General features: G+C 33.6%; 2 protein-coding genes and 1 long non-coding RNA gene across 3 annotated transcripts; 2 read left to right on the top strand and 1 right to left on the bottom strand.

The window, feature by feature from the left end:
• Window positions 1-18,499: 18,499 nt before the first annotated feature.
• Window positions 18,500-34,234, bottom strand: LOC145325869 (serine/threonine-protein kinase ULK3-like). The gene is made up of 16 exons (XM_080168840.1): window positions 34,106-34,234; window positions 33,552-33,601; window positions 32,960-33,061; window positions 32,533-32,603; window positions 31,561-31,644; window positions 31,262-31,362; window positions 30,764-30,846; window positions 29,855-29,953; window positions 28,245-28,352; window positions 27,661-27,726; window positions 26,738-26,854; window positions 25,699-25,848; window positions 25,125-25,202; window positions 24,842-24,912; window positions 19,659-19,752; window positions 18,500-19,271 (listed from the first exon to the last, which is right to left on the bottom strand). The coding sequence occupies exons 1-16, from the start codon at window positions 34,176-34,178 to the stop codon at window positions 19,218-19,220; spliced, it is 1,401 nt and encodes a 466-aa protein (XP_080024966.1). The 5' UTR covers window positions 34,179-34,234; the 3' UTR covers window positions 18,500-19,217.
• Window positions 34,235-36,060: 1,826 nt separating this feature from the next.
• Window positions 36,061-43,960, top strand: LOC145325868 (uncharacterized). The gene is made up of 6 exons (XM_080168839.1): window positions 36,061-36,418; window positions 38,254-38,454; window positions 38,859-39,806; window positions 40,304-40,966; window positions 41,807-42,001; window positions 43,249-43,960. Exons 1-6 carry the CDS (start codon window positions 36,196-36,198, stop codon window positions 43,929-43,931), a joined length of 2,913 nt encoding a protein of 970 aa, XP_080024965.1. The 5' UTR covers window positions 36,061-36,195; the 3' UTR covers window positions 43,932-43,960.
• An 11,802-nt stretch (window positions 43,961-55,762) lies between these two features.
• Window positions 55,763-60,176, top strand: LOC145325380 (uncharacterized). The gene is made up of 3 exons (XR_013881461.1): window positions 55,763-57,406; window positions 58,167-58,253; window positions 59,978-60,176. It is a non-coding gene; the product is annotated as an uncharacterized LOC145325380 (long non-coding RNA).
• Window positions 60,177-66,788: the final 6,612 nt, after the last annotated feature.

Below are 66,788 nucleotides of genomic sequence, written 5' to 3'. Positions count from 1 at the left end.
TATATACATCATCAACAATAACTCAAAGCATAGCTGTTATCGAAGCAATTTCACATATAAGGGGCTTAGTCTATGATTATTAGGCTAGGTATTAATGTTAGACCTTAGATTATTTAGGATAAAAGTTTACTTTTGGTTAGTATTTCACATATATTTAATCATTTTTTGGATAGGTCTCAGGTTCAGGTGCTGCAGGCTATCTGTAAGGTGGTTTCTGGACAGTAAAAAAATTAAAATTTCTATTTAACGAGTTAGAGATCAACTTATAAAACAAATTTTTTTGATGTTATTAACATAAATGAAGAAAACATTAAAATAGGCCTCCAAGTTCTGGTCTTGCAGGCCTCCAGGTCCACTCTGGACAGGTTATAGATATTTTTTTTATTTAAAGGGTTTGAGACCAACTAATAAAACAGAATATGCATCTTTTTGAATGCTATTAACATATCTGAAGAAAAAATTAAAATCTGCCTCCAAAATCTGGTCCTGTAGGCCTCCATTTCCACTCTGGACAGGTAAAAAATTCAAATTTCTTATTTGAAGAGTTAGAGGTCAACTTATAAAAAAGGATATGCATCTATTTGGATGTTATTAACATAACTGAAGAAAAAAATTTAATTCGACCTCTAAGTTCTGGTCCTGGGCAGATAAAAATCAAACTTCCATTAATTGAACAGTTAATGGTATATTTGTTAAACAAAATGAGCCTATATTAGGATGTTCTTTATATATTTGAAGGAAAAAAATGAAATTGGCTTTCAGGATTAGGTGCTGCAGGCCTCCAGATGGACTCTGGACACGAATAAAATAAAAATTTTAAAGAGGACTATCCATGAACATGAGCAAGTGATTATAAGCACCTTCCAACATTGATCCATAGTATTTTTAAAAGCGAAGCTTTTCTATAATTAGGGTCGGTCCGTCCGTACGTCCGTCCGTCCGTCCGTACGTCAGTCCGTACATCCGTCCGTCCGAGATAGTTAGCTTTTATTCGTTAATTTAAGCATGTTAGAATTGTCCTATCAATTTCAAACTTTGCATGGTGATTTCTGTAGTATTTAGGTACGATTTAGAAAGCGTAGCAACTCTATAATCATTACCAAAATGTCCGTACGCCCATTTTAAACATGTTGATTCTTCTACTTTTTTAACAACAAATTTTTATATGATCTAATTATCCGTTTGATCTGATATTTGGTATATTGATTCCTGGGACAACAAAGAACAATATTTTAAGCGAAGCAACTCTATAATCAAGCCCTAAAGATGTAAGTATGTCCATAAATATTATCCTGTATCAAGCAGTTTTTCAACGAATTTACTTACAATTTTGCTTTGAATCTTATACTTTTATATTATGATTATTCAGTTCAGACACTATACAAGTATTAATGTCCGTTTGTCCTACCGGTTCAGAGCTTCGCTTTTATGGATGTTGTCATCCTTGTTTTAGTGAATATACTAGGTTTATGTTAAATATTTTGTTTATCGACTAAAAAGTTAGGTATGCTTCACCATGGTTTTATATGAAAAAAAATTTAAAATGTAAAGCATTTTTAGATATAATATCATCAACTGCTTTGTTGAGTTCAAAAGACAAAATAAAATAAAAGCATCAAATGCTGTAAATTGCAAAAGTAAATTAATTAAACTATTTAAAATATTACAAGCTCCCAACCCTTTTCTAAACATACATCAAAATGATATATGTACTTTTGTGTCAAAGCTTTTAAACAACAGTTTGAACTCATCAAAACATTTGATGAATTTGCACCAAACTATGCTTAACATTTCAAAGTTTATTTCATATAAAACCATGGTGAAACCTAACTTTTTAGTCGATAAACTAAATAATAAACATGAACCTAGTATATTCACCACAACAATGCCAAGGATCAATGCTGGAAGGTGCCCAAAATCACTTGCTCTTCAAAAAAAAATTTGCATTTTTCACGTGACCAGAGTGGACTTGGTGGCCTGCAGGACCAGAACTTAAAGGTCAATTTAAATTTTTTTCTTCAGAAATGTTAATAACATCCTGAAAGATGCATATTTTGTTTAATAAGTTGAACTCTAAATTTTATATTTTTTTACCTGTCCAGAAACCACCTTTTAGCCTGCAGCACCTGAACCTGGAAACTTATCCAAAAAATTATTAAATATAAGTGAACTACTACCCACAAGTAAACTTTTTTCCCAAATAACCTTTAGTCTCACATTAAACCTAGCCTAATAATCAAGGAGTAAGCGAAAGTGGCAAAACTTCCCCCTCACCCTTAAGTTAATTCTATGAAAAATAACTAATATTTAAATCATAATCACAAACAAAAATACATTTTAGGATTTTCTTTGTCTCGTTCTTACTTTAGAGCTTTATGAATTTGTGTCGTATCACAGTATCTTTTAGCCCCCCGGAGGGGCTAGAAATAGGAAAAAACCTACTTTGAAAATAAGACAAAATGCTCCTTAAGAGGCATTGTCACAAAACTGACAATATTCGTTTTTTTTATATAAATGTAATATTATTTAGTATATATAGTAAATTTTGGTCAAGTAAAGGTAATAATATATAGTATATATAGTAAATTTTGGTCATATAGTATGATATAGTATCCAAAGTCATCCTATATAGTATAAATAGTATATATAGTATGCAGTGGTCGCCCTGAATTTCAGTTTTGTTAACATCGAGGGACTGAAGGCCCGGGCTTACGAAATACTTAGCATTAATATCATGAGTTATATTTATAATTCGTTTAAATACGATACTAAGCAAGATTTTTCAGTATGGCTGAGAACCAGTTGTAATCCAGAGAATATTAATCGGTTTCGAAGCCATACTGTGGCAGTAAAGATTTTTAAAACAAGGATAATTTGTACCCATAAACAGCGCAGTAGGAAGAGCCTGAATGTTTTGTAGAAAACAAAAATATTAACCGCAATGCAGAAAATCTAGAGACAAATAATGCTTAACAAGACTACTATCTAAGCAATTAAATGAATAATAAGTAAATAAAGCCATGATTTGATTTACAAATTCTCTGCCCCAAGTGAATTATATGTGTACTTTTTTACAATTGCAAGATAGAAAAAAGGACCAAAAATGAATTTATAGAATAAGCTTTAGGTACACCGTACAGTACATCTTATTTGCATTAAAAAAACTTACTTTTCATAATAAGAAAGTTCATTTAAATGATCAAAGCTTTAACATATCATATTAAGTAAAGTTTGTTTTCAAAGACTGTAATAAATCTGCAGTCAGTATTAAACTAAACTGTTTATAAAGCCGCCAGACATAAATAATAAAAATGTAAAATTTTGGTAAACATAAAATGAACAGTAAAACTTTCCCTGTAAATATTTGCCGGTCTATAAAAGTAAGACGTAAAAATTGTACATAAAAATACTTTGTTTTCATTCAAAACAATATAACAGCTGTTTTCATATGATTTAGATTTTTTAAATACAATATTTTCTGAGGCGAAGAAACTAAGATGTCCGTAAATCTATGACTAACTTGTATACACATTAACAAATTTTGGGTCACATCTCATGAAATATTCGAGATATCAATACAAAAATAAGTTTGTACATGATCGGTATTTTATGGACATAATTGCACTTGTTTTGTTAAGTATATATATTTAATATTAGAAAAAGATCAAAATTATGAAATATTATTGAAGAACAATAGGTATATTTTTATATGCTAAAACCAAAAGAAGATACATTAATTAAATACCTAATATCTACTTTAAATAATATCTTAAATTAAAAAAATGAGAAAATATCAAAATCTCAAATAAATACAGAAAATCACTAATTTTCCACAAATTCTAATTAAATCATTCTTGCATCATTTCACTGTAATTGTAATGTTTTTTTTTCAACATGCCTTTTTTCTAACATTTATGCGGGCCTTTTTTTCAACACAGCCTAGCCCCTTGTATTGTAATGATGTTGGCTGAGCACTAACTAATTTCTACACCAATACTCATATATAGAATCACACATACTATCTCTCCCTCTCTCTCTTTCTTTCTTTCTTTTCCCCATCTCTCTCTTAAACTCAGCTGTTTAGTGTTTTGATCTTAATGTAGTTCATACATTTGCGCCAAAAATATTGACATAACAAAATAATACAGGAAAAGCATGGAAAAAATAAACTCGTGAGTTTTTAGATTTTAAGAATGTTCCAGTTTTAGCAATATAAACTAGTCAAAGTACAAACTGATCTTTCATTTAAAAAAAAAAACATGAATTGTCAATTTGGGGGTGAGAGAGATGTATAAAACCCTAGACTAGCTTAGAACTGGCATGGGATATTTATAAAGCTCTTGTGATTATAAGTTTATATTCCTTTTTTTGAAAACTTAGTATAATATAATAATTGACTTAAAAAAACAAGTTTTGTAATTTATTGGAATTTTTTCACTGTTTCATTGAAACACCGAAAATCGGCCGACTGACTAAAAGTAGAAATAGCGCCTAGAGTCGCGAAAATCTAGAGATTCAACTTTCATTTTCCATCCCATCTTCCCTACATATAAAAATAAACAGTATGCAAACGATTAAGCTAATTAAATTATGTGCAAAAATGGCGGATTTTTGTATAATTTTGCTATCTATAATACAAAGTAGCATGATGTCTCTCCGTCCGTCCCTTAAGATCTCGGTAACCACTGAACCGATTGGATTCTCATCTTCAGGGAATACATCTACTGGTTCTGTGGTGTTTTTAAGCTATTTTCTTGGGAGGTGGGACACCGCCAACCCCCCACCCCCAAAACACCCTCCTTTTTTAAATTTTTTTTTTAGGAGTTTTTTAAATTATCAAAATTATGTAGCAATAAGATTTCAGAAGAAAGTAAACTGCTACTTACACAGTAAGAATACAATAATTTAATGAGTTTATAACTGCAATTGATTTTAGAGTACTTTTTAAACGAAAAAGCAAAAAAAATTTTGGGGGGAGGGGGGAGGTCACTATTTCTAGGGGTGATTTCTCTTGGTATGGTGGTGGAACCCTTCCCTGGCCAAAATAGTTATAAGTCTTTCAGGACCTATGAGAAGATACATTGTAAAGGAGAATCATATCGGTTCAGCGGTTAGAACCTTTGGTACACACCGAGAAACAGACACAGATCCTGTTACTTTTCTATGAGGATGAAAAAGTTGGCTCTTCTAAAAATAAAAATATTGCTGTATTGTGAAAAAAACCTATAGACATACATTCATAGAATGCAAGATGTAAAAAACAAGAATTTCATAATTTAAATTAGAGTGTAAATTTTTCTACTTTAAAACAAGATATATTTTAAACATTTAAATTTTGTCTCAATAATGATTAATATCAAGAGACAGAAAAGATAAAATGTGCGTTTTTCATACTCTTATCTATTTTTTATACATAAGGATTTTAGAACACTGTCCTCTAGCTTTCTAAAATATTGATATGAAATTTAATAGTTGCGGCACTCAGAAAAATCTAACTGTTATTAGGTAGTTTACCTTTCAAAACAGAAATGACTAATATACATAATAAGCGAAGCAAGTCTTACAAAAAGACATATTTCAAATATATAAAAGTACATATTATAATGCAATACTAAAGCTTTATTTTCTTTCCAATATCACATTAAACATACAAAATAGGTTAATTTAAAGGAAAAAGCATTCAACAACTAATTGTCGATTTTAAAATCATTACCTTAACTTTAAAAAGGCTTAGCAACAGTCAAAGAAAAATAACAAGGATGACAACATCCATAAAAGCGAAGCTCTGAAACGGTAGGACAAACGGACATTAACACTTGTATAGTGTCAAAACTGAAAATCAGAATATAAATAAATAAGCAAAATTGTGAGTAAATTTGTTGAAAAACTTCTTGATACAGGATAATGTTTATGGACATACTTACATTTTTAGTACTATATTATAGAGTTGCTTTGCTTATAATATTCTACTTTGTTTTCCTAGGAATCAGTATACCAATAATCAGAACAATCAAATAATTAGATCACATAAAACTAGTTGTTGAAAATGTAAAAAAATCAACATGTTTAAAATGGACCTACGGACATTCTGTTAATGATTATTGAGTTGCTACGTTTTCTAGATCGTACCTAACTACTATAGGAATCACCATGCAAAGTTTGAAATTGATAGGACAATTAAAAAATGCCTAAATTAATGAAAAAAGCTATCCATCTCAGACGTACCGACCCTAATTATTGAAAAGCTTCGCTTATAAAAATTGGATGCGTGATATTTTTGTTTCAAAGTTGATCATAAGATTTAATGTCAATAGTATTATCTTTAATATCTTTGTGTATACAGAACAAGTATAATCTAGTATAGAATAAGGGGGACGTAACTGAAGACTTTTTGATGCAGGGGGGGGGGGGGGTTTCTCCGGAACCACTTGATGAACCGTGCAGATTTTTTGGACTTAAGCTTTTATGGGTATGAACATCTTATGGTTTCAATATCAACCCCCTATTCCCACCCCCTAGCCCCCCGGGGCTCTAAACCCCCCTAAAAATGAACCTAACCTTAATTTTCTCAGAAACCATTTGACCAATAAAGATGATTTCTTATATTTAAGCTTTTATGCTTATAAACTAACATTTAGATTAGAAGTCACCTCCCTGCCAACAACCCCTAGCCCTCCGGGGCTCAAAAAAAAACCTAGAAATGAACCTAACCTTAAATATCTCTTAAATCATTTGATCAATAGAGATGATTCCTTGAACCTAAGTTTTTATGCTTATAAACTGACTTTTAGTTTAGAAGTTACACTCCTGCTGCCAACTCTTAGCCCTCCGGGGCTCAAATTAACCCCAAAAATGAACCTAACCTTAATTTTCTCAGAAACGATTTGACCAATAGAGATGATTTCTTAAACTTAAGCTTTTATACTTATAAACTAACATTTATTTTAGAAGTCACCCCCCTGCCGCCAACCCCTAGCCCTCCAGCGCTAAAAAAAACCCCTAAAAATGAACCTAACCTTAATTTTCTCAGAAACCATTTGATCAATAGAGATAATTTCTTAAACTTGGGCTTTGATGCTTATAAACTAACTTCTAGTTTAGAAGTCACCCCCCTATCACCAACCGCTAGCCCTCCAGGGCTTTAATCAACCCCAAAAATTAACTTAACCTTAATTTTCTCAGAAACCATTTGATCAATAGAGATGATTTCTTAAACTTGAGCTATCATGCTTATAAACTAATTTTTAGTTTAGAAGTCACCCCCCTGCCGCCAACCCCTAGCCCTCCGGGGCTAAAAAAACCCTAAAAATGAACCTAACCTTAATTTTCTCAGAAACCATTTGATCAATAGAGATGATTTCTTAAACTTGGGCTTTTATGCTTATAAACTAACTTCTAGTTTAAAAGTCACCCCCCCCCCCCCTATCACCAATTGCTAGCCCTCCGGAGCTCAAATCAACCCCAAAAATGAACCTAACCTTAATTTTCTCAGAAACCATTTGATCAATAGAGATGATTTCTTAAACTTAAGCTATCATGCTTAAAAACTAATTTTTAGTTTAGAAGTAACCCCCCTGCTGCTAACACCTAGCCCCCCGGGGCCCAAATTAACCCCAAAAATGAACCTAACCTTAATTTTCTCAGAAACGATTTGATCAATAGAGATGATTTCTTTAACTTATGGTTTTATGCTTATAAATAAATAAAAGTCACTCCCCTAACCCCAACCCAAAAATAAACTAAAAATGAACCTAACCTTAATTTTCTCAAACCATTTAATTAACAAAGATGATTTTTCAAACTTAAGCTTTTATGCTTATAAACTAACTTTTATATTTTAAGTTACCACATTATAAAAAGTTCAGATATTTTGGACTAAAGCTTTTATGTGTATAAACTATTTTTTTGTTTGGCAGATATATGGTTATAAACTAACTTTTAGTTCATAGGACGCCGACCCCAGAGCCCCCCTGGGCTCAAAACCCCCCTAAAAAATGTATCTACTTAAACTCAAATTTCTAGTAAATTTTTTAAAATATGCAGACATGGTCTGTGAGGGTTAGCCTTTTTTTCTTTAGTTTTGACATATTATAATTGTCCCATTGATTTTAAACTTTGCATGCTGATTTCTATAGCATTTAGGTACGATTTTCAAAGTGTAGCTACTTTATAATCATTAACAAAAAGTCCAAATGTCCATTTAAAATATGCTGACTTTTAACTTAATGTCATTTTTTGTTGATCCTTTCTTATCATTTAAAAGCTTCTCTGGACGTTGTCATCCGTTATTTAATATTTATTTTACAACAATAGAAGCTATAGTCAAATAAATCTGCACTATTGATCAAATTGTTTCTATGAAGGTTAGGCTATTTTTAGGGGGCTTTTGAGCCATGGGGAGCTAAGGGTTTGGGGCAGGGGGGTGACTCCTAAACCATTAAAGTCTAATTCCTAGAAATCATCTCTATTGATCAAGAAATGGTTTCTGAGAAAATTAAGGTTAGGTTCATTTTTAGGGTTTTTTGAGCCCCAGAGGGCTAGGGATTGGCGGCAAATGGGTGACTTCTAAACTAAAAAAAAGTTTACACGCATAATGGCTTAATTTTAAAAATCATCTCTATTGATCAAATGGTTTCTGAGATAATCAAGATTAGGTTCATTTCTAGTGTTTTTTTTCAGTCCCGGAGGGCTAGGGGTTGTTGACAGGGGGGTGACTTCTAAACTAAAAGTTAGTTTATAAGATTAAGCATAAAAGCTTAAGTTTAAGAAATCTCTATTGATGCAATGGTTTCTGAGAAAATTAAGGTTAGGTTCATTTTTGGGGTTAATTTGAGCCCCAGAGGGCTATGGGTTGGGGGCAAGGGGTAACTTCTAAACTAAAAGTCAGTTTATAAGCATTTAAACTTAAGTTTAAGAAATCATCTCTATTAATCAAATGGTTTATGAGATAATTAAAGTTAGGTTAATTTTCGGGGTTAATATGAGCTCCAGAGGGCTGTTAGGGCAAGGGGTAACTTCTGAACTAAAATTCATTATATAAACATATAAACTTAAGTTTAAGAAATCATCTCTATTGATCCAATGGTTTCTGAGAAAATTAAGGTTAGGTTCATTTTTGGGGTTAATTGAGCCCCAGAGGGCTAGGGGTTGGTGACAAGGAGGTAGCTTCTAAACTAAATGTCAGTTTATGTTATAAGCATATAAACTTAAGTTTAGGAAACCACCTCTATTGAATCAATGGTTTCTGAGATAATTAAGGTTAGGTTCATTTCTAGGGTTTTTGAGCCCCAGAGGACTAGGGGTTGGCAGCAGGGGGTGACTTCTAATCTAAAAGTTTGATAATAAGAATAAAAGCTTAAGTTTAAGAAATCATCTCTACCTATTGATCTAATGGTTTCTGAGAAAAGGGGGGGGTTTTTAATGCAACCATCTCGTAATCAGTGAGCAAATGGCACTTAGAATTCGAATTTCGAGCTGAAATTTTGCATGGGTAATCCTTGGTAGGTCTATTTTCCCTAAATCGAACAAAAAGTTGGAAAAGTAACGGCTGGCGGCTGCAGCTCAGCCGTTTAGCCGTTTTTGGCCTATTTTTAGGGCAAATTCATCATTATTTACGTAGGAATCAACTTTTTAAAACATAGTTTTGGTTTAATTCATATTAAATGATAGCAATAACCATTTTTTAAATTTCTAGTACCAGCTGCTAAACGGCTAGAACCGGCTGAAAACGGCTGGGAGCGGCCAAGAGTATAAAGAGTAGATAGGGCTTGTGACATGTCTAGGGGTAGGTTTTTATGGGTGCTGAGCTCAAAAATACTACTAAAAATAGTGACGGCCAATCCATATGGCAGCTGGGTAACAGCTGCAGCTCAGCTGCGAGCGGCCAAGAGTTGAATGAGTAGATAGGGCTTGTGACGTGTCTACGGGTAGGTTTTTATGGGTGCTGAGCTCAAAAATGCTACCAAAAATTGTGGCGGCCCATCCATGTGGCAGCTGGGTAACGGCGGCAGCTCAGCTGGGAGAGGCCAAGAGTAGAATGAGTACATAGGGCATGTGACATGTCCAGGGTTAGGTTTTTATGGGTGCTGAACTCAAAAATGCTTCTAAAAATAGTTTCGGCCAATCCCTATGGCAGTTAAGTAATAGCTGCTGCTCAGCTGCGAGCGGCTAAGAGTAGAATGATTAGATAGGGCTTGTGATGTGTCTAGAGGCAGGTTTTTATGGGTGCTGAGCTCAAAAATGGTACCAAAAATAGTGGCAGCCCATCCATATGGCAGCTGGGTAACGGCCGAAGCTCAGCTGTGAGAGGCCAAGAGTAGAATGAGTAGATAGGGCTTATGACACGTCACAAGCCCTATGTACTCATTCTACTTTCGGCCGCTCCCAGCTGAGCTGCCGCCGTTACCCAGCTGCCACATGGATGGGTCACCACTATTTTTGATAGCATTTTGAGCTCAGCACTCATAAAAACCTACCCTAAGACACATCACAAGCCCTATCTACTCATTCTACTCTTGGCCGCTCCTAGCTGAGCTGTAGCTGTTACTCAGCTGCCATATGTGGATTGGTCGCCACTATTTTTAGTAGCATATTTGAGCTCAACACCCATAAAAACCTACCCCGAGACACCTCACAAGCTCTATCTACTCATTATACTCTTGTTGGCGCGCAGCTGAGCTGCAGCTGTTACCCAGCTGCAATGTGGATGGGTCGCCACTATTTTTTATACCATTTTTGAGCTCAGCACCCATGAAAACCTACCCCTAGACACATCACAAGCCTTATCTACTCATTCTACTCTTGACCACTCGCAGCTGAGCTGCAGCTGTTACTCAGCTGCCATACGGATGGGTCGCCACTATTTTTTGTAGCATTTTTGAGCTCAGCACCCATGAAAACCTACCCCTAGACATGTCACATGCCCTATGTACTCATTCTACTCTTGGCCTCTACCAGCTGAGCTTCGGCCGTTACCCAGCTGCCATATGGATGGGCTGCCACTATTTTTGGTACCATTTTTGAGCTCAGCACCCTTAAAAACCTACCTCTAGACACATCACAAGCCCTATCTAATCATTCTACTCTTAGCCGCTCGCAGCTGAGCATTAGCTATTACTTAACTGCCATAGGGATCGGCCGAAACTATTTTTAGAAGCATTTTTGAGTTCAGCACCCATAAAAACCTAATCCTGGACACGTCACATGCCTCATGTACTCATTCTACTCTTGGCCTATCTCGTCTGAGCTGCGGCCGTTACCCAGCTGAGCTGCGTCCATTACCCAGCTGCCATGTGGATGGGCCTCCACTATTTTTGTTAGCATTTTTGAGCTCAGCACCTATAAAAACCTACCCCTAGACACGTCACAAGCCCTATCTACTCATTCTACTCTTGGCCGCTCGCAGCTCAGCTGCAGCTGTTACCCAGCTGCCATATGGATTGGCCGTCACTATTTTTAGTAGCATTTTTGAGCTCATCACCCATAGAAACCTACCCCTAGACATGTCACAAGCCCTATCTACCTATTATACTCTTGGCGGCTCCCAGCCGTTTTCAGCCGGTTCTAGCCGTTTAGCAGCTGGTACTAAAAATTTTAAAAAATGGTTATTGTTATCATTTAACATGAATTAAACCAGAAATATGTTTTAAAAAGTTGATTCCTGCGTAATTAATGATGAATTTGCCCTAAAAATAGGCAAATAAACGGCCAAACGGCTGAGCTGCCAGCCGCCAGCCGTTACTTTTCCAACTTTTTGTTCGATTTAGGGAAAATAGACCTATCAAGGATTACTCATGCAAAATTTCAGATCGAAATTCGAATTCTAAGTGCCATTTGCTCACTGATTACGAGATGGTTGCATTAAAAACCCCCCCCTTAAGGTTAGGTTCAATTTTAGGGTTAATTTGAGCCCCGGAGGGCTAGGGGTTGGCGGCTGGGGGGTGACTTCTAAATTAAAAGTCAGTTTATTAGCATAAAAGCTTAGGTTTAAGAAATCATCTCTAATGATCAAATGGTTTCTGACAAAATTAAGGTTAGGTTCATTTTTAGGGTTAATTTGAGCCCCGGAGGGCTAGGGGTTGGCGGCAGGAGGGTAACTTCTAAACTAAAAGTCAGTTAATAAGCATAAAAGCTTAAGTTTAAGAAATCATCATTATTGATCAAATGGTTTAAGAGAAACATGAACACTTGTAGATTGTCAGAACTAAATTAGCAGAATATTAATGCATCAGTAAATACAATATTGTTAGTAAATTTGTTGCAAAACTGCATAAATAGATGATACTGTTTAAGGACATACTTACATTTTTGGGACTTGTTTATAGAGATGCTTTGCTTATAACATTGTACCTTGTTGTAATAGGAATCAGTTTTCAAAAAATCAAAAGAATCGGATAATTTTAACATACAAAAATTTGTTGTCAAAAAAGTTTAAAATCGACATGTTTCAAATGGACGTACGGACATTCTGGTATTGATTATAGAGTTGCTACGCTTTTTAAATTGTACCTAACTAATACAGGAATCGTCATGCAAAGTTTGGAATCGATAGGACAATTCTAACCTGTTTAAATTAACGAAAAAAGCTAACTCTCTGTGACGGACGGACGGACGACCGACCATAATTATAGAAAAGCTTCGCTTTTAAAAATATGTTGATTTGAAATTCAACTCCCCCCTCCTCAAGTGCCCCTAGAAGCCGCAAGTGTATAAATATTTCAGTATGATCAAAATTTGGTGCACTGCACATTATTTTTAGTTACTTAGCAATCCAAATCCAGAATCCGCCAAATTTTTGGCCAATTTGGAATCCGGAATCCGTTTTTATAGCGGATTCGGATTCTTAATTGTTAGGCTAAAATTGGCGTCTTGAGTTTTTTCTTTCAACTCCCCCTCTTTGGAGGCAAAGATCACCACTCCCCCCCCCCCCCACCATCTCTCCCCATCTACAACACCAAGTGGAGAGATCAGAAAATATGAAAAACGCAGCTTTAGATCCTTCCAAGTACCTGGTGTAATTTTTTAGTCCCTTAATTTGTTTTTTTTAAAGCCTCTCTTAAAATATTGCTAGAATCCGGAATCCGCCAAAAAAATAAGAATCCGGAATCCGAGGAGAATCCGTTAAATTTTTTGACGGAATCCGAATCCAGTCCAAAAATTAGACGGATTGCCAACCCTAATATATATACATTGTTTAATCCCAATTTATTGAACCTATTCATAATTGCAAGGCAACACAATTTAAATCTTCAACGGTTCTTAGTGCATAACCAATTAAGTAGCAAAATTTAAAGGAGTTTGATATAAAGAACCTGTTTAAGAAAAAAGTAAATATAAGTATTAATACAATTTTCTATAATGATGAGAACTCGAATAATATCTTATTTTAGAAACGTTTCTACTTTTAAAAACACATTAAAAATCCTAAGATAATCTTACTTGTATTTAAATGAAGTATAAAAGATAAAAAAGAAAAGACACGTCTGATCGTTTTTTGACAATAAGTCAACAACAAGAGTCAAAACATTATTAGAGATCACAGCCATTAAAATATAAAAATATTCAAAGATTCCAGATATTAGAAGCACATTAAAGGGAGTGTGTAAATTAAAATTTCTCATCTCATTATCAAATCTTGCCATTTTCTAAACCAAAAACGTCAGAACAAAAAAAAACTCGTTTTGTCATATCTTTGAGATTATTTTAATTAGATGATATTAAGATTTGATAATCTAATGAGAATTTTTCGTGCACAAAAGGAACCAAAAGTTTAACAAAGAAGGCTTCAACTGTATTTTTCTTTATATAGGTGTATTAAGTTTAATTAAAGATATTCTATTATAACATCGTGCCTTATTGCAATAGGAATTGCCGAGTCGAAAATGAAAAAATGAAAGTAATACGTAGGTATAGTCTTTATGCTAATGCTTATGGAGTTGATACGCTTTCAAGAATATACTTTAATGATACAAATCTTCAAATATTGCTTTCATTAGATCAGAGATATACGTTATGGACATACAGACAAACCTAAAATATGTAAAAGCTTGGCCTATACATACATATACAAATGTTATTTGATCCAGGAAATGCAAAAGTGTTATGTAATCAATATGCTAACATTTGTCACTTTGTGTGTGGAAATAACTATAAGTTTTAATAGTAAGATTCATTTTTAGTTAAAATATTAGTTTTAGTTAAAATATAGCATTTAAATTAGAAGCAAACTTTTAAAAAAGGTGGTATTTTTTATGACAATAAGGTTAGGTTCAGCAAAGGTTAATACCCCCACAAAGACAGGACCCTGCAGGGATAAAGTCCGCCTACAAGTTTTAAGACTACACTTTTCAAAAATAAAAAGTAGGGATGAGGTTGTGTTGGGGTGTTAAAGGAAAGTGCAAAATATTAATAGTTTTGATGTATTTATAGATTTTGATTAATTTAAATATCAACTTACTGAAATATATCTGACAGTCAGATGTCAGCAAAGATTATATTTTGCTTTTCATGTATCCTTTCTATTGGTTTAAAATAATTTCAATTATTCTTTTGCATCTTTAAATACTAAAACTAATATATTAGCACAAAAGACGTGTTTTAAAACAAACATATAAACATTAATTGTTTGTTTTAACTTTCTTGTTTAGTCATGAAAGCATAGGTGTATATTTACAGACATAACACCTATGCTTTAAACAGACGATTATGGCCAAAAGTAAGCACTGTATTTACAACATATTTCTCACATAATATATAAGATAATTCGGGATAAAACTACTGCAAGTTAAAATCAGGCTTGACCAAGGGAGGGAAAGGACAATGAAAAGTATAATTACACGGGTACCCAAAGTTATATAACCACCTTGAATAAAAAAAAACTTTGGGTACTTTTTTGAAATTTCACTGGTTGGTTACAATTTATGTCAAAGTGTCTATACTTTTCAACTAGTAATTTTAATCTACAGAAGGGATACTTTTGTTTATCGTCATTGGATAATGATATTATAACAATTTGAGATAACAGAGTTCGACTTATTCAACTTCTCTTTGATAATAATGCATGTCAATGCTCAAGCTTAAGCAAATTTTTAATGTTCGTTTGCTGATTTTTAAGTGTAAGGGGGGGGGGGGGGGGGTTTAATGCAACCATCTCGTAATCAATGTATAAATGGCACTTAGAATTCGAATTTCGATCTAAAATTCTGCATGAGTAATCCTTGGTAGATCTATTTTCCCTAAATCGAACAAAAAAGTTAAAAAAAAAAGTAACGGCTAACGGCTCAGCCGTTTAGCCGTATTTTGGCTATTTTTAGGGCAAATCTGTCATAAATTACGTAGGAATCAACTTTTTGAAACATATTTTTGCTTTAAATCATGTGAAATGATACATAAACAACATTTTCAGATTTCTAGTACCAGCAACTACCGGCTAGAACCGTTTGAAAACTTTTTGGAGCAGAAAATAGTATTATGTGGAAATAGGTTTCGTGATGATTTGCATTGAAAATAGCCCAAAAAATGGCTAAACTGCTGAGCCGCTAGCTGTTAGCCGTTATTTTTCCAACTTTTTGTTCGATTTAGGGAAAATAGACCTACCAAGGATTACTTTTGCATAATTTCAGATCGAAATTTGAATTCTAAGTGCCATTTATACATTGATTACGAGATGGTTGCATTAAACCCCCCCCCCCCCTTATATTCAATTTAAATATGCAAACGTAGTTGCTTGCTACTAGTAAACTTAGGTGGTTTCTTCCACTCGAGATCTTGAAACTTTCAACCACCCCCTTTCCTCAGGAATCTAAAGGGATAACACAATGGCCAATAAATTGCTGTACATCCCTAATGATAACAAAATCACCCCTTCTGTAGATTACAATTAATGTTTGAAACGTTTGAACACTCAAATTAATAAACTAATCAAAATTTATGATAGTTGTTGAGCCATCGAATAAGAACATGCTATTATAAAACTTTGGGAACCAGTGTAATAGACAGCCCAAGGTCACATCTCTCCTTGCCCTTTCCTACTTTTACATTTTTAAAAGCGAAGCTTTTCTATAATTTTTAAAAGCAAAGCTTTTCTATAATTTTTAAAAGCAAAGCTTTTCTATAATTAGGTTCGGTCAATCCGTCCGTCCGTCCGAGATAGATGGCTTTTATTAGCATGTTATAGCATGTTAGAATTGTCCTATCGATTTAAAACTTTGCATGGTGATTCCTGTAGTAGTTAGGTACGATTTAGAAAGCGTAGCAACTCTATAACCATTACCAGAATGTCCGTACGTCCATTTTAAACATGTTGATTTTTCTACTTTTTTAAAAACAAATTTTTATGTAATCTAGTTATCTGTTTGATCTGATTTTTGGTATATTGATTCCTGGGACAACAAATAATATCATAAGCGAAGCAACTCTATAATAAAGTCCTAAAAATGTAAGTATGTCCATAAACATTATCCTGTATCAAGCAGTTTTTCAACAAATTTACTTACAATTTTGCTTTGACTCTTATACATTTATATTATGATTATTCAATTCTGACACTATACAAGTGTTAATGTTCGTTTGTCCTACCGTTTCAGTGCTTCGCTTTTATGGATGTTGTCATCCTTGTTAGTTAGATAAATATTTTTTTGGGATTCGGGTTCCTGTGGCTTTTTTTACCTTTAAAGTCCAACCTACACATATCAATTCCTAGCAAAATAGCCAAAAACCAATAATAAAAGCTAAGATTCTAGATTTTGGAAGTGTAAATGCTAAAATGTATAAAAAAAAGCTTCGCTTTTAAAAATGACGAATTTAAATATTCAAATGGGTCTATTTTCATAAACTGTAGAAAATACGCAAATATTGTAAAATTGCAAGGTTCAAATTTCATACAAAAACTACGTTTTTTATGAGTATGTCAATAAATATTGAAATACATGCTGATTACACCATATCAATGTTTACAGACAATATCATATGATACTACGTATTATAGCATGTATTAGTCATAATATTATTTAGATTGACATATTTGAAATTGGAAAAGGGACAATAAATTTCAAAAAGAGTATTAGTAGATATAAATCTTTAGCTTTAAAGAAAGAATCAAACGTAAACTATATAACTTTTACGAAATATCAGTACTGGGTAAGTCCATCTCCCTTTCTAAAACAACCAAAACCAGAAATAAATTTTAAAATCATCTTTAGTGTACCAAATGGCTAGAATTATACGACAAACAGATATATGCACTACTTACAAGAATTTTTATCCTTGTTTTTAAATCTATGTAAAAATATTACATCAAATTAGTTCTTACTAAAATCTTCGTAAAAAATTAAAATAATCAAAAAAAAAGTAAAAAGAACAAATTCACGTAGGAAGTTATTCCTACGCAAATGCATATTATCAACAAACATAAAACAAATATGTTCATATGCAGCGCAGCAATAAAATTCAAGTTACTTTCAAGAAAAGAACGATTACAAAATAGGAATAGAAAGACCAATAGATGTTGAATATACGGTGATATTATGACAGGGGAAAAATTGTCGTCAATTTAGCTTGCTAAAATTGGAACTTGTGAAATAATGGCCAGTTTGTCTAGTCGGGGGGAAGGGATGTGGTAATTGGGCTGGAAGGGGGATTTGTTATTTAGCCCGCTGCCTGTTTCCCTTTATAAGAGAACAAGAAAATCTGTTGAATGATCCAAGTTATAATATATGCACTAGGTACTCTATTTAATTCGGTTGAAAGTGCAGCAATTAAAAAAATATCTTTTCCGTATGGATGGACATAATCTTAAAATAGAACAACTACGCTAAATATTCAAATAGTAAAAGGGTTAAAATAGATTCAAGGGGTTTGGAAGTTGAAGGAAAACTGTTAGTGTTGAAGCAAAAAATATAATAACTAATTAAGCGACGTGAACAGAGGTGGATTCTTAAAAAAAAATTGCCCCACTAATCGCTTATAGGGGCAAATTTGTTTTCGTGAAAAATCTACCAAAACCACATTTAAAATCTACAAAAATTAAACAAAATCATAGAAGGGTTATGAACAATGAACATAAGATTTTATTTAATTTTTGTAGATTTTTTATGTGATTTTGGAGGATTTTTCACGAAAATAATTTTGCCCCACTAAGCGATTATAAAATTTTTTTTTTTAAGGATCCACCTCAGATATCCAAACCCCCTTCAAATGAAAAAAGGTCAAACAGAATTTTTTCACATCCCCCTTTTCTTAACATCTCGAGGGGGGGGGATACAGAAACTATTCAAGGCTGGTTGCTGGTTGTCACCAATAGGGGGGTTTTATCCATTCCCCATCTAATTCTTCATGCCTCTAAAGTAACATAAAATAATCATAAAAATTATATGAAATCCTTTCCTGTATAATGTGCGTTGGATTGCTTTTTTTTCTTTGTGTGATGATTCTTTTCTTAATTATGTTGATGTTATTTTTTTGTAATTTCATGTAATATCACTCATTTTGAGCATCTTTAATATCTGAAATTTAAATAATATTAAGTAGATGAATTTAAAGAAGACCATTTCAACTCTTTCACTAATGGAATATAGTTCTTTTAAATGTAAGGCAAATTTTGGATCATGGAAAGTAGAGGAATTTGTCGTATTTTCACAGTAGCTTTTGATATATTATTTAAGATTAGGTAAATGTTAATGATTGCCACGCAAGGGTTAGAGCTGCTCACATGGACTAGAAAAAAAGCTTATGTTGAAATAGGACGAAACCCGCTACTTCGTTTTCTTTTCATGATCCGATTTTTTTTATAAATAATTAGTTAACATTGAATAGCAGAAGAGAAAAGATGAAGAAATATTTTTAGAGGATTTTTACTGATTAGTTAGTTATATAACTAGAAAAGTAGACAAATATCACAGAATACGAATAAATACATAAAATCACTTATAACCAAAAAATTAAAGATTTTAATAAAATACTATTTCAATCTTACATTGATTTGGTATTTCATAGCATTGATAAAACTAAAATATGATCTTATTTTATTTATCTATAAAACTTTTATATTCATTTAAAATAAAATTTGTGTACATTCATAAGCTTCAGTTCCTATCACAGTTCATCGTGGATTTTATCTTTAAAATTTGCTCATTTTTCATTTTTAAAATTGTTGAATTTCACCTTACACAACTAAGCACCTTTTAAGGTAGGCAGGTATATAATCTTTTAATTTGTCATTTTCACTGGAGACTACAACTAGCTTTTTCCTTTTCCCCAGAGGAACCTGAACCACTCTGAAAACAAAGAGAGACAATTAAGATCAAGCAAAGAATTGAGCACTAGCCCCTGTGGGACACCTAAATAATTCTCATCTAACCTAACCTAAACTATAATATGGTCATCCTGTTCAAATATTTCGTGAACGAGCAATTGAATAAATCATTGTAGTAGCAAATCTGTTTTTAAATATTTCTGTTCCTATAAAACGTGTTATCGAAATAATAAATTTCTCAGTCTTTACTGAAGATAGTGCGATGAAATTTTTGTGAATAATACACTAACCATATTGCATTGAATCAATGCCTGTCAGTCTGTTTAAAATTTGCGTATATTGCTACTAATGGATGTAGTTGTCATCCTTGTTTAAAAATCTCCAAAATAGTAGCTAAGATTTTTTTTACCTTTTGCATTGTTTCTGATTCTGCTTCTATGCTATTCTTCAAAGTTTCAGCTTGGTCCAGGGCGGATGTTATCACTACATGCAACAACTCCCTCCTAAAATTAAATTATTAAAATGATTATAAAGATCAGACAAAGTGAATCAAAAGAATTGGTAGCGTGCTAACTTTTTTTCATGCTAAAAGGGAATATAGTACCCCTCGCAAAATTTCGTAAAGTTGTAAATTTCCCGTCCAATGCGCTTCTTAGGTCAAACTGGTTTTAAATATGCGTTAAATTATACTATGCGTTAGGTCAACATTAAGAACAGTTAGACTTAATAAGTTCATTTGACTGGAAGCTTGCTCACAATTTTACGCAATATTGCGTAAGCTATTTTTCTCCTTACATGAAATAACAAAACCTAGCATTTTTTTGTTAAATGCAGGGACAAGGGAATGATATTCTGACAAACAATTCTAAAGGAAACTTTCCCCACAAACCCCTTATTTTCCTCCCCTTCTTACCCACCCCTCTTCACTTGCAAAAGAAATCAAAATATACTTCAACATACTTTAAAAGGTTTCGTGATTTTTTTAATTGATTGTTACAATAGCTACCCCTGGTTAAATGTCAAAATCTCTGCTGATTGATAAGGACCAAGTTCCTTCCAGCAAGGAACAAAGCACCGAAATTTGTTTTTTAAAAAGGTACAAAAGTTGTTACCTAACCCTTATAATGGTTGCATCATTCAAAATCAAAGTGTAATTCGTGAAAATTCTTAAATGCACTAAGATTCAAATTGTATTGACCAGGGATAAGGGATGGGAAACGTAGGAAAATATTATTTCAGGCTTATTTCAAGCCTAGGCCTAATAAACCAGTTTTGGGATGACGCAGTGGTTCGTCCTAAACGCTAATGAAAAAGCTGTGTGTGTGTGTGTGTAGATAAAGTATAGAATCAAATTCAGGTAGCTAGTTTAAAGTAAAAAACATAACTTTTTATAAACCTATATATTAATGGCTTTTGTTAAAATGAAGTTTTTTCTCTCCCAAAATTTTTTATCTTTTACTTTGGTAATTTGAACTGTCAGAAAGCTATTGTTGGGTTTCCCTCAGACAGATTTTATTTTGTATTATTTGCATTTTTATTAATGAGTAAAAATTTTATTTGAAAATTTCATTGCTAATTAAAATTCAAAATAAATAAATAAATATGCACTTGGGTAACATTCTATCAAGTTCTTTGGATACTATAATGTAATGATATATCTGTACTGTGTTGTATTGTACAAAAAATAGGGTTAAGGTGTTGTATCAATTCCGTACTAAATTTTTAAAATTCAAAATACAACATCTAATTTATAAACTACCAAATGAAAATTCGTAGCTACCTCCTTTCCAGAAAAATAATCCCGTTATTTTTGTTTTTTCTATATGGCCCTTTTTTAATGTCTAACTCTAAGCAGATTTAATAATTAAACTAATGTGATCTAACACCATTTATATTTATTTTTTCGTAGCAGACGAAATAATTATTTTTTCTAGAATTGTCTGCTTTTAAAATTTCCGCCATCTGTGATTTGGGCTTGTTTTGTATCAACCAATCACCAATTGGTGCCGCCAATTGGTGATTGGTTGATACAAAACAAGCCCAAATCACAGAACACTATTGGTTTAGAGCGGTAGCCAATATGAGCCGTCCGCCAGTAAGGTCATTAAATTAGGCAAATGGTAAAAGTTGCATGATCCCTTTCAAAACCAGGCCGAGACCTAATTTATGGCCAGGTTTCCTATCCCTTATCCCCGGTATTGACATACTTGATTTCTGAGTTAACAAAATCTTTCTGACCTCATTGTTAGACAAAATGTCGCTATAGTAACTCAGGACGAGGATTTATCATTGAAAGAAAACTAATTTACCTTTACCACAAAAATAAATAGGTGAAGTTTCATAAAAACAGTAAGTAATAAGTATGTCAATTAAAATATTAGAGCTTAGAAAATAATTTGATTAAAGTTGAGGAATGGTTGAAATGGTAAAGCATACCTAGAGAGGCCATAATGTTTTTTTTAGATTTTGGTTTATTTTGTTTAAAGGAAACAAACTTATATTTCACTAGAAAAATATCATTCAAAACTTTAATTTTTATCTATGAAATCTGTTCAAATTCAAAATTATTTTACATTGTTGTATACCTAATTGTTTCAGGAATGTTTATCCTATATCCTTGAGTGACAATGACACAGAAACTATTTCTAGTGTATTCTTTTCTTAGTATAGTTACCTACATACACGGTGTTTAAAAAAAAACTGCGTTTTCCGGTTTTGGGAAACAACCAGAAGGAATATGAAAAAAATAATTATATGTCCATATTCTCTGTACAAATGTGCATTACATTTACTTAAGGTGTTTTTTGATATCTCTAAAAATGTGGCTGTACTGATAAGTACATGAAGGGTAAAAATGCCTCATGCTAAAACTGTGATAACTATTAGATTCAATTAACTTATTTATTTTGTAACATTTTGGTCCCCATTTGAGATTTTTTACATATTTTCTTTTTTTGGCCTCATGCAAAGAGTTTTTTAGATTATTCAGAATTTAGTTTCTTCTATTTCTCTATGGCAAAGTCATTTTTCATAAAAGATCTCCTTTAATATTGTGCGTATTAATAAATAAAACTAGTCACTTTTTATTTCATTTCAATATCTTAATAAATGAGCAAGTTATGTTGGTTTAAATTGTTGCTAAAAATGCGTTTTCTTAGATTAACTAAGTTTTATGAGTTAATCTGTTATGACCTGTCAATCAAAATTAAGAGATTATAGAGGGAGGGATGAGGTACGGACATGAACATTTTTAATACTAAGAATCAAAATTCAAGCAATAAGATAATTGATTTTTGTTTTCATAACATGTATTTTAAATGTATTTATTAGAATATTTTGTTGTGCATGATATTATGTTGTTTTCAAGTAAAGAGGAGATCTTAATTCAACTTTATACCATAAAATTCTACGCGAATACAGTAACACACACACTTTTTAAATTCTTTGGGCTCTAAAAAGTGGCATTGTTTTGAGAGATATTAAAAATCACCTTTTATACTACTTCTGGTAGTTTCCCAAAACCGGAAAACGCAGTTTTTTTTTAAACACCGTGTACATTCTTAGGTATTTGACAAGAATACAAATATCCATGAATTCTGATTATTACAGAATTAAAAACCAGGGAGGGAGGAGACATTGGATTGTTTATTACACTAGTTCACAAAGTTTTATGATAAAGTTTTCTTATTCATTGGCTTTCCAACTTTGGAGACTTTAATTGGTCGGTTCATTAACTTGATTGTCCAAACATTTCAACCACTAATTGTAATCTACAGAAGTGGTAATTTTGTATATATCACTTTTGGGGATGTATTATATTGTACATCAATTTATCGGATATTGTTCATCTCTTTAACAACCTGACATAGATAAATACCCAAAGGTCAAGGACGTCCAAGGGGAGGGGGGGGGGTAAAGTGGTGATTACCCCCCCATTTAAAATTTACCCCCCTTTAAAAAAATTTACCCCACCCCCCCAAAAAAAAAAGCTTGGACGCCCCTGCCATAGTTAACATTTTTTTTGTTAGATTTATTTTTCTTATTTTCTTAATATTAAGTAGGTAGGTACTTTTTTATGCAAATATTTTGCATTTATTATGGTCACGTAAGAAGTGCGTGACATAGGCCCTACAGACTGATACTCTAACTTGTAGATTTGTTTACCTAGCCATTTAAAACTCTTTCCTTTAAAATCTAACAAGTTACAAACTGATTAAAACGCTTTTAGATACAGTTAACATTCTGTAGACGAATTGCATTGACATCTAAAATATTTTACACACAATTCACCTTTGTCACGTGATAAAAAAATAGAGGACAGATTATTTTCCTTAAACAAAATAACAAGATGTCTCAATTTTAGAACTTTATAATTAAATGTTAGTGTGTTGCTTACTTAAAAATACTAAAGACTTTACCGTTTACACAAACAGTAGGAAAATATAAGAATCATAATTGTAAAAGCGAAGCTTTTCTATAATTAGGGTCGGTCCGTCCGTCCGTCCGTCCGTCACAAACGGATAGCTTTTTTACGTTAGTTTAGGCATGTTAGAATTTTCCTATCGATTTTAAACTTTGCATAGTGATTCCTATAGTAGTTAGGTACGATTTAGAAAGCGTAGCAACTCTATAGTCATTACAAGAATGTCCGTACGTCCATTTTAAACATGTTGATTTTTTTACTTTTTTCACAACAAGTTTTTATGTGATCTAATCATCCGATTGATCTGATTTTTGGTATGTTGATTCCTGGGACAACAAAGTATAATGTTATAAGCGAAGCAACTCTACAATCAAGTTCTAAAAATGTAAGTGAGTCCATATACATTATCTTGTATTAAGCAGTTTTTCAACAAATTTACTTACAATTTTGCTTCGACTCTTATACATTTATATTCTGATTATTCAGTTCTGACACTATGTAAGTGTTAATGTCCGTTTGTCCTACCGTTTCAGTGCTTCGCTTTTAAGGATGTTGTCATCCTTGTTAATTCTTGTTGATTGTTTGTTAATGCATATGTATTAAGGGTGAATTATTAGCAACAAAAAATATTATTTACTTTTGAAATAAATTTGAAGAATCATTCTTGAGATAAATTATCCCCTTCTAAGTATATATCTTTTATCTTAGCTGCACCCAAAATAAGGAATTGACAAATAAGCGTGTGTATCATATTTTGACATTTTTCAATAAATGTAAAAATGCATTTGACTCAACAAATGCAAAAAATAGATTTTTGTTTTGTTAAAATTTTAAAATTTTTAATCCAGGTGGTCTCTGTACAGGTAAAAATGTAAAAAAATTTCTTTTAAGAGTTAGAGGTCAACTTATAAAACAAAATATGCATCTTTTTGAATGTTATTCACATATTTGAAGAAAAAACATGCATATTTTGTTTCATAAGCTGGAGTCCTGGAGCTCCGGAACCTGGAGGCCTATTCAAAAAATCTTAAAACTTGGGAAAATTCACCATATAAGAATGATTTTATCCCTAATAACCTATCCTCTCACTCTAAAGATAAAGCCTATATACCAGGTTTACGCAAATGTGTCAAAACTCCCCCCCCCCCCCCCCTTCTTATTAAATTTACCTTCGTCCTTTAGGTTCATTCTGTAGTAAAGGCATAAGAACACTGATACCAGCGGTGTATTTATCCACAGCCTTTATAACAAATCGAAGTTTTATAAAAAATTAAACTTTAATATAAATCGTATTGTCTATTCAACGAGGTTTTTTTTGGCTTGGCTTAAATCATTTAGGAGACTAGACTCTGTTTTTTAACGAACTTTAAAGTTTTAACTAGGTAATTTTCTGTCAATAACTACCTAGGTACATAATTGACGCGCTTTATTTTATGTTTAAAACTTTGATGCCTGTTGAATATCGCCTTCCAGCAGATAATTTCTGGCTGTTGATAGAATTTCTAGGCCATCCGCTAAACCTGGAGTACCCTAAATGAAAATAACATATCATGATATTGCATTCATAAAAAAAGAATAATACCTATTACTTTTGAAGTGAAAAGAAACAAGGACGTATATATTCTTATACATGACAAGCTTTTTGAACATATAATAGACAGTGACTGCAATGTAAGCATCAAAATATAACTTAATCGGACCTGCTTCAGTCAACGGTAAATGTTGCTGGTTGTTTGGTCGATAGCAGGTTTTTAAGTTTAAACTTTTTGGAAAATAAATTAATTCCTGAAACATTTCACCATGAATGAACATATATCTGATTTTCTGCTAATTAGCTTGTGCAATTGACTAAACGGCGAATGAATTATAGTAGGTAAAGGGTAAAGCATGATTATCTTTCAATCAATAAACATTTAATATTTTCAAGGATGGAAGTTAAGGGCCAAGGACTAAACCTACATATCACAAACATCTTCCAAATCTACAGGCCTAGGCTAGTACATTCTATTCGGGTAATCTTACTTGCCTTGCTAAGTTGTCTAAGCTCTAAATATTGTTGTTGTGATGAATCTCCGAGCACCTTACTCGTCACACTGTTATATCGTTCTGTTTGCTCGTTCAACTTGTTTCTATATTTTACCAGGAAGCCTTTGTATTTTCTTCTTTCCTCGTCGTCCTATTGAAATAAAAACAGAATACTTAAAATGTCTTCATTTTATTCTCCAAGGTTTATTCTACAAAACAAAAAAACGGATCATAAAAGGAGACGAAGTAGCAGGTTTAGTCGTATTTTCACAGTAGCTTTTCTCCTATTTTTGCCCCTGCGTGGGGCTCTAAATCCTGCGGGGCCTATATATCCTAACCCTGCGGGACAATCATAAACATTTACCTAACCTAAAATAACCTATAATGATCTACTTAATACGACGAAACCCGCTACTTCGTTTTCTTTACATGATCCGGAAAAACTTTAGAAAGATAAGTTAAGGGGAAATGCCCATACAACAGTCGATAGGCACAGGAGAAAATTACTAATAAGATTATTTGTTTGTTCTATACTTTTTAGATTAGCTTTATTTTGGCCCTGAGCTGGAACCTGAAAATATATTTCCTATTCGAGCTTCCAATACCCTCAGCAGAAGCAAAAGTTAGATTGCTATGACAACTGTCCCATCTTGGCAATAACAATACCTGTCCATAATTGATTGATTGATTAGCCATAGTTTCTTTGGGTTTAGACCTAAGTAGTCATGGAGTAGGCTGAGACACTTTTGTATAGCCACTAGGGCTATCAAACTCCACGCTACTCATTACTACCTCACCCTCGCCGAGTATGGCAGGTGTCCCAAATTAAGTCACCGTAATGAATGACGCTCACCGCAGAGGAGCTTGGGATAAGGGTAGTACTGATATTATGTACGTGACTATTGAGTATCCAAACTTACTCAATAATCCCTTTTCTTACACAACCAGGGAAAGTTGCGTGAATGTATTCAACTGAGAAATTCGAGATGCCACATGGAGACTAGAACTCAAACTCTCACTGAGCTGCGACGCCCCTTTACCTGTCCATAATAGTATAGTGTGGTGGCAAGCTTCAAGGCGAGTTGGTTATTCTCTATCACAGCTTCTTTATTTCCAGATTTCTCGCACAATTCTCCCATTGACTCGTATTCAAGCATCTAAAAATATTTTTTCTAATATGGCTTCAAAACCGATTAATGTCCGCTCTAAGCCATACTGTATAGTATCGTATTATATCCAGTTTTCTACGAATCTAAAAATGTACAATACCTAATGATTTTAAAACTAATTTCATTAGCCCGCAACTTGGACAACTTTAGGCCAACAAAAATACTTTTAATATCATACCTACCTAATTAAATTGTACATTTTTATATCCGCGGAAAGCTGTTTTTAATACGATGCGATAAATAACTATTCTTCAATTTATAGGTACATATTCTTTTGGTCTCAAAATGAAAAATAGATCTATCTTGAACTTTTATTCTCTAAAGGTACGAATAAAGAAATAGAAGTAAAATCTAACTATTGTTTCAAGCAAAGCTCCATTTTATATTATGCTAAAGAAATTTGATGTGCAAACGCATTTTAAGAGCTCCAAAATGGCCAAAAAATTATGCTGTTATGAATTGCATTAGGTATTTAACGTACCAAAAAAATGATAAAAATAAGTGTATTTGTTACGTATTTTCGCTAATTCAGACATGTTAGAATTATCCTATCGATTTAAAACTTTGTATAATGATTCCTCTCACAATTAGGTACGATTTAGGAAAATATATCAATTATAAACATGCTTATTTTTAACTTTTTTACAACTCTTTTATGTAATTATCCTATTCATCTGATTTTATATAATGATTCCTATAAGACAACGAGATACAATATTACAAGTGGGGCATGTCTTTAATCCAATAGCTTCGCTTTTATGGATGTTGTCATCCTTGTTTTAACAGACACATACCCTAGTTTGTGTATTTTCTGTGGGTATACTATCTTCCAAATCTAGGAATGGGTGTTCATTTAGTTCCTAAAAAAAATGTTGTCTCATTATGCAAACAAACAAAGGGTGCCAAAACCAGAGGCGTGCACAGAGATTCAAACTTTTTACATCGTATTATAAACGGCTTTCCGCGGATAAAGAATGTACAATTTTAATATTAAAACTAGTTTCTTTAGCCCCGAGGTGCCGAAGGCACCGGCTAAAAAAACTGGTTTTTATCTTATGATTGTACATTTTTATATTCGTAGAAAGCTGGATATAATACGATGCTAGACATAGTTTTTTCGTATGGATGAGAACCGGTTCCTATCCACCGGATTTGAATGAATACGAGAAATATGTTTCAATCTCATTATTTAGTTTCGGCGAGGGTGCGGTAAAAAAGAGTAGCGCTCATGAGACAGCAAGTCAAGTCATAATGTACTTGAACGTGAAGCTTTAGCTGGCCCTAATGGTTGTACAAAAGTGTCTAGTCCAAACACTAAGAAACTATGCCTATACACACACACACACACACACACACACAAAGGAAAATAAAAATGTACCTCGAAATTAATTCTCTGGTCCGGATCACGTTGTAGGCAGGAAGATAAAAATTTTCTGCATTCTTTGGATAGTTTTCTATCTCGTGGAATTAATATTGGCGTTTCTTCCTAAAAAGTTGGGTTCATGTATGTATTTTTACAATATTTTCGTGCATTTTTTAAATGTACCTAACTAGGTACAAAATGTTTTTTTTTCATTTCAATATCTATAACTAGCGGCTACGCCCCTAGAGGCCTCTAGTGGCCTTTAAATGTTTTTTTTTATTTTAAATATCTAATCATTATTGTTAAATTCATGCGTCTACGCAGCGCGACTACGTAGGGCGACTATGCTAGCGACACTATGCGGCGGAAATATTTAATATTTTTTATTTTATTGTGATTTCTTTTGGGAGGGTGGTGGTACCCTCCCCCAAAATAGTTAAAAACCTTCCCGGGACATATGAGAATCTACCCTGTTAAGGAGAACCCAATCGGTTCAGCGGTTAGCGAGATCCTTCGGTACAGACACACAGATACACACACAGATACACACACAGACACACATACAAACATCCTGTTACTTTATATAGTATAAGGATATAGATTTGAATTATCCAGTACTCGAGAAGAATCTACAAACCAATAAGTTAAAACAGTGAGATAAAGGGATGGGGCGGCTGTGACACTTTTTGAAACCAAAACTACAGGAAATCAACCTACAAAAGAGTTACAACACTGAAATTTAGAATGATGGTCACTTTAAAGAGGTACAATGTGGAATTGTGAAAAAAAAGTTGTTGAAACCGCCGCTATTGCCGTTTCCCGCCAAAAAAACAAATCGGCGATAGCTGCGGTTCCAATGCCGTTTCTTCACAGTTCCACATTGTACCTCTTTAAAGCAACTGCAATACCAAATTTCAGTGCTGTAACCAGGGTTTCGGATCCGCATTGATTTTATGCGGATCCGGATCCGGATCCTCAAAATTTGGTCAGTGCGGATCCGGATCCGGATCCGGATCCGGATCTTTGACAATAAAAATAAAATCACCAAATTTTTCAAAAAAATTTATTCTTCAATTCGAAGTCAAAAATACTTTTAATTTTCAAGTCTGAACCTAAACCTTAAAGATTGGCTCTCATCAAGAGAATGTCTGAGATTTTATATAAATTTAGGTAGATTTTTCCATTTTTTCCGCATTTTTTGGAGTCTAAGGATCCGGATCCGGATCCGCATTTTTTTTGCGGATCCGGATCCGGATCCTTGGACTCAAAATATGCGGATCCTTGCGGATCCGGATCCGGATCCGGATCCGAAACCCTGGCTGTAACTCTTTCTTTTAGTTGAGTTCCTTTGACTTTTAGTTTTTGGTTTTTAAAAGTGTCACAACCACCTCCTCCCTTTTATTGTTTAAGCAGGGATATGACAACGAACGATGAATATGAATCCACATTGATAAATGATAATAAACAAAATAAAACCTTCTGCTAAATAAGATATTGGTTGAAAAGGGTGAACCAAACCATCGAGATTTATTAAAATCATTGAAGTTCTAATCATAAAAACTTAGGGTATAATTTACAATTCTATGCCCGCCACCTCCCTGGGGGTAAGTAATCTTTAACATTACCTTAATTTTCAGAATAAGCTCGTCCAATGATTGACTAGAAAAAGGGGCGCTGCCAAACACGGCCTCGTACAAAATTACACCAACGGACCAGAGATCAACCTGAAAATGCATTATATTACAGGAAGAAAACTATTTTGCTTTTTCTTTTCTGTCAGTCATTTTCAAACATTCTAAGTTAATCATTGGTTACCTACATTGCATGGCAAAAACAATTTAGTTTGTCTTAATTGAGTATATTTTTTTGCAGAAAATCTATCAACCCGAAAAATCGATGTGCTGAATTTTAATTACCAAATGTATACGCATTTTCCGCGGTGTTTCCTCATCCTATCTCAATATTTACTACTAGCTAAAAAAGCTTCAACTTCCATATACATATAAACGATTTATTCATTCAAACTTAAATTAAAAAAAAAAAAATTTGGGGAAGTTTAAAGCTTTTTTAGCTAGTAGTAAATATTGAGATATGGTGAGGAAACACCGCGGAAACTGCGTACACATTTGGAAATTAAAACTCAGCACATCGAAAATTCTTTTCTATAGACAAAGACTCTTGCTGTAGTTCGATTTCTTATATGGATGGATCAAAACTGATTTAATTCAGTCAAAGATTTGTATACGGCTAACAAACAAATATATTGATTGATTGATTAGCCATAATTTCTAAGAGTTTGGACCTAAGACCCCTGGAGTATGATAAAATTCTACTAATAAAATAATGCTAAAAAATGTAAGGCGATATTTCAAGGGGTTGAAATAATTTTTTTAATTTTAAGTAAGTTATTTAAAGGTGAATTTAAAAAAAAAAATACATTTTATCATTTAGTTTTATATGCTGTAGTAGTATTTATTCCCGAATTTTTAACTTATTGAGCACAGCCTGTGTTTAGTTACTAAATATGTACCAGCCTTGGGTGAATAGGATTTCTTTCTGAATATTTCTGGTGCCATGTACAGGGGGGAACCTCGTAGACCCAGGTCATCAGATTCTTCTAAATAAAAATCATTCTATGGTAAAAGAGGTCATTATTGATCAGTGAATGATTATTAAGACAAAACGTATTAATTTTCAACATTTACAAATAATAGTCAATAATAGATTTACAAGGATGACAATATACTTAAGAAGTGAATCAGTGAACTACATGAACTATCTATGACATTTTGAATTATATACGGACTGGGTGAATTATGTATTGGATGCGGAATAATACAGGAAATCTTCAACCAAAAGAAATCAGCCTACTATCTTAAATAGTAGCAGCCTTGTAAATCACGTTTTCCCTTTAGTGTAGATTACGAATATTCGATGATTGACAGATTTAGACTTATAAGAGTACCTAGCTTTGCTACTAAAATTTATATTTAATAGAGAACGTTGAAGCTATTGTCGTACTTGTAACTTACCCATGTTATGGGCAAAGCCAAAGTCAGCCACTTTCAGAACTGGATTAAGGTGGGGCGATGCTCGGTGGAGTAGTAAATTGCTGGGTTTAAGATCCATATGGCTAAAAAACGAATAAAAATTTGAATAAAAACTATGTGAATATTTCTCAGTGAATCTATAAGTAGGCTACTTATAGCTACGCGTCTTTTTTGTTGCGAAAAACTCCGTTTCATATTTCTTAACTTAATATTGTAAGTTTCCAGGTTACTATATTTCGATTTCACAGTTATATAGAATAGTTTCGCTACTTGAAACGTACCTTATATTATGTGACCTCATGAAAAGCAAAGCTGCGCAGAGTTGTTGACAAAATATTCTTGCAAGATTTTCTGGCAACTTCTTTCTAAAAATATAGGATAGTATATTTATTAATCTAAAGCAAAATAATATTAAACAAAAAGTATTGGTTAGTATTACGCGATTGTCTTAACCCGCGACCGTGGCTCAACATGTAGTGCATCCGCTCGTCGTCGGAAAGATGATAGGTTCGAATCTCGGTCCGACATCGCGTTATAACTAAAGACGTTAAAAATGGTTCCCACTGCTACTATGTCAGATGCGCGACGTAAATAGTTAGAGTAGGGGGAATGCCCTGGCCCAAAACAGGCGCAAATTGTTATCATGCACAGTTGGGACTTCTTAGACAAAGGTCAGGCATCTCAGAGAGTTGGTTCTCTGATGGGTGAATGGACGCTTTACATGGCAATCATAAGCGGAGTATGTTTCAAGGTGCGTGGAGAAGAGGTCTAGCCCCCTAGAGTCTTATCTTAATACGCGATTGTCTTAGAATTCTAGCTGTCAAGTGTGAAAAAAACGCCTGTTTATTTATTGCCTTTAACAATTTATATGAGGCAGTAGAGACATAGCAACATAAAATATTGTTTAACGTCTCTAGTTTGACGCGTTACAGATAGCACATATCTATAATACAAAGTAGAATAATGTCTGTCCGTCCGTCTGTCTGTCCGTCTGTCCCTTAAGATCTCGGTAACCACTGAACCGATCGGATTCTACTCTTCAGGGAATATACCTACTGATCCTGTGGTGGTTTTAGGCTATTTTCTTGGGGGGGGGACACCCCCAACTCCCCCAAAAACAATTTTTTAAAATTATTTGAAATAGTGGTGGAGTGGGGGATCTCCAGGTAATAAAAGATGTAATTATATCTCTTGAGACAAAGCCCCTAGAGGCTAAGGGGCGAAGCCGCTAGTGTACATATACTGGGGTTTACCTTTTCTTTATAAAAGTAGACAAGTCACCGGCATTTGCAAATTCCATTACAATGTATACGTGTGTTTCTGTTTATTTAAAATGCATTGGGTTTTTGTTTTGTTTATTTATCTCTTATGTATGACAACTTTGATAAAAACAAAAGAAATAGGTACCTACACAAGATAGAAAAAAACCGCTAGGCTCAAAAAATTGAATATCATATAGATATACATACTACATAGAATACTCAATAGATAGTTCTCAATAGTTATTAATCCCATATATTTATTAAAAATTATAATACATTGATGATAGGTACCTAATCTATTTTAAATAACCAGCAATGAGATTAGTAATCATTGAAAATTATATTATCTCGACCCAGTTTTATCATATAAGTGTAAAATACACAAAAAAGATTAAAAATTGAAAGCATTTATCCCTGTATAAGAAAAATCCAGCATCTGAACTATGAATCTGTGTTTCAGTTTTTTCAGGGCTGTAATTTCATTTATCAGATTATCCTTCGCTGCAGATGACAATGACTGGCAATATTTAAAGTTATTACTTTAAATTTTAACAATATTCAAAAATTTGTTTTCTACTTTCAGTTGTGTCTAGTGTATCTTTACTTTAGAACGAGTAGCTTCACTGTAAAGGAGTACCATATTTGTCCAGTGGTTAACAAAACGTACCCTTGGTACAGACAGAAATACTCACAAACATTTTGTTACTGTTATGTACGGATATCCATTTAAAAGAAGAAGGGTTAAAAACTTTGGCATAAAACAAACGCAGCTCACTAGGTACTTTGCAATGCTTTTTAAGGACTTCCTCTCAAAGGACATGCAATAAAAGTGTTGATTATCTGATATATATTTGGAATTCCTTAAGACCTGACAGTAACTATACAGAATACATCTATTCTTAAGCATATACTTTGTTCTAGCTATACGATTGACTTTAATTATACCACTAAAAACTTAATAAGAATATGTGGGAAATAATCACTGATTAATTGAACTTTTAATATTCCTGTTTAGAAATGAACTTTATGGCTACATTCTTTCCTCCTTCTTTACATTTTCCTAAATAAATAACAGATAAGATAGAAAATGAATAAATATCATAATTTAGTTCAAGTCTATCTTGAAGACCGAGTAGCTAGGTACGTATGTATGTAAAAACGATAATTTTATGAGCGTTTAAATATTGGTTTTGTAAATTTATGTAAAATGTTAGGTATAGATCTTTGATGAGAGCTCTAATTAAATACTTTATATTATAGGGGATAGTTTTATTTACGTGCTGCTTTTGGCCTTAACCCTACCCTATAGCAGATTACATACTAAATCTCAAGATTGTATTTGAATTAAAAATGACTGAAAACCGTTTTGATGAAGTAAAAATATAACTACTAAGTCTAAATTTTTGGCATAAGTATTAGCAAAATATTGAGTCATTTCTATAGAAACTCTATTTAAATATAATTAATTTTTACATTTAAAAAAGCCGAATTATGACAAAATAAAATTAGAGATAACAAGAATGACGTTTATAAGGATATGAATTGTTAGTATTAACAACCTTACCTTTCAGAACTTTTCCAGAGGTGCCTTCGCCTAGTCTTTCTACTATGGTATAATTTTCCAAACTTCCATCCATTTTTTATTCAAAAATTTCAATCAAAGAAATTTTAACAAAACGTTTACATTTTGCCTGAAAAAAAACAATGAAGTAAATATATTTTTAAGATCAAATAACAAAGAACTAATTCAAAGATCTTGGGAGGAAAACAAAACAAAAAATAATATAAAAGCCCTAAAAATGTCAATATTTAGGGTTGGGTTTCTTCCAATCATCACAAAGGGGGATTTAAATGAATGCCGCGTTTTGCGCATTTTAGCTTTTGTCGTATTTATTGTTTTGTAAGGTCACGTGATTTGTTTGGACCAATCAGAGGCAACAATGAAGATGTGAGTTTTTAAAAGTATTTTTTTGGAATCCTGTCGACGATATGTATGTCTTTACTTAAATGTTAGTGGGTTGCTTGCCAACCCCCTTAAATGTTAATTACACTAGAGGGAGAAAGGGTTAAGTAACTGTTTCTCCCCATATCGCAGTGTCCTTGTGCCAACTCAACTCTCAATTGGGTCATTGAAAATCAACCAATATGGCGACGCAAATATCAACAATGCTAAGTAGTAGAAAATAATTTGAAAGTAGACGAAAAAGGTCATTGAAAAAAGGGAAGTATTTATCTGTATTTCATCTATACTACCTATCTGTTATAGTAAGAGAAGATTGATCTAAGTAGCAGATATTTTTTATTTTCTTAAAAACCCACCTCTGCTGAAACTCTACCCACTGTTCCGATATCCGCATCAAGTTCGAAACCTAATTGCTTGCTGCATCTACACGCATTTCAGGCCAAAATCCCGTATACGCTCTTCTATTGGTGTGAGAGGGCACAGAGGAACGTGGATTGGTCATTTGCTCCCCGTCTTATTGGCCATCAAAAATAATTGACGAATCAGAGAATTAGTGTAACGGACTGGCTGGCTAATGAGGGTTTTTCTAGACCGTATTTATGTTGTTTATTTTAATTGTAAGCGGCACATCATTTGATCTTATTGATAACTAATAAAACTATCAAAAACAAATGATAAAAATTATTTCAATGAAAATAAATTTTGCCCTCAAATTCATATTAGGAGAAACTAGCGTTTTATTTTAAGCTTATAATACGGGCCTTTGAATCGATCTGCTGACTGCTAACTGCTGAACCCGGCTTCTTATAGGTCAATGGATGGTTTTAGGCTGTTTTATTTTAATAAAAAAAAGTCGTTGTATGGTTTTCATATACCTTCGAATATCCCAATAGATACTAGAATTTAAATAAAAAATCAACCTATTTGTTTCGAATTAAGCTTGCAGTATTTTTAAAAGTCATTTCCAGATTATTTACTTCTATTATAATCCATGAATGCTTGAGAGTAAAATTTTTAATGCAATTTTCGCTGTAACCAGCAAGGAGCGTAATACGAGTCTTGTTATGCACAAATGGTTATTTTTTTCCGCAAATGCGAAAAAATGCAGTATAAAATTAAATTTTTCTCCTATACATGGGCTATTTTGGCCCTTCTGGAAATGAAAATTGTATTTAAATAATCTCTATTATTTAAGAAAAAGTCGTTTTAAATATTTTAAAGGTAATTTATTCAAAAATAACTTCATTATTTGATACTTCATTGCAAAATATTTTCATAAAACGACGACATTTAGATATTGATTATTATTGCGGCATCCATTAATGTAAACAAACATTGTCATTGATATATACATATTTGGTATTTCAAGTATATTAAAATGAATAAATTTTTTTTTAATGTTTTGCAATGAACATGTTATTTGTAACTTGTAATTTTATATTTTTACCTTAGTTTTATCTAAAATTCATCTTTTTATAATTTTTAATCTTATTATATTTTCAGATTTTAAAAATATTTTTTAAAACTATTTTATGGTTGATTTTATACAAAAAAAAACAAATAATTATAGAAAACTTGAAATGATTGAAAAAAGTTGACAATCTAAACTGAAAGTACGTACTGTGTGCACTGTGCATTTTGATTTAAATTAGAAGACTTTTAATTGTGATATTTGTATTAAAGTATTCAGAATGAGTAGTAATTTAAAACAGCACAAAATGACCCATACAATGCATGAAACTAATAATGCAGAAACTACCGGTTCAGTCAAAATTATAGATCCCCTTGAAGTCAACTCGTCCAAATTGTTTCAAGTGGAGGTTAAAGAAGATATAAATGATGATGATATAAAACAGGAGCCTAATGAAACTCAAGGCGGTACTGAAAGGGTGCCAGTGATCATAACAGCATTTGGTAAGTATTGATTGGGTTCGATCTTAAGTAACAAGGATGACAACATCCATAAAAGCAAAGCTCTGAAACAGTAGGACAAACGAACATTAACACTTGTAGAATGTAAGAACTAGATAAACAGAACATAATTGTATTAAAGACGAACAATATTGTAAGTAATATTGTTGAAAAACTGAATAAATACACGATAATGTTTGAGGACAAACTTACATCTAGCTTTAGGACTTGATCATAGAGATGATTTGCTTATAACATTGTACTTTGTTGCCCTAGGAATCAGTACTCCATAAATCAGAACAATCGGATAATTATATCATGTAAAAACTTGTTAAAAAGCGTCATGTTTAAAATGGACGTACGGACATTCTTATAAAGATTATTGATTTGCTGCGCTTTCTAAATCGTACTTAACTACTACAGGAATCACCATGCAAAGTTTGAAATCGATAGGACAATTCTAACATGCCTAAATTAACGAAAAAAGCTATCCGTTCCGGATGGACGTACGGACGGACCTACCCTAATTATAGAAAAGCTTAGCTTTTATAAATTAAGTAAAATGTAATATAGAGTAAAAAATGACTCTCTATTTCCGTTTATATTAAGCTGAAGACCGTTAGGTTTATACTTTTCAGGGAGTAAACCAACAAAGAGGAGGTGGGGGGGGGGGGGGTTGACACATTTGCGTAAACAGTGATTATAGGCTTTATCTTTGGACTAAGAATTTAGGTTATTAGGGATAAAATCATTCTTATGTGATAAATTTTAAGATTTTCTAAGATTTAGAGGTCATTTATACAGGGTCATTCAAGAGAAATGATTTTTTAAAAAACTTAATTATGCATAGAAAATAAAACAATTATGTAAAATCTTTTATATATTTGGAAAACCTATTATGAGACATTTATGTTTCAAATAGTTGAAAATGATTATTTCAACAAATTATGTCCTAAAAACCGGTTTTTCCAAAGGCCTTTTTTTCGAAGATTTATTGATTTAAAGGTTGTAAAAAAATGTGCACCTTTTTTAAATTCAAATTGCGCGGCTTGTGTTAATAGTAAAAAATGTTATGCATATCGTTAGAATCGTCATAAGCTCTATTTTTTTACTACATGAAAACCTTTCCAGTGCTACGCATGGTATAGGAGCTACGAGGTAAAATGTTCCAATTTCTTTAAACTTTTCAACCTTTTTCTCAAATTTTTCAACGTAGCTCCTAAACTATAAAAAGCACAAAAACGGTTCTTACATTTTCAAAAATTAGAGCTTATGACGATTCCAACGATATGCGCAACATTTTTCTACTATTAACACAAGCCAAGCAATTTGAATTTCAAAAAGGTGCACATTTTTTTACACCCTTTAAATCAATAAATCTTCGAAAAAATGGCCTTTGGAAAAACCGGTTTTTAGGACATAATTTGTTGAAATAATCATTTTCAAATATTTGAAACATAAATGTCTCATAATAGGTTTTCCAAATATATAAAGGATTTTACATAATTGTTTTATTTTCTATGCATAATTAAGTTTTTAAAAAAATCATTTCTCTTGAATGACCCTGTACAACAAAATAAGTTTTAATGTTATTTACATACTTGAAGAAAAAAGATGAATATTTTGTTTAATACCTAAGTTGACCTCTAACTCTTCAAAAAAAATTAATTTTTAATTTTTAATTTTTAATTTTTAAATTAATAAAACTGTGTTAAAAACTATCTTAGTATTTTGAATCATTATCAACTTGTATTCCTATTATTCAACAATAGATAGACATTTATAAGAAATAGTCGTTAAAAGTATTTTTTAATTCCTAATAGATTAATTTGTTTTAGATTCAATTCCTGATATAGTACCTGCTGAAACAAAAGTAAGTCGGTTTCAATGCAAATTATGTGAAAAATCTTTCAAGAAAGAGGAGGGCTTAGAATTGCACCTAAAACTCCATACTGGAGTGAAACGTTTTCATTGTGACATTTGTGATAAAGATTTCAGTCATCCAAGCACCCTGGCAAAACACAGAAGAATACATACAGGCAGGATTATTAGATATGTAGATGTAAAAAGAATGTTTACTTTACAATTTATATCCTTGTGCATTTACAAACATGCCTTGAACTTGAAAGTTTAAATGTTTTTATTTATTTTATATTATTGTAATTCATAATTGGTTTTTATTACCTTTTTAACATATACAGTAAACATAGGGAGGTGGGGGTCATTGGGCTGATTACTACACTAGTCCCCAACATCTTAAAATAATATTTCCTTATTCGTAACAACCATGGGGACTTTTATTTAATTTTGTTTGGTTGGTCCATTTGAATATATATGAATGTATTTTTGTGTATCATCATTGAGGGTGTAAATAAATTTATCGGCCATTATCTTATCCCTTTAGATCCCAGCATTATACATATCTGTAATTCTCTAAATTCAGGAGAAAAGTCATTTAAATGTGAAATTTGTGAAAAAGCCTTCTTTCAAAGCAAAGACTTGAAAATACATCTTAGAATACACACAGGCGAAAAGCCGTACAAATGCAATTTATGTGAAAGTGCCTTTGCACATGCAAATGTTTTGAAAGGTCACATGAGAAAGCACACAGGAGATTATCTCAAATGTGATTTATGCGAAAAAACATATAGCAGTGCCAGCTCTCTAGCTGTACACAAAAGGTCACATACCGGAGAAAGGCCATACAAATGTGACATATGCAACATGGCATTCGCTGAAACTGGGGGTTTGAAAAGTCACAAAAGAACACACACCAAAGAAAAGCCTTTTCAATGTGATATTTGTGAAAAGTCTTTCAGCATGAGTTGTAATCTGAAAAGACACAAGATAACATCTCACAATGATTCTAATAATAGACCTTTTAAATGTAATTTATGTAAATCAAGTTTTACTATAAATGTGTATCTAACCAAGCATATGAAAACAGTTCATAACCCTAAAAAGAAAGTGAAAGGAAGTGATGGTTCTAAAGATACTTCTTTAGATGAAAATAAAGATACTTCTACTGATATAGAAACTGATAGAATATCATTGAGTACTTATTTGCTGGAGAAATCTTCTGAATCTATTGTGGCACAAATAGAAATTAAAGAACAAATGTCAGAAACATCATGCCTAGATGAATATGATAATGACTTAGAATCTATTGAAGCTTTAGCTGACTTCAAGAAGGAGTTATCTGATGAAGATGAGAAAGCAGAAAGTGAGTTTGAAGTGAAAGAAGATTTACATCAAGCTGATATAAACACAGATGAGCCCAATGATATCCTGCAAGTATCAAATTCTGATGAATTCAATGTGGATTTATCTGAAGAAAATATGATAGAAGAAGAATCCAATGTGGATAGGGAAAAAGATTTAGCAGATAATGGTGAGATAATTTTTATACAAATTGCCTATGATCAGTTTTCTGTACCTATTGTTTCAAGTGCTATTGTAATAAATCTAGAGAGAGAGGGGACAATGGGCTGTTTATTACACTAGTCCCCAAAGTTTGTTATAACATTTTCTTATTCGTTGACTTAACAACTTTGGGGACTTTTACTGAATTGTGATTGGTTGGTTTTTTAAGTTGAGTGTTTATACGTTCACACCACTAATTTTGATCTGCAGAAGGGATAATTTAGTGTGTCATCATTGGGATGTACATCAATATTTCAGCGTTTGCCTTATCCCTTTAGATCTCTAAATATATTTCCCATAATAGCAAATTCCCCCATAACAGCACTTGTTTGTTATCTTATCTATTTTTTGGTCTACTAATCAAATTAAATCATTATCTTATTACACTTTTCATATTTAGTTACTTTTATTTCTAATTTTTAAAGTTTTAGACCGATTATTTTTTTGATTATTCTTTAATTTTAGGTTTTACACCTGATGAGAAGTTAGAAAGCAGTGAATCAGAGAAAATGCAAAATGTAAAGTCTTCAGATAAACAAGATATCCCAATTCCATGTTCACAATCAAAAAATGTAAAACGTTTTGAGTGCCACCATTGTGATCAAGTCTTCTTCTATAGAAATATGTTTAAAGATCATCAACGAATCCATACGGGTGATTTATTAAAATGTGACTTTTGTGAAAAAACATTTATCAACAAAAGCTATTTGACAAGACACACAAGAACGCACACGGGTGAGCGGCCGTTTCAGTGTCACTTGTGCGGTGCAGCTTTCATGGAAAATGGTGCTTTGAAAGTTCACAAAAGAACACACACAAAGGAGAAACCATATAAATGTGAAATTTGTGGGAAAGGGTTTGCCATGAGTTGTAACTTAAAAGAACATATGAACACACACGGTGATGAAAAATCTAGGCCATTTAAATGTGATTTATGCAAAACGTTCTATACTAAAGTACAATTCCTGACGAGGCACATGAAAGTAAATCATTCCATAAATGAAAACGAAGATGCTAACGCTCCAGAAAATGCTAGTGATAACCTTGTAAATTGTAATAATGAAGATACAAATGGCACTGAAAATAATGATATTGGGGAAGAAATGTTAGATAATAGTTCAAAACAAAGTAAGTAGTTTTGTCGTTTGTGTAAATTTTTCAATTGTGTTTTCAATTCATAAGAAAATTATTTTTGACAATTTGACAATCGGATAGAATAAAAAAAAGAACTGATTACCTAATTGATAAGCATTATCACCGACCAACATCCTCTTTAGTAACGAAGCTATAATATACTTATAGTCTGTCCGTCTGTTCAAACCACTAATGGAAAATGTGATTTTCTTAGTAGTTATTAATAATAGACGGCTGATATTTTGGGTGATAATTCCATGGACAAATGAGCATATAATTTACTCGGTCCGTCTGTCTGTCCTTCATGCTTTAAAAATGTACTTATTTTTATAAGGGTCTTATGATTTTTTTTATAGAATTGATCGTATCTGTCTTTCTGAAAATCTGCTCTATAACAAACTTTATCAGTTTGTCTATTCATGATTTTTTGCGTTTCTACTTATGGATGCTGCCAATCTTATTTTGTTTATAAAAACAGGCATTTTGTTTTCACTTCTTCCATCAATTCGAATAAAATTTTTAGTGCTTTCCCGTCATTTTTATGTCCCATGTTTTTCATTGTTGGCAGCGAAGCTACTCTATAATTTAATATGTCAGTCCGTAAAGCTACGGGGGAAATGTAATTTACTTTGACCATCAGTCTGTCAGTCAAAATCAAAACATAAATATTAGAAACTATAAAAATACGGGAGAAGGTTTCGTGAATTTACTTTCCAAAAATCTATTATTGATTTTCAACAAATGCTCTATTAATCTCTTAATTTTTATTCTTATCCACAATTTTTGTGCTTCGCTACTTATGGATGTTGTCATCCTTGTTTCATTTTAATTTAGGATATATTGAAATAACAGGAAGCAAAGGAGAAAGAAGGTATCAATGTCAATTATGTGAAAAGTCTTTTAAAAGAAAGGATGGACTAACCCTGCACATAAAACTGCACACAGGAGAGAAACGGTTTCAGTGTGAGGTTTGTGAAAAAGAATTTTCTACAAACAACCACTTAGCAAAGCACATGTTAATCCATACAGGCATGTAAAGATATATCTATATTGTCATTGGTTTTATATAATTGTCTATCAAAGGGGGGGGGGGGGTAGGTTGTGCTAAAATTCCGTAAAGGTGTGAGTTTTAAGGCTTAAAAACAGCAGTAGAACAACAAAATTTATGTTAACTTTAAAAGAAATTTTTTTTACTATAGTTCTTTACAATAAAGAATACACATAATTAGTGAATATTATCATTCTACTGTTTTTAAGTTTTAAAACTCACACCCTTACGGAATTTTAGCACAACCTATTTCCCCCTTTATAAAGGTTAATGTTACTTTACGTTTTACTTTGTCTGTTTTGTTCGGACAAAGGTTAGGTATATCTGTCCGTGACCAAATGAGAAAAACACTTAAAAAGACAGACGTTTTAAATATCTTGCAAAACATTTATAAAGAGAGGGGTAGGTTTCTGGTAAAATCCGTAAAGGTTATGTGTTAAAAGTAAAAAACAGTAGTAGAACGATAAAAATTTATGTTAACTTTTTTAAAAAAAATTTGTCTATAGTTCTTTTCAATAAGAAATACACATATTTAGTGAATATTATCGTTCTACTACTATTTTTAAGCCTTAAAACACACACCTTTACGGATTCTACCAGAAACCTACCCCTCTCTTTATATATTAAAGATAATCATCTATATCATAGATATACTAGCGGCCACGCCCCTAGAGGGGGTGAGGAAGGGGGGTGAAATCAACCCCCAGTTTCAATTTTAGTTGTAAAGAAAAAGGGGTAGTTTCACGAAATGCATTTGAGCTTAATATATAGTAAACTGCATATTTTTTGCTAGTTAATGGGTTAAATTATATTTATATGGCATATATTTGAAAGAATTTCAATTTTCTACCACGTAGTTTTTAAAATATCAAGACTTGAAAATCGTCTTTTTGTGATATATGCAATTTAAAAAGACGATTTTCAAGTCTTGATATTTTAAAAACTACGTGGTAGAACATTGAAATGCTTTCAAATATATCCCATATAAATGTAGTTTAACCAATTAACCAGAAAAAATATGCGGTTCACTAATTTAAGTTCAAATGCCTTTCGTGGAACTACTCTTTAAAATAATTGGGGGGAGGCGATGATTTTTCTAGAGGTGATATTTCTTGAGAGGGTGGTGGTACCCGTCCCCAAAATAGTTAAAAACCTTCCAAGGACCTATGAAAAGCTATATTAAAAGCTTACTAATTTATGTTATAGATATATATCTTGCATAATTCAGGTGTTAGACCATTTCAATGTGACTTATGCGACAAGGCATTCCATCAAAGCAATCAATTGAAGTCACATAGATTCACTCATACAGGCGAAAAGCCATACAAATGTTCTGAATGTGATGACGCGTTTACCACTTCAACTAACTTGAAAGATCACATGAGAAAACATACAGGAGATTTTAATAAATGCGATGTTTGTAATAAATCATTTGCAAACAATGGTTATTTAGTTACACACAAAAGAATACACACAGGAGAACGGCCGTTTCAATGTGATTTATGTAACATGGCATTTGTGGACAGAACTTCTTTAAGGTATCACACCAGAACGCACACAAAAGAGAAGCCTTACAAATGTGAAATTTGTGACAAAACTTTTAGTGTGAGCTGTAACTTAAAAAGGCACAAAAAAGGACATAGTGATGGAAAAAATAGACCATTTAAATGCAAATTATGCGCTTCCTCTTTTACTATGAAACGGTTTCTGTCAATACACATGAAACAAGACCACAATGAAAAGAAAAAGAAAACGGTCAAAACTAAAGAAATTGTTCATGATAATTTTGTAGAATGTAATGAAGAAGATTTTAAAGATTTGAAAACTGGTATTGGAGAAGACTTAAAACCTATTGATATTGACTCAAACGACACAGATAAAGCTACCGGTTTTGGTGAACATAAAGTTTAAACCAAGGAGCTTAGTAATAGTGAATACATTAAAAGAAGTTGTATCAACTTTTTTTTTCATAGCTAGCCGGTCCTTTTAGTAAGTAGTAGATGTAAAATTTTTCATAGAATTCAGATATGCAATCGGTTTTTTTGTAGACCTCTTATTTTTTAAGTAATTTAAGTTTTAAAAAAAAAAAATTAAGTCGATTTTAAGGTACTAAAATGCAACAAAAAAAAGAAAGAAAATGGCCATTATGAACAAAAATAGTAAGATCTTTAATTTGACACCTTACTTCAATTCTGTCAGGTAATTATTGAAAAAATCGATTTTTTTAAACCCACGAGAATAAAAACTTTGAACTCAATTTTATCATTTCACAAGTAAAAAAATATGGGTTCATATATACCTTTAGAATCAGAAAAATATTACGAATCCATTGTAAGCAAAATGAAAAAAAAAGTTTACAATATAGTATATAAACTACAATAAAAGGATTATATGAAAATATCATATTATATTGTACAGGCAACGTCTTAACTTTTGAATTGAGTATAAAAATGGGAAGGGGGTATAGAGTGGGTAAATAGGGGGTAAAAAAGGGAAGACGATAGTGTTGCCAGAACAAAAAATACAATTGGCCAATTTTTTAATTTTTTATTTTTTTACTTTTTTTCAATTTTGCTTACAATGGATTCGTAATATTTTTCTGATTCTAAAGGTATATATGAACCCATGTTTTTTATGTCTGTTTGAGAAAATATTTAGGTCTAAAGTTTTTATTAAACCGAGGTTAAAAAAATAGATTTTTTCAATAATTACTCAACAGAATTTTAAAAGTAAGGTGTCAAATTAAAGATCTTACTATTTTTGTTCTTACTGGCCATTTTCTTCTTTTATTTTGTTGCGTTTTAGTACCTTAAAACCGACTTAATTATTTTTTTTAAAAACTTAAATTACTTAAAAAATAAGAGGTCTACAAAAAAACCGATTGCATATCTGAATTCTATGAAAAATTTTACATCTACTACTTCCTAAAAGAACCGGCTAGCTATAAAAAAAAGTTGATACACCTTCTTTATAAATATATCTTTAATTCTTATTAGAAAAAAAAACTAAATTGTTATAATACAAATCTATATCTATAATACAAAGTAGAGCGATGTCTATCTGTACTAAACTGCTGAACCGATCGGGTTCTCTTTAACATGGTAGCTTCTCTTAGGTCTCGGATAGGTTTATAACTATTTTGGGGGAGGATTCCACCGCCCTCCCAAGAGAAATCACAAAAAAATCTAAAATTTTAAATATTTTCGGATACTTTAACGCAACATAGAAATAATCTGAAAAAATATGTTAATATGTATAATATCGTTTAAAATAAAAAAAACATTTAAAGCTCCACTAGAGGCCTCTAGGGGCGTAGCCGCTAGTTAATATAAACTGCTCAGGTGTTAAAAATAAATATAAATTTTATAAGTTTTATGCTTTTTTTTGTAAAAAGGTGTTTTCATTGGTTTCCTACAAATTTTATTTTACTATTAAAACGAAGAAAAACAAGGATGACAACATCCATAAAATTGAAGCTCTAAAAGAGTTGAAGAAATATTGTAAGTAAATTTGTTGAACTACTAAAGGAATCACCATGCAAAGTTTGAAATCGATATGACAATTCTAACATGCCTAAACTAACGAAAAAAGCTTTCCGTAGCGGACTGACGGACCGACCCTCATTATAGAAAAGCTTCGCTTTAAAAAAAATTTTCAGGGTAATATTTCCAGGGGCTCTACTTCTAGAAGGGTGGGGGGAGGGGGATAATGTGACCTGAACTTCTATCTGTTAGCGAGATCTTATAGGATATACAATAACAACATTTTATTTTATGATTTAGAGGTACAATATTTTTTGACATTCTTAAAATAAAGTTAAAAGAAATTCTAATCCATCAAACATAACAAAATTATTAAAAGCGAAGCTTTTCTATAATTAGGGTCGGTCCGTCCGTAAAGGATAGCTTTTTTCTTAAAATAAAGTTAAAAGAAATTCAAATCCATCAAACATTTAACAAAATTATTAAAAGCGAAGCTTTACTATAATTAGGGTCGGTCCGTCCGTAAAGGATAGCTTTTTTCGTTAATTTAGGCACGTTAGAATTGTCCTATCGACTTGAAATTTTGTATAGTGATCCCTGTAGTAGTTAGGTACATTTTAGAAAGCGTAGCAACTCTATAATCGTTACAAGAATGTCCGTACGTCCATTTTCAACATGTTATTTTTTTCACTTTTTTAACAACAAATTTTTATATGATCTAATTATCCGATTGATCTGATTTTTGGTATACTGATTCCTGGGACAACAAAATACAATATTGTAAGCAAAGCAACTCTATAATCAAGTCCTAAAAATGTGAGTATGTCCTTAAACATTATCATGTATCAAGCAATTTTTCAACAAATTTACTTACAATTTTGCTTCGACTCTTATACATTTATATTCTGATTATTCAGTTCTGACATCGTACAAGTGTTAATGCCCTTTTGTCCTACCATTTCAGAGCTTCGCTTTTATGGATGTTGTCATCCTTGTTACTTAAACATATCAAGCTAAACATATAAAAATAATTTAATATTTTTTGTGTGAAAGGGGTAGTTGCAAGAAGTGCATTTTAACTTGAATTTAGTGAACTGCATATTTTTTTCTGTTAAATAGTTTGAACTACATCTATAGGACATACATTTGAAAGAAGGTAGTTTTAAAAATATGAAGACATGAAAATCATATTTTGTGGATATATGCAACTTATATGTTCGTTTTTACTAAAATAGCATTTTGACTATTTTGGTGGTGCCTAATAGCTATTTATTGTAATACAAAAATATATATGAGTAGAAAGATTATATATGTTAGATAGTTGTAACTTATGCTTGTAATCAAACTTGTTAAATGCACTTCATGCAACTATCCCTTTAATATTTTGAAATTATTTTTTTTATTTTTACATGCAAAATTCTAAAACTTTTATATTAGCTTATCATATTGATTGGTTTTTCTGAGTGTTGTCCTCTTAGGAATCCCCCCCCCCCCCCCCGATCTTTTTTTTTTAATCTGTTCCTACACAAACAACCCATCGTATCGGAATCTACTTTTTGAAGCACTAGCGGCTTCGCCCCTAGGGGCTTTAACCCAAGAGGTTTGATCAACCTAATTTTTCATAATTTACATTTAAAAAGAAAAGAAAAGAAAATAAAAGGGGGGGGGGGGCGTAATGACATTTATTCGTAATCCGTGAGCAAAATGGTCTTAAAATTTAGCTAGACCCTTCAAACTTGGTATATAAGCCTAGTCCTATAGGTATTACATCTAAATGGCAAAAAAATCTAAAAATTTTTATTTTAAGGTTAGGTTAGGTAAGAAAAACCCTGCGGAAATGGGGTTTTTAGGCTTTTTTTGGTCTATTTTGATGCGGACACTTAACTTAAATTGTTTTTTCTTATGGTTTTTATCTTAAATACACTGTATCTATTCATATGGACTTTATTTAAGATGATTCAGCAAGTCGGGGACCGACCCCAGGGGGCTAGGTGGGTGGCCCGCAGGGGTTAAGTGCCTTTTTCCCAATACATATGTTGTAATACATCTAATTATAGGTTTTTTAGGTCAAGGAACTCAAATTTAGAGCTAAAATAAGCATTAGACTAATCTGAAGCTAGCCTCAGCGGGCTAGGTTGGTGGCCCGCAGGGGTTAAGTGCATTTTTTCCAATATATATCATGTTATATATCAAAATATAGGTTTTTTAGGTTAATAAACTCAAATTCTAAGCGAAAATTAGCATTAGACTAACCTGAAGCTAACCCCCCCGGGCTAGGTTGGTTTTCTGCAGGGCTTAAGAGCATTTACCTAACCTAAACTAGAAACTTACTTATATTTTTACAGGTTTTTTTCTTGAATAAACTGTGTCTATTAATGAGGACTTTTTTTAAAATGATCCAGCAAGTCGAGGACCGACTAATCTGAAGTTAGCCCCACCGGGCTAGGTCGGTGGCCTGCAGGGGTTAAGTGCATTATTTTCCAAAATACATCTTGTGATATATCAAAATATAGGTTTTTAAGGTCAAGAACTCAAATTCAGAGCTAAAATAAGCATTAGAATAATCTGAAGCTAACCCCAGCAGGCTAGGTGGGTGGCCTGCAGGGGTTAAGTGCATTTTCCCAATATATATGTTGAGATACAACCAATTATAGGTTTTTTTTAGGTCAAAGAACTCAAATTCAAAGCTGAAATAAGCATTAGACTAATCTGAAGCTAACACCAGCGGGCTAGGTGGGTTGCCAACAGGGCTTAAGTACATTTTACCTAACCTAACCTAAAAACTTACATTTAATATTATTTTTTTTTAGGTTTTGTTTCTCAAATAAACTGTCCATTCATGTGGATCTTATTTCAGATGATCAAGCAAGTCGAAGACTGACCCCAGCGGGCTAGGTGGGTGGCCCGTAGGGGTTAAATGCATTTTTTAGAAAAAGTATGTGTTATCATACATCAAATTATAGGTTTTTTAGGTCAAGAAACTCAAATTTACAGCTAATAAAAGGATCAGACTAATCTGAAGCTAGCCCCAGCGGGCTAGGTGGATTGCCTGCAAGTCCTAAGTGCATTTTACCTAACCTAACCTGGAACCTTACTTTTTTTTTAGGGTTTTTTCTGGAATAAACTGTGTCTATTTATGAGAACATTATTTAAGATGATCAAGCAAGTTGGGGACCGACCCCAGTAGGCTAGGTGGGTGGCCCGCAGGGGTTAAGTGCATTTTTAAAAAGTATGTGCTGTCATACATAAAATTATAGGTTTTCTAGGTCCAGAAATTCAAATTGAGAGCTAATAATTGAATCAGACTAATCTGAAGCTAGCCCCTGCGGGCTAGGTGGGTTGCCTGCAAGGCTTAAATGCATTTTACCAAACCTAACCTAGAATCTTACTTTTTGAAGTTTTTTTAATTGAATAAACTGTTCATGAGAACATTATTTAAGATGATCTAGCAAGTCGGGGACTGACCCAGGCGGGCTAGGTTTTACTTAGATACACAGTGTTCAGTCCTAAACCATCATTTAAAAGATTCTTCATACAGGAGGCTGACCCAAGGAGGTCCACAACTTGCTGGATCATCTAAAAAAATTTCCCCATTCATAGACACAGTTCATTCAAGGAAAAAAACCAAAAAAATAAGTAAGTTTCTAGGTTAGGTTAGGTAAAATGCACTTAAGCCCTGCAGAAGATCTACCTAGCCCGCGGGGGTTAGCTTCAGGTAACACTTATGCTTATTTTAGCTCTGAATTTGAGTTTCTTGACCTTAAAAACCTATATTTTGATATATAACAAGATATATATTGGAAAATAATACATTTAACCCCTGCGGGCCACCGACCTAGCCCGCTGGGGCTAGCTTCAGAGTAGTCTTATGCTAATTCTAGCTCTAAATTTGAGTTAACTGACCTAAAAAAACTTATAATTAGATGTATAACAACATATATATTGGGAAAAATGCACTTAACCCCTGCGGGCCACCAACCTAACCTGCTGGGGTCGGTTCCCGACTAGCTGGATTATCTTAAATAAAGTCCTCATTAATAGACAAAGTTTATTCAAGAAAAAAACCTGTAAAAATATAAGTAAGTTTATAGGTTAGGTTAGGTAAATGCTCTTAAGCCCTGCAGAAAACCAACCTAGCCCGGGGGGGTTATCTTCAGGTTAGTCTAATGTTAATTTTTGCTCAGAATTTGAGTTTCTTGACCTAAAAAACCTATATTTTGATATATAACAAGATATATATTGGAAAAAATGAACTTAACCCCTGCGGGCCACCAACCTAGCCCGCTGGGGCTAGCTTCAGATTAGTCTAATGCTTATTTTAGCTCTGAATTTGAGTTCCTTGACCTAAAAAACCTATAATTAGATGTATCACAACTGACGTATGAGGGGATGTACAGACAGACCGGAATACGAGTATAGAGTAGCTTCGATACAATTAAATATCAATAATATAACAAAGGTATTTCTAAAAAATACAATATTTATTAAGCAATTAAACTGGTTAGAATAGGCAGATTAGGGGATTATTATTATAGGATATATTTAAATATGATATCAATTAAAGGCTTGGACGTCCTGTTTCTTAGTTAGGTAAGAAACGACGTACTTGGACACGTGGGGAATATAGATACCGCCAGCCTAGACTTATAGGCTTGTATCTAACCGAGTGCAGACGGGAGAGAAGTATTTACTCTTTGGCCTGCAACAATCAACTAGCCCTCAACACAGCAGGATGGAGTATAGTGGCGGTTACAAGTGGAGGTCTGACTCAGCCAGAGAAGTATAGGAATGTGGACAGGGATAGAGATACATAAACTTGGATGGTGAATACCACACTCGCCCCCTTCTGAGGGAATATGAAATATTCCCTCACAGTTGACCTGCACGCCTGCTTCTGCGGGTTGCTGTTGTACTCGCAGGTTCTTCGATTGCGGCCATAGCCCTCTTTACGATATCAACAGGATTGGATTCTGAGGAAGTAGGATCTTCTGGAGCTGCTGGAAGCTCTGGAGCAACAGCATTCTGGAGGGCCAACACGCCCTCACAGGGAGCCGTGGCCACTGGATCTTCAGAGGCAGCGCCAGCCTGCGGATTAACAGGCAGATCAATTCCAGATGGAAAGAGCTCACTGATTTGAGCATCGAGCTCTGTGTCACTGTTTTCCTCTGCAGGATCCAGGACCTCGGGATTGCCTTCTCTATCGGTGGGCCTGTACTCATCAGAGCACTCAGAACCGCCATAGTGGGAAACCAGCTCAACTCCATCATCATCTGGCCGGGATACGTCCTCAGCGGGAAGGGATGCCTCTATGGTCGCCACATTCTGCCCAGGTACATTCATAATATTACAACGAGTATTAATATATTTAATTACCCTGTCAGAGTTTTGGTCCAACAATCGACTAGTGGCCTCAATAACCGTGGTCATTCGTGATTTTAACTCAACGGTCGAGTCCTCAGAGACAGTGCGAATTTTTTCGCGCAAAGTTTTGCGGTTCCGCAGTAATTCTGCGGAAATTTCAATAAGGCGCTTGCCATGTTGTATATATGCTTTCTCAACGAATGAAGCATTGCTAGCAATTTTAGATTCCAGGCTTCTCTGGAAGGGGAGAAGAGCTTCCTCCATTGCTTCTTTTACAGTGGAGGATAGGACTTTTTTCCATTCCTCAGCAGTCACCCAAAAAGCCTTAGGCTCAGTTTTGCTTTCTGCTAATGTCTCTTTCTTTTTAGGGGGTAATGGAGGCGGTTGAGTTTCCACCTTAGCCTTCTTGGCTGCTGGGCCGCCGCTGCCTGTTGGTGTTGGCGGACGTTTTTCTACCGCTTTTGGGGCTGATTTTACGGCGACTACCTCCAGTTCAGGTGAGGCACTACGTTTTGGTGGCGATTCCACCCGATTTTTTTGCGGTTCCCCTCCCCTATTTTGTTCCATTAGAGGCCTGGCCCTAGGCCTGGCCCTAGGCCTGGCTTTATCGGGATATTCGTTGGCCTCTAAATTTTTAGCCTGCCGCAATTTTTCTTGCAATTCAAGGAGTTCCTTTGGAACATCTTTTCTCGCGGTGCGGTAAACGTGGATCGATCTTGAGACGCATTGAAGTTCACTGAGGTTTTCAGGGTTGCGTGGCGGTTTTACTCGCGGCTGATACCTGTTCTCGTCAGGTTCATAGTAGGCTTCCTCAGGGCCGCCCTGGGGATAGCCATGATTGCTGTCGTAATAATAGTCCTCTTCATTGTAGAAGGGTGCCTCTTCATATTCTCGACGGTATGAAGAGTGACCGGCCCCATGGGAGTGGTGGAAACCCCTTGAAAAATTCCGCCTGGGATATCCTAAAATAAAAATAATAAACTTAAAATTAAGGGTCATTAATTCCTTATACCGAATAAGGAAATATTTTTACAAAGACGACCTTTAGGGACGACAATCTTATAGGTATATATGTCTGTTTACAGGTCGTCCGTTTTTTGGAGATTAGTTTTCCCCATTATTTGTAAAATCCCGCAATTCGTGTGTTTCACTCGTACCTCCTTCTTTGTACGCGTGAATTTTGGTGCAGGCTAATATATAAATGATAAAAGCGACGCATAATAACGACCCTATTCCTGTAAGGATGGCTGCTACTACAAGCACTATATGATACCAAGTACTAGATAGAAAATCAACCACCTTATGATACGTTTGAATAAACCAGGAGTCAGTTATTTTTACTTCAAAATTATTGGAGTCTGCGGCAAGTTGGCTGAGGTATAATTCCTCGGCACTTTCTGAGAAATTAGTTTTTTCTAGGCTTTGCCAAGAATGATAAAGAAATAGGCTAATCGGTTTATCCATAAGATATTGGTTTACATTTAATATTTGCATACCCTGCCCTTGATTCCCAAGGAATTTTCCTTGGTACAAATGTAAGAAAATTGGATTTTCGGAGCATTTAGTCGGAGTTAAATGGGTGGTGTTAACCAATCTGCGTGAAAATGGTGATACTCCCATAGTCTTATTATTGATTGAAACCGAGAAATGATCCACAAAACAGGGTAAATTTTCTCCCAAAGAAACATTGATTTTAAGACTATCGCACTGTATTACTAAATCCAGTTCACCGAGCGCCCTAACTAGTTTTTTACGATGAGTCTGAATACTACTTTTAGACAGAAAATGGTTCTGTAAACAGCGAGTTTCGGGGACAATTAATTTATTATATTGTTGGTAGGAATAGAAAATCTCTAGTGGTAACATGTCATCCTTTTCCTTAGCGTTTAAAAGTGGGAAATATGGTTTTACAGAGTTTGTGAACCATACCATTAAGTTATCAATATTAGTTTTGTAATAAGATAATTCGGGAATTAGATTTTCAAAATGTTTTTTATCTTTAAGTTCTAGCGCTAGCGTAATTTGGGGATCGATCACTAGATATTTTTGGGCACCCTGTTCTCCTTCAAATGTAAACAATGAAATATTAAAGATGTCTACCGTTCGCCAAGGAGAAGTGAATTTTTGTGCGTTATCAGATTTATCATCTGAGATAATTCTATCGTAGCCTATTCTAAGATTGTGATCTAAACAATTGTTTCCCACCCAGTGACTGCCCAGGTAACAGCCCCCTTTTGTTTGTAATAATTCAACAGGCTCAGCCTGGACCCCTATTTGTTTTTCCTCAAATGTCCCAGGGATAAAAATGCCGTTAATGGTTACGCCGTTTCCCTCGCAGGCGGGGTCGATGCCGTTAAGGAGGTCGTTGGGGTAAGTAAGCGTCCCGTTTACCAGGAAACGCGTGTATGACATCTGGTGTTCATACACTGAGACTGATTTTCCTTCAAAGTTAAATATTTTAGTTTTGGACATGGTGTAACAGTCTTCATAAGTTACGAGGCTCGGTATCTCCACGAGTGCTGGAGCAGCGAGGTGGATGTGGCTATATCTGCCACAATACCAGTAATGAGTACTGGTTCGGAGGTGGCAACGAATTCCAGGTATAATTTTTCTTTCAACCTTTTGAAGTAGGTGAAATTGTTTTTGTTCAATATTGGTAATATTAAGAAACGCAGCGCATTCAGAGATTTTCAAACGCGGATTTTCGTTTGCTACACATTGAGTCGCATCTATTTGTATTATTTCGGACGCATTTGATTTTGCCAAAATAATAAAAAGCCCCAAGAATCCCAAAATAAATTTACCTCGAGCTCCTGGTGCCTTTGCCAAATGATGCTGCATTTTATTTTTATGCTTCTTGTTTTTCTCTGAAATATGTTAATTAGTCAGTTTTAACATATATTTTTTGTTTATTTTCGTTATTATACATACGTAGATTAAGCTATATACATTTGCCACCTTGGTTTTATATAATTATACATTTTATATACATTTTATTTCTTCCTTTTAATTGGGTTATGCAGTCCGATTTGGACATGTATGCGGTTATCCCCCCCTTGTGACCTAGTTTTTCTTTCTTCTTCTAATATATACTTGGGTACTATGCTTTGTTTGTTAACATTAATAACCTTTTCAGGGCTGGATTGTTTGGGTCTTTGTGCGAAGAAAGAAGCCTCGGACGGGACGGTTTCTTCCAAGAAACTATTTTCGACGTGGATGTTAGGACCGGATGACCGATCTGCGCCAGGGGGTTCTTGGTCTTTGGGCTGTGGCTCAAATGGTGAGTTTTTTTCCATTATATCCCCTCCCCCATCACAATCCACCTCCCCCTGGGGTAAGTCCTGACTAGTTTCAGGGTTTTCTTCTATAAAATCGTCACCATCGTTATCTAGGTAGGTAAAATCGTCTTTTTCCATACCTTTATTATCGTTTATTTCGGTTTGCCCGGTATTATCTATGGTCAAGGTTATTTCCTCAGACGGGACAATTTCCTCAATTGGAAAGACGTTAAAGGAAAGTGTTTCCCCCAATAATTCTACTTTAGAATCTATTTTTCGTATTTTATCTCTACTAACAACTTGGTTAGTTTTTATTGGATTTGATCCAAAGGGACTGAGTTCAAAAAGGGCCTCTGAGAATTTTTTTGTTACAATAAAAGGACCCCCATAGAAAGATTGCAATTTTTTACTGACCCCTATCTTGACTAGGTTAAAAAAAGCAAAGCATACGTCGTTAACGAAAAGGGGAGATGAAGCCTTTCTAGATTTATTTTGAAACTCTAAATAGATTTTAGATTTTTTGGAAACCTGTGCAATAATTTCTTCCAAATTTTTTAGGTAGTTTAAGTAAGACCTGCAATCAATGTCTTGCCTTTTCTGCAGGATTGGAGAAAAGAAATCGAGATTGAGAGTTGGTTGTCTGCCGAACATAAGGTAATATGGCGTATACCCCGTTCTTCTAGACGTACTAGAGTTAATTACAAAAGTGGTCAAAGCTAATTTTCTTGCCCAGTCTTTACTTTCGAATCGGTCATCAGATCTTAGACCTGCATAAATGCTTTGATTATGCCTTTCACATGGGTTACTATTAGGGTTTCTTGGGGGAATAAGTTTAGTTTCGATACCTAGTTCATCCATGACTTTTTTGAAAACTTCCCCAGTAAAATTTGTTCCCCTGTCACTCCTCAATGACCGAAATAAGCCGTAGGTGGGTACCACCTGTTCAAGGATGACCTTCACCGTGCTTTCCACGGTGGCGTCCTTGATGGGGTGGGCGATTATGTACCTAGAGAATAGGTCAACTAGGATAAATATGTAGCGGACATGTTGTCCTTGGAAATAGTTAGGGGTTAAAGGACCGATAAGGTCTACTGATACCTGGCCAAAAATCTCGTGACTAATGGCTGAATGGGTGATAGGTTGTTAATGTTTAGGTACCTGTCCTATTTTTCTTAGGCAGGTGATACAATTTTTGATGCGTGATTCAACAAACTTATTAATTCCTATAAGGAAGAATCTTTCATTTATCTTGCGTATTGTTTCGTTAACCCCCTTGTGACCTATAATATTATTATGTGCAAATTCAAAAACTTTATTATATAATCCAATGGGTACGACGGGTCTTTCAATGAATGTTCCATTGCTAAGAGGTTGTCTAAATATTAGAAGTCCTTCCATAACGTATAAATGTTCTATTAGTTTAAAAAGGACCTCTTTCCGGCCGGTTAGTTCAGCTTTTTCAAAACTCGACAACTTCTTTTTTTCGAATATCCACCTACGAATGTCAGATAATACTTGATCTTTTTGTGTTTCAGATTGCCAAACATTGTGCACACCGGCTTCCGAAGCCGCATGTAACTCAAAAATCTGGTCTTGGTAGGGGCAATCCTGTTCGTAAGGATCCAAGGTAAATGAGCTAGTACATTTTTCACAATCGGTTTCCTTATGTTCTTTGCATAAAAATTGCCCTCTAGATAGATTGTCGGCATTGCAATGGTCCCTACCCTTCCTATGAATTACTGTAAAGTCAAAACTTTGGATAAAGAAAATCCATCTCAGAGTTACACCATTTATTGTTCCTTTTTGCCATTTTTTGTAATGAACTAAGGAAATCGAATCTGTACGTACAATAAAGTTTCTAAATCTTAAATAATGAAGAAAGGTTTTAAGAACAAATACTAGACATGCTAATTCGCCTTTATAACTTGGATAATTTTTCTCTGCCCCGTTACATTTTTTGGAACATATTCCAATAATTCTTTCTTCCCCCCCCTGGTTTTGGCTGAGAATTCCAGCGAAATAACTTGTAGAAAAATCTACATCTACTATAAAGGGGTTAGGATTATCCCACTGGGGATAGCCTTTACTTATAGAATTTGAGAACATATTTATGAAATTTTCCCAATCTTTTGATAGGGAATCGGTCCATTCGATAACTTTATCGTTTCTGTGTTCATCTAGGGTACAAGAATTTTTTGCATAGGATGGGAAATAGGCCCTATAATAATTGGAGAAGCCCAGGAAACGCTGGAGTTCCTTGCCTGTCCTGGGCCTGCTCCAATTTTTAATTTGTTCTAAATATTCGGGGTTCATTTTAAGTCCTTGGGAACTGACTATATGACCTAAATATGTACATTCGGATGTGAAAAATTTACATTTGGCTAGATTTAACTTAAGTTTTGCTATTTTTAGGACTCCGAAGAGTTTTCTGAGATGCTTCAGATGTTCCTCAACATTATTTGAGAATATAATAAGATCATCAAGGTAAGAAATTATAAATTCGTATAAGCCAGGGATAAGGGTTAGGACTCTGTCCATCAAATGGCAGAAAACACTTGGCGCGTTACACAGTCCGAACGGCAGTTTCTTGAAAAGATACTGCCTGTTAAGGGCTGTGAACGCTGTCAAGTGTTTACTTTCCTCCGAAATGGCTAGCGCATGGAATGCGCTAGTCAAGTCGAGGGTGGTAAATACATTGCCAGTGCCTAATTTTTCTAAATTACTAGAAATCAAGGGAAGGGGCCAATTAATTTTTCGTGTTACACTATTAAGCGCACGAAAATCGATAACGAACCTAAGTTTGCCTTCCCCCCCAGCCGTTGGTTTTTTCTTTACCGCAAAGATTGGGGAGGACCACTCGCTGTAGCCCTCCTCAATGACGCCCCCCCTTAGCCAGTTTTCAATTTGTTCTTTTAATTTGGCTTCGTATAATGGGTTTAATTGAATATTTCTAGCCTTAATAGGTTTAGCCCCGGGGATCAAGTCTATTTTATACTGTAAGAGATCGCAGTTACCGATATCGGCATCGTCAACCGAAAATATATCGAAATGATCAAGGCATAATTTTACTACCTTTTCCTTCATCCCTGGGTTATTTTTGATAAGATCACTATTTTCTAAGTCTAATTTTTCTTTAATGAATTTAATTCTTTTAAGAAGTGTAGTTCCTGACAATTCATTTATTTGGTTAATATTTTTATTGTAGGAATTTGGGGAATCTGATTCAAATTCAAAGCAATATCCAACTTTAACGTTATTCAATAAGGTAATATTTTTTCCTGCTAAATTGACAAAATTTACCCAACATTCTCCCTTCTCATTTACATTATAAATACCCTCCATAAGCATCAAGCCGTTATGGCTTGTCATTTTAGAATTATTTGGGGATATATACAGCTTCCTGTTTTTTTGATGGATAGGTATTGTTATCACCGTTGTATTTCCCCCCGGCAAGAATGTTGTTTTCTTTGCTAATTTTACGCATGTTTTATTTTGTTTTAATGTCCCAGTCCCCCCCTGGTTACTCCAATTTATTCCTGGGATAAGGGAGTTTTGTTCCGTATGAACATTATTTGTAGGAATCAAGGGTATATTTTTACTTTCTTCAACTATGTTAATTGTCGAATTTTCTATTGGGATTTGCTCGCCAGTGGGGAGCTCGAAGGACAACTTATCTAGTAACAAATTAATTCGATTAACTTTGAGAAATTCATATCCTAGATTTATAATTTTAGACGTCGTTTCAGGGATGTAAAACGTTTCTTCGAATATTTTATCTGACCCATCAAAGCTGAATTTTAAACTTACGTGTCCTATGATATTTACTGGTTTTAAATCTACAGACAGAGCGCTAAGATTGGCAGGGATGAATGTGATTTTATTATCATCTAAGATTTCTTTAGAAATAAGGGACCTAAAGTTGTTTCCTGTATCCACTAAAGCGTGTTGCAGGAATTCCCCCCCCACGGGATTAAGAACTTTTAGTTTTGCACAGATAGGCATTATAAAATAAATTATATTTTTAGTCGAAGCCTAAGATGCATATTTTCCAAGATCCCCACCTCAGCGGTTAGACGATGGTAATCCTCACACAGAGATTTCCTGTGTTCCAGGTATAGTTGTCTGTCGAATCTTTTTAAATAATGAAATGTTTTAACAATATGGTTAATTGTTAAAATAATTTTATATAACTTTCTGGGTTTCATTAAGTTTTTTATTAAGCGCTTTTCAGCTCCAGAAATTTCTTAATAAGCATGAGAATGTTGATAGTTCTAAAGAGACTACTAAACTTTAATACGGGTCCTTATTTATATACTTGGATATATGATAAAAACCTATCGGAATAAAATTGAACTAAAAAGTTTTCGAAAGATTGAAAAATAAGTGTTCAGCTTGCAACTAACAAGACATTAAAAACAGACTGACTTATTTTTTGACTTATATCTGTATTTATACAAAATATAGTTTTACTAGTTAGTATTTGATTCACAATATCAAATAATATGAAGTTAGCGCTGAATTACAGCTCAAAAAATATTAGATATGACTAATATAATAAAGAGGGTCAATGATGACTGATTTATTATTCCGATATTGTTAGTATTTATACTTAAAATTTCCACCTATGGGGTAGAACAAGTTTATATATTTACTAAAGTATAATTAATGCTGAAGTCAGCTTCAAAAATAAGAAGTGGTTTGTAGTAACTGCTTTGATAGTAACTGGCCTTGATTAATAATATGCATTCACTTTTATATAGACTTTTATTCCGCTGGTAATCCTAGCGGAAGCTAATAGAACTAAATTTATTTTATTCTGCTAGTAATCCTAGCGGAAAATAATTTAATCAAAATGTTTTAAGATTTTATTGATCACGTTTTAAGTGATTAAAGTTTTTAATTTTTAACTGCTGCTTGATTGCAGCTCAAAAAATCAGAGAGGAAATGATAACAACAAAGAACAACTGAATTAGATTTGGAAATTTGCTCGTATTTATACAGATTTTCCAGTAGACCCCCCCCCTTCTTATTATTTACTTATATGGACCGCGGTAGCATTCTAGGCGACATCTTTCGGATACATAATAAATTAAATATAGTTCTATTATTGTCACTGTACAAAATGCAATAATATTTATCCATATGAATAAGTTATTATACATAATTGCTGAAATATTTCAGCTACAAAAATCAGAGGCTAAGAGTGTGCAACTCTCAGATAAAATTGATACTGAGGATTTAACTCAAAAATCATTGTTTATATACAGATAATTCGCTTAAGGTCTCCTAGCGGTTAAAAATTGAACTAGAATGTTTTAGATTCTTATATATATATACACTCAAAATATACGATATTTACATTTTAGATAGATCATGCGATATTAAAAATAAATACTACTAAATAGAAAATAGGTATTCACTTGTTGGCTTCTTTATAAAGACTATTAGATTTTAAAAAATGAAAATATTAAGTGCATGTGAAATGCTCCTCAGGTTACCTCCCTATTTCCCCCAATTTCCTGTATCAGCTACATTTGGATAGGGAAAGGAGGGGAAGGAGTTTATTTTGTGTTGCTTAGTCAGACTTAATAATAACAATTTGTTTTATTTTTTCGCGCCAAAGCATTGCTTGGCAAGGGATATTTGATATTAAGGAATTTGCAAGTTTAGCTTGACATGGGATATTTTGTTTATCTTTCATATCAAAATATGAAATTCATTCAGCGAATTTTTATTTTCTGGGATAGGGACAAATAATATCGCGTATATTCACTTATTTTCTACATCTAATGGACGTGATTTTTAACAATCGCTTGTACATATTTATCTATTTCAGATTCCTCGCTGGCTTCCTGATCCATTTGGTTGATAGTTTTACGCGCATACTGCTCAGGTATTTTATTACTATTACCTGGAGCTTTTCTAGGTGGTGTGAATTTACTCCGTGTTTTACCAAAGCGGGACTCAGGATGTGGGGGCTCCCCAGCTTTCTTTTTGTTGCAATTCTGCACTACATGGCCAGGGATATTACAATGCCAGCATTTAATATGTTTACTCCTCCCATTAAAGGCTCCTATAACGCCCTCGATTTGATCCCAAGCAATAGGATCATCCTCATGATCTACCCAAGAGGGAACCTCGTCAGGTTCTTCGGTTAAGTTTTCCTTATACATTGCCGTGTTAGTTGGGGTATTATCTTCGATAATGCTGATTATGGGTTGTTTTTTCGTTTCCGCAGAATTTTTAGGTAGGAACATTTCCATGGCTTGAGAATAGCAAGCCGAAAGGTTTTCCTTGCTAATATGGCCAGACCCATCCCAATTAACGTATCTTTGTCCGAGGTTAATAAGTTTATTTAAGTAAGCGTTGTAATCGTCCAAAAATTGCATACTCTCAACGTAATTGGCCATGTCCATGGCAAGGTTGGTATACAGCAGATTTTTGCTAACGTTAAGATAGAATTCTTTCCACTTCTTTTTAGGTATGAGGCCAGGATTCATGAGTTTGAACACCCTAAGTTTGTTTTCAAAATAGGTGTCAAGGGGTTGATTAGTCTCCTGTTTTAGGTTGTAGAAGTACTGCGAGGCTACTTCTGGATCCGAGAAGGGAGTGACCAGCCTCCTAATCATCAGGTAATAACTTAAGGCAGATAAGGCCTGATTTCTTTCAGGCGTAATTAGGTCTCCTAATCGTTCCCCTCTAGAGTCATAAATTCGCTGGTATAAAATATCCTTAAAAAGGATTGGGTCACAGATTCTGTATGTCTTTGCAACCCTCCACAAATTAGAAAAGAAATTATCAAAGTCGGCCCTGCCGTCCCACCTAGGGGCATCCCTCGCAAAATCGGAATCCCATTTTTGTCCCTTAATAAAGCATTCTTTAATAAAATCATCGTCGGCGGCGCTAGTTGTTGCCGTCGCGGATGTGCCTGTGCCTGGTGTGTTTCTTGTAGTGGGTCTTGTTGCTACATTGGGTGCAGACCGTGTAGGTCTACGGAGGGGCTCTAACGACTTAATCCTATCAGGGATAAAGGGAAACCTTTCTAATAAGGTTTTTTCATATTCCGTTAGAGAAGTTTCTCTTACATTCATCCAATTGTCATTATCCGCCGGACCTACAAAGCCTACAATTGAATAGGCCATACAGCCTGGGGCTGTAATCCTATCCTTGGCGACCCATTCGATCACGTTTATCTTTTGTTGGACCGATAGCCGGTCATAAAAAGTGGCATTAATTGAATCATCACCTATGGTGTTAAAATGAGTCGTGTTAAGACTTTCGTTTAACGTTTTTTCCGCAAACAATGGGCCAAGATTTCCGTCCGCTGGGAGTTTTGATACTCTACGTTTTAGGTCTAAGATATCGGTATCGGCTAATAATCTGCGATGTGATTCCGTGTCCTTAAACCCTGCCCATTTTGTTTCTATTTCGAGCTTCATAATCTCGGATTCTTGTTTTATTATATCTCTATAATGTGACGAGTATTCGTTTAACTTAACATTTAACGCTTCCGTTATGAGTTCTTTGATTTTTTCAGGGGAAAGCGGGTCAGACTGCTGCTGCGAGGTACCAGGGACGGCCGGAGCCGGCGGAGGCGGCGGATTTTTGGTTTTATCATTATCCCCTTTCTTGGCATTATCGGTCATGGTGCTGGAGTGTAGTGTTCGTTAACACTGCTTTGTCTACCACGAACTTTTTTAAGAACTTGGAAATATCCCTTTCTTCCTGTTTTAGGGAGAAAATATGGAAATGTGTGAAATTAAATACTAGTGTGAAAATAAAAGGCGGGTTCCTTTTTATCTTTATTTGGCAGTTTGCCACGAAATAATTATTAGAAATATTCTGTAACAAATTGTTACTATAAACTGTTTCCGTGAATAAACTTAGTTATCAGGAAAATATTAATTTCACTTTGCAATCGAAGCTACTTTACAATTTAATTTTGTCTGTACGTTAATAATTATCTATACCTTCCCCCCTCAAAAATTGAGTGGTAGACAAGACTGCGCCAAAATGACGTATGAGGGGATGTACAGACAGACCGGAATACGAGTATAGAGTAGCTTCGATACAATTAAATATCAATAATATAACAAAGGTATTTCTAAAAAATACAATATTTATTAAGCAATTAAACTGGTTAGAATAGGCAGATTAGGGGATTATTATTATAGGATATATTTAAATATGATATCAATTAAAGGCTTGGACGTCCTGTTTCTTAGTTAGGTAAGAAACGACGTACTTGGACACGTGGGGAATATAGATACCGCCAGCCTAGACTTATAGGCTTGTATCTAACCGAGTGCAGACGGGAGAGAAGTATTTACTCTTTGGCCTGCAACAATCAACTAGCCCTCAACACAGCAGGATGGAGTATAGTGGCGGTTACAAGTGGAGGTCTGACTCAGCCAGAGAAGTATAGGAATGTGGACAGGGATAGAGATACATAAACTTGGATGGTGAATACCACACAACATATGTATTGGGAAAAAGGCACTAACCCCTGCGGGCCACCCACCTAGCCCCCTGGGGTCGGTCCCCGACTTGCTGAATCATCTTAAATAATGTCCATATGAATAGATACAGTGTATTTAAGTTAAAACCCTAAAAAAAACAATTTAGGGTAAGTTTCCACATCAAAATCGACCAAAAAAAGCCTAAAAACCCCATTTCCGCAGGGTTTTTCTTACCTAACCTAACCTTAAAATAAAAAATTTTGGATTTTTTTGCCATTTAGATGTAATACCTATAGGACTAGGCTTATATACCAAGTTTGAAGGGTCTAGCTAAATTTTAAGACCATTTTGCTCACGGATTACGAATAAATGTCATTACGCCCTCCCCCCTTTTTTTTGGGGGGGGGGGACATTATTCATTTTTTGGGGGGTTGGGAGGGGAAATATGTGGGAGGGGAAAAATGAAGAATAAACAGTTCAGAAACATTTTTTCCACTTTTTTCCCCTCCTTGAATGAAAAAAAACAAGAAAATATGTGGGAGGGAGAAGAAATAAATAAAATAAAGAGCACTGAAAACCGTTTTTTCCTTCTTGATGGGGAAACAAATTTTGCAGCAGGTAAAAAAAATCTAGTTTAGAATATAAAGGATGTTACCTTATTATATGTTTCATCATTATTTGGCCACAACTCAGTCAAAAATAGTTACAAAATAGACCTTTTTTAGACCTAAGATACTCAAATAGCTTCTTTATAAGCCCAATAAATCAGTTTTGAGATATCTCCATATTTCAAGGAAAATTATTTTTAAAAAAGGCAAATTTGGGTGTTACCTTTTATATGCTTGCTCAGATACCATAAAATCAATAGAAAAATACTTATTTATACCTTTCTCTTAATTTTAAAGTTTGATTCTGTTGAATTAGATATTCGTGAAGGGATTTATGCATTGATTATACAGAAGCATAATATTTATGGAAATAAATGATCTGAGGAGGGAGAATTTTGTACACTAATAGGAAATGAAATTTTAGTATAAGATTTTGCCCTGGGGCGAAGCAGGTTAAAGCATACTGAAGAGAAGAAAGTTGAAGAATGACTTGCATTATTGTTCATAATGTCCTATATAAGTTTCTCATGAACGGTGAACACTTTTTGATCTTATTGTAACAGGACCTGCGCCTGTGTGTCTTGTCTGTACTAAAGGATCTCGTCAACTGCTGATACGAAATAAAATAATTTTCTCATAGTTTCTGGGAAATTTTATGAATATTTTGGGGGAGGGTACCACTACCCTTTCAATAGAAATCACCCCTAGAAAAAAAATTATTCCCCCCTCCGTCAATATTTTTATGATCTTCTTTAAAAAGCTAAAATAAGACTGGTGGGGGTTCTCCTCCCAACATCTAAAATATCCCTCCCCCCCATTTTTGTTTTGTTTATATAAGTAAGAGGATGTGCGTATGTGAACTGCTCAAGAAAGAAGTTAAAAAGAAATTTTATCTGAAATTTTTAAAAGCGAGGCTTTTCTCGCCTGATAATAAAATTTGCCTGGTCAAGTATGCCCTTATACAAACAATTAGATATATAAGTTGGAAAGAATTTTAATGTTAGAGGGAGATTTGAAATCTGCATCAAATTTTAGGGATTTTTTATAAAATTCATTTTTTGTACAATTATTTATATAAAAGCGGAAATACAATTTAAGTTCATAAATTTTGACCAATAGGATAGATGATCCTTAAAATTTGATGCAGAGCATTTTTAAACAAATTCAATGTAACAAATCCTTTTAGATGGAACAAGAATAATATCCTGCTATTAAAGAAAGCTTTTTTTGTCTGTAACGAAGAATCTCGCTAACTATTGAACCGATATGGTTCTCCTTAATAGCGAAGCTTCTTTTTGATCCAAGAAAGGTTTATATATTCAGAGGAGAGTTTCACCATCCTCCCGAGAGAAATCACTCCTACGAAAATGACCCCCACCCCCAAAATGAAAGTGAAAGGTCAACTTTCCTCACCCCTTATTCCTTTAGTGTCCCTAGAGGCCTCTAGGGGCGTAGCCTTAAGCATATTATATGACAATTTGAAAAAAAAACTCAAGTAATTTTAGCACTTACTTTAACGGATGATCAGTCTTAATTATAGAGTTGATGTGCTTCTAAAAATAGATATTCCTAAATTAAGGCTTATTTTATTGTTATATTATTTGCTTTTTATGGATAAAATTTTTCATGTATCAAAATATATAATAAGCTATAAAAACTGGAAAGAATTTTAATGAATATCATAGATTTGAAATCTGCATAAAATTTTAAGGATTTTTTTATAAAATTCGTTTTTTATATAATTCATTATTTAAAAGCGCAAATCCAATTTAAGTTAATAAATTTTGACCAATAGGATAGGTAGATTGGAAACTACCTGCGCTCTAATTGGTTGAATGATGTACGTCACTTAAGCTTCTCCAATCAGGGCGCAGAAGTTTTCAATCAACTAATCACAGATTTATTAACTTAATTTGTATTTGCGCTTGATAAAGAATTATACAAAAAACGAATTTTATAAAAATTCCTTAAAATTTTATGCAGATTTCAAATCTATTATATTCATTAAAATTCTTTCCAATTTTTATAGCTTAATATATAAAGCTTATTTAATAGTCAGGAATAAATGTATAGTAAGTGGCATTTTGTAGAGAAATAATGGGAACACAAAAAAAAACACTTTATTCTTTGAAAAATAAAAAGTTAGGTAATGTTTTAAAACTCTAAACAAATATTAGTCTATAATATAAGTTTTAAGAAAAGCTTTGCCCTCTATTCTTGACTATATTAGTACAATACATATGAGCGGCGTCTCCTATATGGACAATAAAATTAAAGTAGGAATCAATTAATTTATTACATTTGTTCTCACAACATTATGCCGAATTTACAATTTTATGAGGTTTGATCAAACTAATTTTTCGTGTTTTAGATTTTAAAGAAAATTAAAAAAAAAATTAGGGGGGGATTTTTTTTGGGTGGGGTAGTCGACCCCACTATTTTAATTTTAGTTTTAAAAAGAAAAAAGAATGGGGGGGGGGGGTTAGGAGTGTCCCACCCTCAAAAAAATAGTTATAAACCTTCCTGGGACCTATGAGAAGCTACCCTGTTAAGGAGAACCCGATTGGTTCAGCGGTAAGCGAGATCCTTCGGTACAAACATACAAACACACAGACATACAAACATCCTGTTACTTTATTATAAGGATAGCTACATATAAGATCATTTGGATTGTATATCATACTGGTTTTAGAAAGTTGTATCAATCGTTAGCTTAAAACCTTCGGGGACTTTCATTAGACCTTGATTGTGATGTAAAAATAGCAGTGTTTAACCTTTTTTACCATTCATTTTAATAAGGGGAAATAACAAGGATGCCAACATCCATAAAAGCGAAGCACTGAAACGGTAGGACAAACGGACATTAACACTTGTATAGTGTCTGAACTGAATAATCAGAATATAAAAGTATCGAAAGAGTCGAAGCAAAATTGTAAGTAAATTTGTTGAAAAACTGCTTGATACAGGATAATGTTTATGGGCATACTTACATTTTAAGGACTTGATTATAGAGTTGCTTCTCTTCTACTATTGTTCTTTGTTGTCCCAGGAATCAATATACCAAAAATCAGATCAAACGGATTATTAGATCACAAAAAAGTTAGTTGTTAAAAAAGTAGTAAAATCAACATGTTTAAAATGGACGTACGGACATTCTGGTAATGATTATAGAGTTGCTACGCTTTCTAAATCGTACATAACTACTACAGGAATCATCATGCAAAGTTTGAAATCGATAGGACAATTCTAACATGCCTAAATTAACCAATAAAAGCTATCTATCTCGGGCGTACGGACCTACCCTAATTATAGAAAAGCTTCGCTTTTAACTTTTAAAAATGGGAGTTGTACATTAATTTATCGTCCATAGTCTTATCCTTCAAGATTCATGATAATTCGAGTTTGTTACAGCAAATGACTAAGTTGAAGCTTTTCTGTGACTAAGACTTGTAAGTAACAACGTCTATACTTTACTACGTCAGGAGTATAATAGTAAGTTTTATATTTTAGACATATGAGAAATTTCTGATTATTATGAATCAATTAAAAGTTTGCACCTTAATGAATATTTTGTTATATT

This window comes from Acartia tonsa, chromosome 8, assembly GCF_053477335.1.
Source record: "Acartia tonsa isolate MP-2025a chromosome 8, ASM5347733v1, whole genome shotgun sequence".
NCBI lineage: Eukaryota > Metazoa > Arthropoda > Copepoda > Calanoida > Acartiidae > Acartia > Acartia tonsa.
The sequence above is the reverse complement of the archived record's forward strand: the minus strand, read 5'-3'. Positions and strand labels throughout refer to the sequence as shown.

Coding starts and splice junctions, on each gene's coding strand:
- LOC145325869 (XM_080168840.1), bottom strand. CDS start 34,178: ATGGATGGAAGTTTGGAAAATTATACCATAGTAGAAAGACTAGGCGAA. Junction 27,727..28,244: donor ACCAGAGAATTAATTTCGAG/GTACATTTTTAT, acceptor CATTTTTTTTAG/GAACTAAATGAACACCCATT. Junction 24,913..25,124: donor TGGAAGGCGATATTCAACAG/GCATCAAAGTTT, acceptor TTTGTTATAAAG/GCTGTGGATAAATACACCGC.
- LOC145325868 (XM_080168839.1), top strand. CDS start 36,196: ATGAGTAGTAATTTAAAACAGCACAAAATGACCCATACAATGCATGAA. Junction 39,807..40,303: donor AAAAGATTTAGCAGATAATG/GTGAGATAATTT, acceptor CTTTAATTTTAG/GTTTTACACCTGATGAGAAG. Junction 40,967..41,806: donor AGATAATAGTTCAAAACAAA/GTAAGTAGTTTT, acceptor ATTTTAATTTAG/GATATATTGAAATAACAGGA.